The sequence below is a fragment of the Ambystoma mexicanum genome, chromosome 3q, assembly GCF_040938575.1.
Source record: "Ambystoma mexicanum isolate Mex_15411 chromosome 3q, UKY_AmexF1_1, whole genome shotgun sequence".
Classification (NCBI taxonomy): domain Eukaryota; kingdom Metazoa; phylum Chordata; class Amphibia; order Caudata; family Ambystomatidae; genus Ambystoma; species Ambystoma mexicanum.
Genome location: NC_090926.1, coordinates 323,264,424 through 323,336,512, shown reverse-complemented (window position 1 = coordinate 323,336,512; position 72,089 = coordinate 323,264,424).

Genomic DNA, 72,089 nt, shown 5'->3' with positions numbered 1-72,089 from the left:
CTTGAATGACAGCTCCTGTCAAATGTATCTTTGAAAAATCAACCAGGGGCTTTGTGTTCATTTTGCACGGGAAACGCGTCTATTTTCTTTGCTCAAGTATCAAGAATCAGCTGTTCAGAGAAAGACTCTAAATAGATGCCTGTTTAAATGTATCCATGCTGCAAGACAACTCTAGCACTCAAGAAAAGAACTATAGCTGCATAAAGTGTGTATTTACTGGAGTTGCAAACCGAATTTAATTGCTGAAGAGAGAAAATCTCCTATTTAAAAGTAAATTGATGGGTGAAGGCCTGTGTCACGCCCCCCGGTTTCCTGGGGCATTCTTATGTCCAGGGGAGAAGCCCGTGGCGTTTGGCCTGGCGTTTACAGCAACGCCGACGCCACCGCCAGTAAACAACTACATCTCCCAAGAGGACCGTGCCTACAAGGATCCTTGGAACGTTTCACTTTCTTTTGCGTGCGTTTCACGCCTCCTTTGTATTCACTTCCTATATCTGGCCACACCCCCAGTAAGCCGGTGCTCCTAAACCATTGCGTTACGTGAGCTACACTCTTGTTCTTTTCCCGATTCCTTGCTTACCTGGTTGCCAAATCCTACCTTTGCCTTGGACCTTGTTATCCGTTTTCCTGATCCTGTCTTAGACCTCCGTTTGACCTCCTCCCCTGCTCGACCACGGAATACACACCGGACTTGCTTTGGGTTCTGCTCCTCATGTCTGGCTCCCGGCTCCCTTCAACCCCGTGTTCCTCAAACGCTCCTGGCCATCCGCTCCCCGAGCGAAGAAAGAAACATCCTACATCCAGGCGTTCGAGAAATCTTACACCACTTCTAATTCCTCTCTGAAGTGTTGTTTACCGCGCTAGCAAGAACGGCGCTATTTATTTACACCCGGTGATTTTTGCTTGATTTTTTTGTTTGTTGTTTTTTTGTTGGACGCTTTGCTGTGCTCATCATTTGTTGGTGTTTTTGGGACGCTTCGCTGAATCGCTCTGTCTCTTTGGACCTTGGGACACTTGACTCCTGGCTTCACTCCTTGGATTGTGGGACGCTCTGCTGTTTGTTTTTCCCGCTCATTTGATTTCGGAACATTGGATTTTGCTTTCACTCATTGGATTGTGGACGCTTTGCTGTTGACGTTACTTATCCATTATTGGGGGAAAGTCTTTGATCCCCCTTCTTTCGAGAAAGAACACTTCCTCTGACCTTCACTCACTCCCAGTCTTGTGTCTTATCACAAGTAGGTATTCCGCTGGAAAAAAGGAATACACAGGTAAGCTTGTGGGTCTCGGAGGGGGTAGAGGGACTGGAATTGTCAACAAACGGTATGTAATATTTGCTTTGTTTGTTTTCTTCCCTCTAGCTCCGCTGTGCGTTCCGCCTTTTTGCCTGAGCCCTTGGCCTGACAGGTGTTCTTTTCCCTGCATGCTGTGCTCTCAGGAAGGAAGTCTGAATTACTTTAGCGGCATCTAGCCCAAGTGATCCCCCAGACAGATCGTGGAACATCCGGAGCGCAACAGATTTAGGAGCCTAATACTGGTGCCTGTCTGTCCGAGATGGATCCTAATGCGGATCCTATGGCTGCTATGATGCAAGCCTTTACCACGTTACGCACAGACATGGCAGCAGCACATGCCGCTTTGCACCAACGCATGGATGTCATGCAAAGCTTTGTGCAACCCTTGCCGGTGGATGAGGAGTTTGGGGATGTTCCCGCTCCTGTACCGCCACCGGTTCCTCCGACACCCCTAGCCCCTGTGGTGTTGCCGGGTCCTTTTCCATTGGCACCACCGGAACGCTTCACGGGAGATCCCAAAATGTACAGGACATTTGTCAATCAATGTCGTTTACATTTTCTATGCCGTCCTTTGGCATTCCCTAATTCTGAAACAAAAGCAGCTTTTGTGCTCTCTCATCTAGGGGGTATGGCTGCGGCCTGGGCGAATCCGTTGCTGGAGTCCGATGACCCGGTTTTGTACGATTTCGATGCCCTACTAGTCGCCATGAATCTGGTTTTTGATACCAGATATAAGGCTCAGGCTTCGGACCTAGAATTTCTGGCAATATCCCAGGGTAAACAACCCCTTTTGGCGTATTTAGCCCGATTCAATCAGCTGGCCGCAGAAACCTCTTGGCCTGAATCAAAAAAGGCGGCAGTCTTTTATAAGGGATTATCAGATGAACTTAAGGACGCGTTATCTGTCGTCCCTTCTGTCCCTTCAGTATTTCCTGAATTGCTTGATTTGGTGTTGCAGGTCGATGCTCGGCTGCAACAAAGGCGTGGAGAACGCCGTCACCCTGATCTACGTCCTGGCAAACCCGAATCGGGATCCTCTCCCGCTTCCGGGGATGTAGAACCCATGCAAATCGGGGCAGTAAAAGGTCCCCTCTCAAAGGCAGAGAGGGAGAGAAGAATGCAAAACAATCTATGTCTGTATTGTGGACAGACGGGACACTTTATTCGTGCCTGCCCTAAACGCCCTGCTAAACGGGCGGGAAACGCCACAGCCCGTCCCTAAATCGAGCCGATGTGACGGGTCAGCCTTCCAATGGCTCATTCCTCCATGCAGCTGCCGCGCACATATACTTAGATATGTCTTTTGTGTTGCCCAACTCTCAAGTTTTTTCTAGTCCAGTCATGATAGATTCCGGGGCAACAGGTAATTATATGGATGAACATCTGGCAGCAACCTATGGTATCCCGGTAGATCCTAAGGAGTCACCAGAACTTGTCTATGCAGTAGATGGCTCCTTTTTGGTTTCGGGTCATGTCGTAAAACAAACACAACCCTTGCGAATGAGTACAACGGAAGGGCATACAGAATACCTGTCTTTCGATCTCATTTCTGCACCGCAATTTGGGGTCATTTTGGGCCTCCCGTGGTTGCGTAAAAATAACCCTATCATTGATTGGGTGGAACAAACAGTGCTTTTTTCCTCTCCCTTGTGTTTGGAGGATTGCTTTCCAGTTCAGGGGACATCTCTCCCCTCTCCATGCAGGGCTCTGGTTTCGAGTACACTCACTTGTAACGCTACTACTAGGGCGGCGATGGAAATACCTTCTGCATATCAGGACCTGATTGAGGTGTTTGACAAGAGTTTGTCTGAACAACTGCCGCCGCATCGGGAATACGATTGCCCGATTGATTTGGTACCCAATGCCATTATCCCCCATGGACGGATATATTCCTTGGCACGGCCCGAGGAAGAGCACCTAAAGGAGTACATTGAGAAGTCTCTGAGACTGGGCCATATAAGACCTTCCCGTTCTCCAGCTGCTTCCCCGATTTTTTTTGTCCCTAAAAAGGAGGGGGATCTCCGGCCTTGTGTAGATTATCGTGCACTTAACGCTGTGACAGTAAAAAATCAGTATCCATTACCCCTCATTTCGGAATTGTTGGATCGCCTCTCCACCGCCAAACTCTTTACGAAACTAGATTTAAGAGGGGCCTACAATCTGGTGAGAGTGCGTGCGGGCGACGAATGGAAGACTGCCTTTAAGTGCAAATACGGCCTTTTTGAATATCTAGTAATGCCGTTTGGCCTATGTAACGCCCCCGCAACGTTCCAACACTTTGTCAATGATATCTACCGAGATCTTTTGGATGTTTTTGTTGTAATTTATCTGGATGATATATTAATATTCTCTGAAACGTTATCACAACATGAGGAACATGTTCGGACGGTGTTGCTCCGTCTTCGGGAACATGGGTTATATGCAAAAGCTGAAAAATGTGCCTTTCACGTTTCCTCTGTGGAGTTTCTAGGGTTCGTGATATCCTCTCAGGGTGTTCATATGCACGATGCAAAGATACGAGCAGTCCTTGAGTGGCCTGCTCCCACTTCGCTTAAGAGTTTGCAATCTTTCCTAGGATTTGCTAATTTTTATAGACGTTTCATTGCATCCTTTTCAGCCATCGTAGCCCCATTGACACGCCTTACCAGTCCTTCAGTTCCCTTTTGTTGGGACACTCAGGCTCAGGCCGCCTTTCAGACCTTGAAAGAGGCGTTTACTACGGCTCCGGTCTTGCTACATCCAGACCCCCTACTGCCTTTTGTCATCGAAGCTGATGCCTCTGCCCTTGCCCTTGGGGCTATCTTGTCTCACAAATGCCCCACGACTCGGCAGCTACACCCTGTAGCTTTTTTTTCCAGGAAATTGACTCCCCCGGAAAGACATTATACCATAATGGAACGAGAGCTACTGGCTATTCGAGCTGCTTTTAAGGAGTGGAGACACCATCTACTGGGGGGACGACACCCTGTCACGGTTTATACGGACCACCGTAACCGTAACCTACAAGCTCTATCTACGGTGAAATGTACCAACTCTAGACAAATCAGGTAGCATTTGTTTTTTACACAATTCAATTTCACGGTTTCTTATCGACCGGGCCCCTTGCATGGCAAGGCTGATGCACTCTCTCGCATCGGAGTTGATACACCCTCCGAGGAGGCAGTTCTTCCTGTTTTGCCGAACAACACTGTTATGTGTGTCTGTGCTGCAACCGGTTTGTTACTAGAACGGATCCGCCGTTGGGCTGCAGACCATGGGGAGGTTCTTCAAGGGCTAAAAGCACGGTTGATATCGGGATTACCTTAGCTCTCCAGCTAACCTCGGGGCAGGGTGCTGTAACCAGTTTCTTCACTGGATAGGTAGCGCAGGCCTCTTGACTTCAGAGGACTGCTGTCCGTCGTTTACTGCACGAACGGTAAGTTTCGAGTCATTCAAATGTCTTTAAAGTCTTTAGTAATGATGTCTCTTGTTTTGCAGGGTTCCGGCGATGGCGGATGACGGGCTGAAGTGAGTTGAAGATGGAGCCCGTGTGATGAATAGAAGCGCCTGGAAGCACGTAAGTAAGCGCTTGTTGCCTGCTTCCCTATGCGCTCTAACCGTCTTTTTATTTTGCAGGTACGAGTTCGGAGCGGCTGCAGGGTGCCGGAATACCCACTGGATTAGATGTGGAAAGGAGTAATGGCACGTGAGTATTAAAGTTACCCAATGTCTTTAAACGCACCTTGTTTTGTCTTTCAGATGCGGGATGCAGCGCCGAAGGCCTCCGGAGCGTGCGAAGAGTTGGTAAACTTTTGTCTTTCAGATGCCGGAATGCAGTGTGAAGACCTCCGGAGCGCACGAAGAGTAGGTAAGCCTTTGCCTTTCAGATGCCGGAATGCTAACCTGTTCTTTCTTGTCTTTATAGGTGTTGCTGAAGACTGGATTCAGGATGGTAAGCCTTTGCCTTTCAGATGCCGGAATGCTAACCTGTTCTTTCTTGTCTTTATAGGTGTTGCTGAAGACTGGATTCAGGATGGTAAGCCTTTTTCCTTAGGCCCAGGACCGGATGCAGAAGACACGATGAGCGTTCTGCTGCAGAGGTTGCAGAATAACGCAAAGCAAGATTCATCCACCGGGTGTGGTTTAAATAGCCTCCTGTAGTGCTTAGGTGTCTCCTTCCACAGCCACGCCTAAGTAAGAAAAGAGTTCCTGGTAAGAAAAGAGTTCCTGCCTTCCAGAAGAGTTCCAGTGTTCTGAATCTAGGGAGTGGCTCCAGCCCCACCCAACAGGAAAAGTAGTTCCAAACAGAAGAGGATCAGAGGCTCAACTGGCAGGCAAGTAAGCAGCATGGTCTGCTGAAGGTAAGTCCACCCAAGCATTATGAGCCCGGCGCTTCCAGCGCTGGGACTGGGCATATTTATGAGCCTGGTGCCACTGGCGCCAGGACTGGGTCCAAAAGGTCCCAATTGGGACTGGTTGGCACTCGGAACCTGGGTTATGGATCTGCTTCCAAGGGAGTTGGGAAAACCCTGACCTTTTGGAAGCAGAGATCATGACATGACAGAGCTGGTCGTGAACCACGTCTCCGTAAGACCGAGGATGTCAAAGTCCAGTGTAGCTGTCTCCTCTTTCGTTCGGCCTTGTTCGTAGTGTGCTCTTGTGCTCCACCCTTTTATCCCTGTGGGGGGACAGAAAGGGCCTCCAGGAGTGCGTGATTCCAGTCAATTGCCTGACTCTGCCCGACCCTTTTGTCAGGACATGTCAGGTAAATTACTCTAGTGTCAGTCTGTTTTCTACGTCGTCAAAAGTGTTCATGTCGGAAAAGGGTGGGTAGAGTTTCTAAGTATCCTACTGAGTAGGGTTTGTGAAATGAATAGGGGGGACGATGATGTTTGGTCAGAGCAGATTGGGAGTGTGGGAAATAATAATCAGAGGGGTGGGAAGGAGAATGACTGGGAGTATTTGAGTAGGAGACAGGAAAACAAGGATTCTGGGAGATGTAGTTTCTGAATGTAGTAGGGTTTGGGATTCTAGGGGATTTGTCATATACGGAGGGGTCATTGGATTTGGGAATGAGAGATGTGATGAGAGGAAGGGAGGCAGATGTGGTACAGCCTACAAAAGCCTCAGGGACTCTGTCCTGCTCACCTTCTTCTTCGGTATAATATTGCGTCTCTCCTGGGATATTTAACAGCAGCAGTAAATGAATGGAGCTCCTGCCTGAAAGGGGGGGGCTGCATGCAAGCTCCAATGGGAGCGGAGAAGTTATGCAGCCCAGACACCCTGTCCCCAGTGTCTCGCAGCTATTTGCCCCACCATCAATGGACCAGGCCAATGTGGCCCCAGGCGCGGCTTTGCCAGCCCCTGAACTGGGAGATCACCTGCCCAACTTTACTGCCAGGGAAAAGAGAAGCTGGGACTGGCCAGGACCGCTGCCCCATCATCTATAGCAGTGACTCCTGCCTGAAGGAGGGATCGACCGAGAGTAGCATCCTGCTGCTTTGGGAAGAGCACCAAGTTCAACTGCCTGGCTGACAAGTGGGCAGCCCATCCACCCCGCAAGTCATTTACCTGGCTGCTGCTCTCACCCCATGAGAGTGCTCATTTGGCCGGGTCAGGAGGAGTAGCGCAAGACCTCCTGCCGAGAAGGGGGGTGAGTAACATGCTGCCACCCGTGCACTGTCAACATCAAGTGGCATTCCCGACCTGGGGGAACCGGAACGTGGTGTGGGATAAATTAACCCACTCAGCTGTCCTTTACTACATCACTTTGCTACAGTGGTGCAAGAAACAACAAAATGGCTGCACTGACTCCTGGGCGCAAGGATCTGAAAATTGCGTTTTTGCAACAACCAGAAAATGGCTGCACCACCCTGCCACACACATTTCAGGTGGGGTGGAACAGAGTACTCACTGCAGGAATGTGCCAGTGTGCTCTGCAACATTTAACATGGCGTGAAGTGAAAGAGGCAGCATTACTTTGCTGAAACCCAAAATGCCTCTTTAAAATGATACCTTTTTCAACCTTTAAAAGTGCTGCTTGGTGCTTAACTCATCCAGTCCTTGTGAACCACTGTGATTAAAAAGGCCCTGCAATGCCCAGGATCATCCAGTGTGTCTCAGAAGAACCGGGCCTAATTCTTGAATGACAGCTCCTGTCAAATGTATCTTTGAAAAATCAACCAGGGGCTTTGTGTTCATTTTGCACGGGAAACGCGTCTATTTTCTTTGCTCAAGTATCAAGAATCAGCTGTTCAGAGAAAGACTCTAAATAGATGCCTGTTTAAATGTATCCATGCTGCAAGACAACTCTAGCACTCAAGAAAAGAACTATAGCTGCATAAAGTGTGTATTTACTGGAGTTGCAAACCGAATTTAATTGCTGAAGAGAGAAAATCTCCTATTTAAAAGTAAATTGTTGGGTGAAGGCTTGTGTCACGCCCCCCGGTTTCCTGGGGCATTCTTATGTCCAGGGGAGAAGCCCGTGGCGTTTGGCCTGGCGTTTACAGCAACGCCGACGCCACCGCCAGTAAACAACTACATCTCCCAAGAGGACCGTGCCTACAAGGATCCTTGGAACGTTTTACTTTCTTTTGCGTGCGTTTCACGCCTCCTTTGTATTCACTTCCTATATCTGGCCACACCCCCAGTAAGCCGGTGCTCCTAAACCATTGCGTTACGCGAGCTACACTCTTGGGATAAGTTGTTCTTTTCCCGATTCCTTGCTTACCTGGTTGCCAAATCCTACCTTTGCCTTGGACCTTGTTATCCGTTTTCCTGATCCTGTCTTAGACCTCCGTTTGACCTCCTCCCCTGCTCGACCACGGAATACACACCGGACTTGCTTTGGGTTCTGCTCCTCATGTCTGGCTCCCGGCTCCCTTCAACCCCGTGTTCCTCAAACGCTCCTGGCCATCCGCTCCCCGAGCGAAGAAAGAAACATCCTACATCCAGGCGTTCGAGAAATCTTACACCACTTCTAATTCCTCTCTGAAGTGTTGTTTACCGCGCTAGCAAGAACGGCGCTATTTATTTACACCCGGTGATTTTTGCTTGATTTTTTTGTTTGTTGTTTTTTTTGTTGGACGCTTTGCTGTGCTCATCATTTGTTGGTGTTTTTGGGACGCTTCGCTGAATCGCTCTGTCTCTTTGGACCTTGGGACACTTGACTCCTGGCTTCACTCCTTGGATTGTGGGACGCTCTGCTGTTTGTTTTTCCCGCTCATTTGATTTCGGAACATTGGATTTTGCTTTCACTCATTGGATTGTGGACGCTTTGCTGTTGACGTTACTTATCCATTATTGGGGGAAAGTCTTTGATCCCCCTTCTTTCGAGAAAGAACACTTCCTCTGACCTTCACTCACTCCCAGTCTTGTGTCTTATCACAAGTAGGTATTCCGCTGGAAAAAAGGAATACACAGGTAAGCTTGTGGGTTTCGGAGGGGGTAGAGGGACTGGAATTGTCAACAAACGGTATGTAATATTTGCTTTGTTTGTTTTCTTCCCTCTAGCTCCGCTGTGCGTTCCGCCTTTTTGCCTGAGCCCTTGGCCTGACAGGTGTTCTTTTCCCTGCATGCTGTGCTCTCAGGAAGGAAGTCTGAATTACTTTAGCGGCATTTAGCCCAAGTGATCCCCCAGACAGATCGTGGAACATCCGGAGCGCGACAGATTTAGGAGCCTAATACTGGTGCCTGTCTGTCCGAGATGGATCCTAATGCGGATCCTATGGCTGCTATGATGCAAGCCTTTACCACGTTACGCACAGACATGGCAACAGCACATGCCGCTTTGCACCAACGCATGGATGTCATGCAAAGCTTTGTGCAACCCTTGCCGGTGGATGAGGAGTTTGGGAATGTTCCCGCTCCTGTACCGCCACCGGTTCCTCCGACACCCCTAGCCCCTGTGGTGTTGCCGGGTCCTTTTCCATTGGCACCACCGGAACGCTTCACGGGAGATCCCAAAATGTATAGGACATTTGTCAATCAATGTCGTTTACATTTTCTATGCCGTCCTTTGGCATTCCCTAATTCTGAAACAAAAGCAGCTTTTGTGCTCTCTCATCTAGGGAGTATGGCTGCGGCCTGGGCGAATCCGTTGCTGGAGTCCGATGACCCGGTTTTGTACGATTTCGATGCCCTACTAGTCGCCATGAATCTGGTTTTTGATACCAGATATAAGGCTCAGGCTTCGGACCTAGAATTTCTGGCAATATCCCAGGGTAAACAACCCCTTTTGGCGTATTTAGCCCGATTCAATCAGCTGGCCGCAGAAACCTCTTGGCCTGAATCAAAAAAGACGGCAGTCTTTTATAAGGGATTATCAGACGAACTTAAGGACGCGTTATCTGTCGTCCCTTCTGTCCCTTCAGTATTTCCTGAATTGCTTGATTTGGTGTTGCAGGTCGATGCTTGGCTGCAACAAAGGCGTGGAGAACGCCGTCACCCTGATCTACGTCCTGGCAAACCCGAATCGGGATCCTCTCCCGCTTCCGGGGATGTAGAACCCATGCAAATCGGGGCAGTAAAAGGTCCCCTCTCAAAGGCAGAGAGGGAGAGAAGAATGCAAAACAATCTATGTCTGTATTGTGGACAGACGGGACACTTTATTCGTGCCTGCCCTAAACGCCCTGCTAAACGGGCGGGAAACGCCACAGCCCGTCCCTAAACCGAGCCGATGTGACGGGTCAGCCTTCCAATGGCTCATTCCTCCATGCAGCTGCCGCGCACATATACTTAGATATGTCTTTTGTGTTGCCCAACTCTCAAGTTTTTTCTAGTCCAGCCATGATAGATTCCGGGGCAACAGGTAATTATATGGATGAACATCTGGCAGCAACCTATGGTATCCCGGTAGATCCTAAGGAGTCACCAGAACTTGTCTATGCAGTAGATGGCTGCTTTTTGGTTTCGGGTCATGTCGTAAAACAAACACAACCCTTGCGAATGAGTACAACGGAAGGGCATACAGAATACCTGTCTTTCGATCTCATTTCTGCACCGCAATTTGGGGTCATTTTGGGCCTCCCGTGGTTGCGTAAACATAACCCTATCATTGATTGGGTGGAACAAACAGTGCTTTTTTCCTCTCCCTTGTGTTTGGAGGATTGCTTTCCAGTTCAGGGGACATCTCTCCCCTCTCCATGCAGGGCTCTGGTTTCGAGTACACTCACTTGTAACGCTACTTCTAGGGCGGCGATGGAAATACCTTCTGCATATCAGGACCTGATTGAGGTGTTTGACAAGAGTTTGTCTGAACAACTGCCGCCGCATCGGGAATACGATTGCCCGATTGATTTGGTACCCAATGCCATTATCCCCCATGGACGGATATATTCCTTGGCACGGCCCGAGGAAGAGCACCTAAAGGAGTACATTGAGAAGTCTCTGAGACTGGGCCATATAAGACCTTCCCGTTCTCCAGCTGCTTCCCCGATTTTTTTTGTCCCTAAAAAGGAGGGGGATCTCCGGCCTTGTGTAGATTATCGTGCACTTAACGCTGTGACAGTAAAAACTCAGTATCCATTACCCCTCATTTCGGAATTGTTGGATCGCCTCTCCACCGCCAAACTCTTTACGAAACTAGATTTAAGAGGGGCCTACAATCTGGTGAGAGTGCGTGCGGGCGACGAATGGAAGACTGCCTTTAAGTGCAAATACGGCCTTTTTGAATATCTAGTAATGCCGTTTGGCCTATGTAACGCCCCCGCAACGTTCCAACACTTTGTCAATGATATCTACCGAGATCTTTTGGATGTTTTTGTTGTAATTTATCTGGATGATATATTAATATTCTCTGAAACGTTATCACAACATGAGGAACATGTTCGGACGGTGTTGCTCCGTCTTCGGGAACATGGGTTATATGCAAAAGCTGAAAAATGTGCCTTTCACGTTTCCTCTGTGGAGTTTCTAGGGTTCGTGATATCCTCTCAGGGTGTTCATATGCACGATGCAAAGATACGAGCAGTCCTTGAGTGGCCTGCTCCCACTTCGCTTAAGAGTTTGCAATCTTTGCTAGGATTTGCTAATTTTTATAGACGTTTCATTGCATCCTTTTCAGCCATCGTAGCCCCATTGACACGCCTTACCAGTCCTTCAGTTCCCTTTTGTTGGGACACTCAGGCTCAGGCCGCCTTTCAGACCTTGAAAGAGGCGTTTACTACGGCTCCGGTCTTGCTACATCCAGACCCCCTACTGCCTTTTGTCATCGAAGCTGATGCCTCTGCCCTTGCCCTTGGGGCTATCTTGTCTCACAAATGCCCCACGACTCGGCAGCTACACCCTGTAGCTTTTTTTTCCAGGAAATTGACTCCCCCGGAAAGACATTATACCATAATGGAACGAGAGCTACTGGCTATTCGAGCTGCTTTTAAGGAGTGGAGACACCATCTACTGGGGGGACGACACCCTGTCACGGTTTATACGGACCACCGTAACCGTAACCTACAAGCTCTATCTACGGTGAAATGTACCAACTCTAGACAAATCAGGTGGCATTTGTTTTTTGCACAATTCAATTTCACGGTTTCTTATCGACCGGGCCCCTTGCATGGCAAGGCTGATGCACTCTCTCGCATCGGAGTTGATACACCCTCCGAGGAGGCAGTTCTTCCTGTTTTGCCGAACAACACTGTTATGTGTGTCTGTGCTGCAACCGGTTTGTTACTAGAACGGATCCGCCGTTGGGCTGCAGACCATGGGGAGGTTCTTCAAGGGCTAAAAGCACGGTTGATATCGGGATTACCTTATGTACAGGAACGCCTGTATATCCCCGATGCCCAGACTCGGTTACAGGCCCTAAGCTGGTCCCATGATACTCGCCTAGCGGCCCATCCAGGACAAACTAAGACAACTGACCTACTCCTCCGGTGGTGTTGGTGGCCCAATATGAATCGGGATGTGGCAGAGTATGTATCCAAATGTGCCGTATGTACACAATGTAAAACGGTACCTGGAAAACCGGTGGGGCTTCTCCAGAAAATGCCCATCCCGTCACGTCCATGGCACACTGTGTCACTTGATTTCGTGGTGGAACTACCACCGGTCCAAGGGTTAACCACTATCCTGGTGGTAGTAGATACCTTCACCAAGATGGCCCGGTTTATCCCCTGCAAAGGTGTCCCTTCTGCTCCTGCATTGGCCAAGTTGTTTTTTGAACAGGTGGTCCGCCTATTCGGCCTTCCTCTGGTCCTTATCTCAGACCGTGGATCCCAATTCACCTCGCGTTTTTGGTTGGCTCTCACCCGTTTTCTTGGCATTGACGTTCGCCTGTCCTCAGCATACCATCCTCAGATGGACGGGCAGACAGAACGTCTTAATGCCACCATGGAGCAGTATCTTCGATGTTTATGTCTGCAATATCAATCGGACTGGCTGTCCGTATTGGGGGCTGCGGAAATTCGCTTACAACAATGCCTGCCATGCATCGGCTGGTTGTTCACCCTTCTATGCCATGTATGGTTTACATCCTCGAGTTCTACCGTCCATCCTTCCTTCGGTGGCACGAGTACCCGCAGCTCAGGCAACAGCCCAGTCGTTACGGTCTATCCGTGCCAATGTGCTTCAGCATCTACACCAAGCACAGGATCGCACAAAACGAAATGCTGATAGGCATCGCAGGTCAGCCCCGCAGTATCATCTGGGGGATAAGGTCTGGCTATCCACTGTGCACCTTCGCATACCGGGCAAACGTAAGCTTATCCCTCGCTACGTAGGTCCCTATACCATCACGCGATGCATTAACGCAGTAGCCTATCGCTTGGACATACCTTCACCTTGGAAGATCCACCCCGTGTTCCATGTCTCCCTATTGCGGCCTTATGTTGCCGGTACGCGCTTGTGCAATCGTCCCGCTCCCATTACGATTCAGGGGGAAGAGGAATATGAGGTACAGGCTATATTGGATACCCGAGTGGTCCGGGGTACCCGGCATTATCTAGTGGATTGGAAAGGCTATGGCCCAGAAGATCGTACTTGGGAGCCCGCCTCGAATCTCCACGCTCCGCATCTTTTGCAGGCGTTTCTCCGGTCTCGTGGTTCGAGACCCGGGGGACGCCCATCTTTGAGGAGGGGTACTGTCACGCCCCCCGGTTTCCTGGGGCATTCTTATGTCCAGGGGAGAAGCCCGTGGCGTTTGGCCTGGCGTTTACAGCAACGCCGACGCCACCGCCAGTAAACAACTACATCTCCCAAGAGGACCGTGCCTACAAGGATCCTTGGAACGTTTCACTTTCTTTTGCGTGCGTTTCACGCCTCCTTTGTATTCACTTCCTATATCTGGCCACACCCCCAGTAAGCCGGTGCTCCTAAACCATTGCGTTACGCGAGCTACACTCTTGGGATAAGTTGTTCTTTTCCCGATTCCTTGCTTACCTGGTTGCCAAATCCTACCTTTGCCTTGGACCTTGTTATCCGTTTTCCTGATCCTGTCTTAGACCTCCGTTTGACCTCCTCCCCTGCTCGACCACGGAATACACACCGGACTTGCTTTGGGTTCTGCTCCTCATGTCTGGCTCCCGGCTCCCTTCAACCCCGTGTTCCTCAAACGCTCCTGGCCATCCGCTCCCCGAGCGAAGAAAGAAACATCCTACATCCAGGCGTTCGAGAAATCTTACACCACTTCTAATTCCTCTCTGAAGTGTTGTTTACCGCGCTAGCAAGAACGGCGCTATTTATTTACACCCGGTGATTTTTGCTTGATTTTTTTGTTTGTTGTTTTTTTGTTGGACGCTTTGCTGTGCTCATCATTTGTTGGTGTTTTTGGGACGCTTCGCTGAATCGCTCTGTCTCTTTGGACCTTGGGACACTTGACTCCTGGCTTCACTCCATGGATTGTGGGACGCTCTGCTGTTTGTTTTTCCCGCTCATTTGATTTCGGAACATTGGATTTTGCTTTCACTCATTGGATTGTGGACGCTTTGCTGTTGACGTTACTTATCCATTATTGGGGGAAAGTCTTTGATCCCCCTTCTTTCGAGAAAGAACACTTCCTCTGACCTTCACTCACTCCCAGTCTTGTGTCTTATCACAAGTAGGTATTCCGCTGGAAAAAAGGAATACACAGGTAAGCTTGTGGGTCTCGGAGGGGGTAGAGGGACTGGAATTGTCAACAAACGGTATGTAATATTTGCTTTGTTTGTTTTCTTCCCTCTAGCTCCGCTGTGCATTCCGCCTTTTTGCCTGAGCCCTTGGCCTGACAGGTGTTCTTTTCCCTGCATGCTGTGCTCTCAGGAAGGAAGTCTGAATTACTTTAGCGGCATCTAGCCCAAGTGATCCCCCAGATAGATTGTGGAACATCCGGAGCGCGACAGCCTGCTTACATAGCAATGTAAAAGGATTTGTTGCTGGTAAAAGTACACCTATAAACTGTTTTGATTCCACAGGTTTAAGTCAAGATGTAAAATGAGAAAATAAAAGCTAAAACTCATAGGCTAAGTTGGCAAGCTATAAGAAAACGTGCCCTGCCGTTGCTAGAGAAAGGGTGACACTTCTGGGACAAGAAAGCGCTAATTGCTAGCTTAAAATACTTTGAATGAACCAGGACAATGGAACGTCACAAGCTCATCAGACATTCGTCTTTGCTCCAGGCTGGGACAATAGCAGGCTGAGACTCTCACCTGTCAAGTGTGAGGGGCAATAGCACCTTCAATCAAGAGCGAGGCCCCTCATCCTGCTTCAAAGGAAGTGACAATTGACAGCAGTTGGGGGAAAGAAAAAAAACTGATCAAGTGACAATGGACTTCCTTTTGGTTTTAAAGGCTATTTTGTAACTGAACTTTAAAGACGCTTAACTTTGCAGCAAGAATTAGGAAAAATATGAAAGATGCGTAGTTCTAAATCTAATTTATGCTCTTTCTTTGAAAACTTGGCAGAACTCATTACTACATAAGGAACAGAAGTTATAAAAATGACAGATTATGGGGAACGTATTAATGTTGCGAACATAACATTTTGTACATCCCTGGGGTAAATGTGCATCTGTGTACGAAGTTGGGAAATTTTAGGCCAAATCTTTCATGTTTAAAATTACCAAAATATGTCAGCAAGGTGAAACCTGGTCCCACAGACTTGGGGTTTGGATTGAAATATGACACACAAAATATGCAGGTATACTGAAATATTGTCCAGAGGACGTTTTTTAATTTTTCAAGGTATCAACATGTATTTACTGAGATACATCCTTTTCCACAATTAATTAATCATCAATTAATGCGCACATTAAATTACATAAATATTTCAGGAGAGCATAGTACACCAGGCTATAAAAAATCTTACACAACCATCATTCCTGAACAGTCAAACAATCATTTACAACTCACATCAGCCAACCTCATTCAATCACAAATTGATAAAAAGTGAACCATACTGTTGGTACAATATATATGTAGTGGCACTTCACTAATTAACCCTACATAATCTTTGTCAATTCATCCACATTAAATATGTATGAACACAATGATTGTCAGAAATGTGATCTGTTCCACGGAGTGGGTATATTCAACAGAAAATGGCTGATCCCATCCCCGGATGTTCTTCTCAACCGGTTTTGACGTTTGAAAGCAATTGGAACAACGTCTTCATCAGGAGAAACAATTAATCAAACACAACAACTGAAAAAAAACAAAGAAATACAACAATTATATGCAATAATACACTTGCCAAAACTGACTAGCTCAAACTGACAACATACAATTGTTTACACCAGAAGTTAAAAATTGAATTGGATTAGAGGCACCACGTGGGGGTGAATCCCAAGGTGTCTCTACTGTTCCAGAGTGTCAAAAAGGGTTTGTGAAGCCCTAAAACCAAGAGTAACACTGTGTCTCGAGTGGAGCTGAACCAACACCGTGGTTGAAAACACAACACAAAAACCAGCGAAGCCACACTAACCTGACTCCCAGGGTCGTATGCACTCGATAACAAAACCCATAGGTATCACTCAGAGTCAATTCAAGGGAATACTATATCTGAAAAGACATGTGTATTGACCATTAGCTAAAGAGCTATCAATTCAGGTGCTACAATTGACCAAGGCACATAAATGTGTTGGTCCGGCCACTCACTTCGAGCAAGAAACAGGACATGTTCCAATGTTCGAATAAATATTACAGTGTGTACAGCCACAAACAATGGTTGTGGTCATTCAGCTCAAAAGTGTTGGAATTCGAAGTTGTCTATAACAGGTAGGACAATAAATGAATAGTCACCCAATAATTTGGATTTGATTTAACCAATTCACAAACAGGCCAAGTTTGTCAGCATTGCCTTCCCAGATCAATAAGATATCATCTATATATCTATATCTATATATCTTCAGTATAACTTGATCTGTTTGACAGAGGTCATGAAAACTAGGCTGATTGAACGAGGGTACTCCGAAAAACTAGTCAAACAGTCCAGGAAGTGAGTACGGTATACGAATTGTCAAGCACTTGTCAGTCCACAGACTAAGTCTCTTGATCAAGACCAGCTGGTGTGTGTTTCCACCTTTTGCCAGCACAGTCAGGCGATCAAAGGAATCATTTAAAAAAACTCGAGAATTTTGAACTCGACAGGAATGAAACTTCAAAAACCACTGTTTGCCTTTAAGAAAAGCAAAAATTTGATACAAAAACTAACTGGTGCAAATCGACTTCCACCTAAGTGTCACCTTATTAGAGACACTAATTTGAACCCAGTAGTAGGACATTATCCTTGTATGTCGTGTACAGCTTGTAAATACTCAAGAAAAATGACCACCTTTGTGCGGGAAGGGAAAACATGGGATTTAGGTACCTTCACCACATGTAAAAGCAAAAATGTGGTGTATGCGGTCCAATGCCCTTGCAATATGTTGTATATAGGAAAAACCTCAAGAGAGGTTCATGTTCGTATTAATGAACATCGTTCAAAACTTCGAACTCGTAACCTTAATGCCCCTATGGTTCTTCACTTTGTGGAGACAGGCCATAGTGTGGAAGACCTAACGTGGTTTTGTGTTGAGAAAATTGTGACTAGTGGACCTGTCCAAACCAGGAACAAGTTGACATACAAAGAACAATTGTGGATTTTCTATCTTAAAACGTTAGACACGGGGCTTAACACGCTGGAACCTTGGGAGTTTAACTCACGTTGACATGGATCCCTTGTCCCCTTTTCTCTTTCATGTGGCGCAAATACTATGCAGTAATTGTCTTCGCACAAATTGCAATATCCATATTGGAGTCACTAAATTAGATGTCTCATAACAATAAATGTAGGACAATGACTGAGTCCCAGCAAGTTACGTTTTGATTACATTTAATTTTGCACCATACTATTTTGCAATTTTGTATTGTTGTTTCAGCAGCAGGAAGAGCTGCAAGTTGAGTTATGTGCACATTTAGGGATGTCCACATATAACTCCTTGGGAAATACCATCATTTTGACAGCATTGTTATATAAAGATGGGCCCTTTAAATAACAACATTAGTTTGACCCATGTGACCATTCATCACATAAATCACATGGCCTCCAACGGAGTTCCGTCATATGCCGGCTTGGTTGACCACGCCTCCACGCTGGCACGCAATCTCTACACTAACGTGTAGTTGAGGAAATTCCCGCAGGGACTACCGCCTCTATAGTTACGTGCACTCGCCATTGTTGCGAATTGTCAGCGCAACGCGCACTCGCCATTGCAGTGAATCAACAGCGGTCTGTGTCCTCCATAGCGTGTTCAGTTTTCAGCGTTGTCAATAGTAAGTAATCGTATTTGGTATATTTGAGATGTGACAATAATGTTAATTTCCCAGCCTTTAATTGCTTCGAAAACAAAACGGAGCGGACAGTTGCAACTAGATGTTTTAAACGATGACTGCCTGCCCGAAAGGCTGAGAGGAATTAGTGCACTATTGGACTTCATGTGTACATTTAATTAATCTACATCCGTTTAGAACATTGTGTGGCTATAGGTATTTTGTTACTAATAGGTTTTTGTAACTGTCATGTGAACTTCTTATAGTTAGCAGCACAAATTCAAATTATTGGGTAACTATTCATTTCTTGCCCTACTTGTTATAGACAACTTTGAATTCCAACACTTTTGAGCTGAATGAACACAACCATTGATTGTGGCTGTACACACTGCAATATTTATTCGAACATTGGAACATCTCCTGTTCCTTGCTCGAGGTGAGTGGCCGGACCAACACATTTATGTGCCTTGGTCAATTGTAGCACCTGAATTGATAGCTCTTTAGCTAATGGTCATTACGCATGTCTTTTCAGATATAGTATTCCCTTGAATTGATTTTGAGTGATACCTATGGGTTTTGTTATCGAGAGCATACGACCCTGGGAGTCAGGATAGTGTGGCTTCAATGGTTTTTGTGTTTTGTTTTCAACCACGGTGTTGGTTCAGCTCCACTCGAGGCACAGTGTTACTCTTGGTTTTTGGTCTTCACAAACCCTTCTTGACACTCTGGAACAGTAGGGACACCTTGGGATTCACCCCCACGTGGTGCCTCTAATCTAATTCAATTTTTAACTTCTGGTGTAAACAATTGTATTTTGTCAGTTTGAGCTAGTCAGTTTTGGCAAGTGTATTATTGCATATAATTGTTGTATTTCTTTGTTTTTTTCTGTTGTTGTATTTTATTAATTGTTTCTCCTGACGAAGACGTTGTTCCAATTGCTTTCAAACATCGAAACCGGTTGAGAAGAACATCCGGGGATGGGATCAGCCATTTTCTGTTGCATATACCCAACCCGTGGAACAGATCACATTTCTGAAAATCATTGTGTTTATACATATTTAATGTGGATGAAATGACAAGGATTATGTAGGGTTAATTAGTGAAGTGCCACTACATATATATTGTAACAACAGTATGGTTCAATTTTTATCAATTTGTGATTGAATGAGGTTGACTGATGTGAGTTGTAAATGATTGTTTGACTGTTGAGGAATGATGATTGTGTAAGGTTTTTTATAGCCGGTTTACTATGCTCTCCTGCAATATTTATGTAATTTAATGTGTGCATTAATTGATGATTAATTCATTGTGGAAAATGATGTATCTCAGTAAATAAATTTTGATACCTTGAAAAATTAAAATACGTCCTCTGGACAATATTTCAGTATACCTTGGTAGATTAATACCCCGGTCCAGGGTGTGGGGTTTTCCTGCACCTTTCAGTGTGCACACAAAATATGTAACCTGTGTATCTGATTTTCTCAGAGGTTGCAACTACATAAATATGTGAAAACTAGTTTGGCAAGGGAGGGGATGGCAAGGTTCAGCGCAAAGACCAGATAAGCTTAAGTGTAGTGAGAGGCGCTGCAGGTGAGTGCAGGGGGTGGGACTTGCCAAGTCTTCCGCCAGGTAAGTAGGATTGATTACAGGTTTTGCAAACACACTGCGCACAGACACTAATTAAGGCCACGTTGGTATAGAAATTTTAATTAACACTAGGGTAGCCTGACACGTGTTTCGAGCACTTGCTCTTCCATTGAGGCTGCAGTGAGGTGTGAATCAGTTGCGAACCATAAGTATGGTAAGTGATTGAAGAATAATTCTCACGGGCTCCACTGTCACTTGCAGTTGCACCAACAAATATTAAAGCGTTTCTGCGTTGAAGCAGCGTCTCCGCTGCAAATCCAAACTGGAGCCAGATTATTCTTCAATCACTTACCATACTTATGGTTCGCAACTGATTCACACCTCACTGCAGCCTCAGTGGAAGAGCAAGTGCTCGAAACATGTGTCAGGCTACCCTACATAAATATGTGTTTGTGGCAAAATTAGAATTTGGTTCCAGTAGCTAGTGGAGGTTTCTAAACACTGAAAAAATCACCCCATAAACACAACATCCTTTTTCTGTAATCCAATCAGCTGTGGGCAAGGCAGAAATTATGCTCTTGCCCAATCCTAGTATTAGGGGTGTGGGTAGTAAGCCTGCCCCTGCCATATATTGTAGTGATGTCATCTGATATGATAAATAAGGGCCCCTGACAGCAAACAGGGTACACACTGATTTCTAACTTCATGAATTCCTGCGTGGCGTCCGGTTCCTGATTTCTTCATCCTGTTTGATCCTGATTCCAGATTTTCATTGCAAAGCCAAGGCCTATGCATTGCTGACTCCATTTTCAGCTAGGCCTCAAATTCTAAAAAAATCCCCAAAACCCAAGGGAAGCATCCTGATCCAGCCTGGCTTGCTGCTGCTAGATGCATGCCTGCTGCAACTTGCCACCCCGCTGATCTGTATTATCCAGTAACCAGAAGTGCCAGTCGAATGCAGTCCGGTGATCAGAACGGCCCAGCTGATCCTGTCCCGCCAGATTTGCCCAGCTGTCCTTTGTTAGACCAGATCTGTGTGGTGACCAGAACCCTTGACGGTCCAAAATCCTAAATTAAAGTGGACTGTAAGTATTAATAGGAATCATAGAAACCCATAGCATACTTTACTTTGCCTTGCCTTGTCCTATCCCAATCTTTAAACCATCCTATCCTACCTTAATAACTTGTAACAATGTCAGAATCCTTATTGCTTACTTCCTTGATTTATCTTGCTAAGCGCCATTTCTTTAGTCATTTTTATCTGGTGTAAATCCTAAACTATCAATCCTATTTCGAGTGATCAGACTGGTTCCGCCAGGGCGGGCGCTGGGGATATGGGATTGAAGTCACGAATCAACTCTAGAGCTTACTGTGTCCCTCTTTGGTATTCTAGCCTGAATGCTCTAGTATAGAGTAAAAATTGTTCTTGTCCCAACTGAGTTTTTTTTCTGTTTTCACAACTCGATTTTCTAAAAACGCCTCTCATTCTACATTGCATATCTCCCTCAGTTTAATAGCTAGAGACATCATTTCAATTCTTGATTATACTTAAGACCTATAGCTACAAGCCAACCCAAAATGAGTGAATTTCACCTGTTTTTATTGAAAACTGTTTGGTTAATTTTAGGCAGGTATCAACATTCTTGCAAAGTTTTACATGCGTTATTTTTATTCTGAATTATTTTCAACCTTCCATTCAAATTCGAATTGTTTAATTTTGTTTAAACTATTGCTTATGACTGTTAGTATCTTTCCAATATTGCTCCCATAGAAATGTGTACTGATTTAGGGATTTTTGCACATTTTCAGTATTTGATTCAGCCATTTTCGAGTGTCATTTTCCCAGTGTAAGGATTTCAAATCTGTTTTTCTCTCTTGTTTGAGGAGTGAAGGTTGGATTCGAATTTCGTATCTTACTTCTCATTCCTGATTACCTGCTGCTTCCTTATATCTAATTAGAATTGCTTATTTGTGGGTTGAGGAATATTACAGGGGAAAATCCTGACTTAAGTTGTATCTTTCCAAACAAGCCAAAAGTGTTCTATTTCTCTGGTGTTTTCCATTTTGTTTTGCTAAAGAGTGAATTTAAGTGCAATACATACCTTTTTATTTGTTATTGTCAGCACTTTGGTGAGTGCTGCTCCCTATTAAAAAATATATGTTTAATTTGAATATTAAATAAAGGGGTGTGATATGAGTGGTGTATTTCTCAAATATTTAACATACGTATATAACAAAATAATCATTTCGTTTGTGCGCTGCATACTAGGCTGAGACCAGGGTGTATCACCTGATTGAAATACTTAACAGATTTGGGGGCTCGTGCCGTGAGTTTGAGTTTGATTACCATCCGTGACAGTCTGGCACAGCAGACTAACCTGCAGGGTAGTAACACTTTGCTTGGTTGATGTACTGTGCTACACTGTACAAGCGCCTCCCAAAACAAATATTCCAAGTCCGGGCCGGTCTGTAAAAGTAAAAGTAAATCAACCCCGAAACATGTAATAAATAAAGAACATTCTCTAAATGGCGATTCCAGTGGAAATCAAAATGGTGTGCACCCCCTGCACAAGCTTTTTCTCAGGGGTGAGTGGCCAGAACAGAATGAACATGTCTGGCTGCAGGAAATCACAGAACAGGTCACTGCCATGAACCTGGATATATGGCAGGACAATGGCCCATTACACCAAGCTCTCAGTAAATTGTACATGGCCCCAAAAGTTAAAGAGGAGTAAAGCAAAATTGCCAGAAGTGCGGCCTACCTATACCTCCACATAGGAGTGATACGGGAAAAGCACGCTGAAAATATAGTTCTGGCACAGAATCAAATGGAATTATTAGTGAAAATCCAGAATGATCTAGACTCAGTAGAATAAAGGCTACAGAAGAGTCAAGAATTGGAGGCAGAATCTAGACATTATGTCACAAAATTAAAAGAGGATATGGCTCTCCTACAGCAAGAGAATGCAGAGCAAGACACCCAATTGCAGGCACTAAAAGAGGAGTGTCAGGAAAGGGTTGACTCTCTGCAACAGAGTTAACAGAAGCTGGCGCAACAATTAAATTATAATAGAGCCTGCGCAGGACAGATAGATACCCTACAAAACCAGATAGAAACCTTGAAAGAGGAAAATAATAAATTAATTGTGAAAGACCTCCACTCTCAAGAGGAATTCAATCAGGAGCGCCAGAAATCCCACACTTTCAAAAAACAGAGAGATGACCTGGCGGAGCAGAGGGGCACACTAAATCAAGAGAAAGACGCCCTATGCCAGGAAATAGGTGAGTTAAAAACAGAGTTGCAGGAAAGAAAGTTGGCCCTCCAGGGGCTAAAGGAACTAAGAACTGAGCATGGGAAGCTACTAGAGCACACCAGGTGGGTAGAAGGTGCTCTGAAAGAGAACACCCAAGCCAAAGACACCCAAACCCAGGAGATGAATCACTTGCAACAGAGAATCTCCCAGTGCTCCCAAAACATGCAGGAAGCGCAGAGGGACAATGAGGCCCTCTGTGAAAAGAACGATGAACTCCACCAACAAGTAGCAGTGCAAGAGAAAATCATTGAGACCAGTAAGGCCTTGATAGATTAACAAAAGGCTCTGATTTTTGCTTCTCACAAGGAAATAGATGCTGAAAAAGAAAAGGTAGCAAGATTAGAGAAAGAGGGTGCTAGACTAAATTCTAACTGGAGGGACCCTGAACAGGTAGAGAGGAACAGGGCCACCCCTGATCATAACATAAGGACCTCCGTACTCAGGGACTCAAACCCATTCAATACCATGAACACTGCCAGCTTCATGTCTACTGGCTCATATGAACCTGGGGCCACGGGGATGGCAGAATTCAATAGGGTTGGTAAGGTGGGACTGACAGATCAGCGCCCCCCAGAAATTGATGGACGGGCGTCCCTGTACAGATCCCCAAATGTTAGGGCTGATATCTCTGACCAGGAAGACTCCTATGAGGGAAGAGTCAGGGAATTGGATCAACAAAAATACTGCCTTCCAAAAGATCAGTTTGTGAAATTTGGTGGGGAACTCCAGGAAATAAAGCCCCAAAAGAGTATCCTGAAGACCTCTACCCAGTTAGGGCAGTGGGGGGGGTACTCTGCCAATCCTGGGAGCAGGGGAGAGTCGGAAGACTCTTCTGAGCACCACAGGAATAGGGAAACTAGGCCCCAACATTCGGCAAGTCCTTCTCAAGCTTGCAGAATCAGGGAGTGCCTAGAGGATCAAAAAGCCACCTCCAGTAGCAGTGCCTCTGAGTCTGAGGACGAGTGGACTCGGGTGACTAAAACCAAGAAGGCAAACAAAATTAAGAGAGCTATGCAGAAAGATCCCCTTAGGCAGATCAAGGCCATTAGGAGTGTTATAACTCCATACCATAAAAATGCAAAGTATTCTGCCTGGGAACACCTAGAATTATATCAACAAATGATGGACACTTTTCATATGAAGGACAGTCAGAATTGAATACAGTATGTGAAATGGACATTCTCCCCTGAATACTCCAGTTTCTTTGCGGCACTGGAGGATCAGAACCACTCAAGATGGTCCACCTACAGGGCGGCCATCTTAAAACATTTCTCTGCACAAAGAAACCCCCAAGAGGCCCGCAAGGCGGTCTACAATCTGCAGTGCGGGGAAGATCAGGCCGCACAAGAATTTGTGCAGGAGCTCAAACGCGCCTTTGCGACGAACCACCAGGAGGGTGCGCACAGATAGTTGGGAATTCATCACCACCTTCTTCCATGCCCAAAATATATAATGACCCAGCTGGTGAGGGTCTTTCATGAGAAAAGATCACTGGTCTGGGTCAGCGACCCGCATTTATGAGGTACAAAAACCGGCAGATAACAAAAATACAAACAAAACCCCCAAACCAGCCAACATCCCTGCTGCTGCTAAGGTGGCAGAGGTGAAGGTTGCCCCCATTCAAGAATCTGGAGATGGGGCGCCTAAAAATATACCTGTACAAAATCCATCCCATCAAAGAACCAGAAGACCCTCGAGCCAATCCCAGACAGGTGGTAGTCAGGGAGGTAATCCCACAAATGGGACCCCTAACTCCCCTGATTACATCAGCCCCCGATACAAGGGTAACAGACCCATCCTGGGGTATGTGTTGACGCCCCCAGCCCAAGGGGGGGATCCAACCAGATAGGTACCACCCCAGGAAATGTCCCTCCCAAATTTCCCCAGGAGGGCAGTAATCCCCCAAATGCTGGGTTGAGTTTCTTTCCCCGGTACCCTCAAAACCCCAACCTACAGAACCACCCTCCTTTCTTTCCCCACTTTCAATAGCCGAGACAGCCAAATCCGGGAGAAGGGAGGCCAAGGGTGGAGGGTTACCAAAATTCTCCAAACCCAGGGTACTATGGGAGAAGGGACAGTTACCCTTCCCGTGATTCACCTAGGGTTGACCAGAGAGCCCCGTACTAGCCAGAACGGGTGTCACAACTGGAGCGCCAGGTCCAGAACCTATCCCAGGATCTGGGTCGCATGTTGAGGGCTCAACAGAACCCTTAGATGAACATGGCGGCTCAGATCCCACAAACCAAGGGTCTGGTACTCCAGAACAATGACGGGGAGAGCACCCCGACAACTCACCGGTTCCTGAGGAGGAGGCACATGGGGAAGGGTGGTGTAAAGCCTTAGAGGAAGCTTCCTTCCTCACTCGTGAAAAGCCCCTCGAAACCTAGGAACCGGAACATAAATCTCCTGCCCCCAGAAACCTGCCACCCAAGGAACCCATTTTGTGGAGGAAGTTAGTGTCCCCCAATTTGAAGGAGAGGAATCCTCAGAGGATTCTGAGAAAAAAATCTTCTCCTTCAGGGACGGGGGAACTCGTCCCAAAGAAAAATGGGTCGCAAGAGATCCTAATGAAGACTGGGGGGATATGGGGACTGAGTCAGAATCGCCCATTATTGAACCCCAGAATGATAATCAAGGAAACCACACTGTCCAAACCTATTCTGGTGACTGCCTCCAAAAAGGGGGGGCCGCCCAGAATCAGAAAAAGGGGAGCCCAAAACTCCCCAAATATCCAACTGTCACATTTTTCTTGCAGATCCCCAAGCTCCCACACAGAATCATGCCCAACCTACCCCTGTGTCGGAGTCAAGAATCAGGAAATTGACCAACCAACTTGCCCAAAATGCACAATATCTTTGCCCCCTTGAGGAGAAGGAGGGAAGATTGTATTCCCCAGTCCAAGTACAAGGGCAGTGTACAGTGTCGGCACTGGTGGACACTGGATCCCAAGCAACTCTTCTGTCAAAGAGGGCCTTTGATCAGTCGAATCCAGGAAGGGGAGAGAGATACCACATCCCTCTCACCCCTCTTCCTGGACAACTTCAGAACTTCGATGGGAATGAAATTCCTGTCGAGGGGACTGCGGATCTGGAAATGAAAATCGGGTGACACAAGGTGAAACACCCGGTCATAGTCGTGACTCCAGAGGGCACGCCCTGTCTACTGGGAAATGACATCCTGCAAAGGTTGTCCTCCCTAATAGACTGGGCCTCAATACGAGGCTGGCAGCCACATTACGGGTTACCAGCCTCTGCAATATCTCCAAAGTGACAGAATCCGGGCCGGAAATGTGAGTAATTCCAGAAATACTTCCTGGATTCTGTCGATGCAAGGCTTTCCTGTGGAGGTCAGATATGGCCAAAAGAAGAAGAGTCCCCTCGCGCAAGGTCTGGCTGACTTGCATGATTGTGCCAGAGAAAACTGTCTCGAGGACGAGAGTCTTAAAACCCAGGACAACATGGAGGCGTACCTGAATTCCCTGCACAAAGTCTATGAAGAAGACAAGTATGAGGGAATGCCCAATGTTTATGTGGATGGGTGCTCCTACCATGTTGACAACAACGGGGAAAAGGAACTGGTGGCCGGCGTTGAGAATGCCTGGGTGAATGATGCCCCGGAACCCTCCACTGGGTACAAAATCGGTCCCCGTAGTAGTCAGGTGGCAGAGCTTGTGGCAGTTCATCAAGCCATCCTCACTGACATCCAACACTAACTCCACGAACTGGTCATAATCACTGATTCAGATTATGTCCGGAACGGGTTCATGGAGCACCTGGTTAATTGGAAAGCCAGAGGCATGCTATGTGCTAACAATAAACCACTCAAGCATGGCAAGCTAATACAAAATATTGATGATCTGGTTACCTCTAGAGGGATGACCATCTACTGGAAAATGATCAAGGGTCATTCCAGAATAGAGGGACCAGACAAAGCTGGAAATGACCTAGCTGATTAGCTGGCCAAAACCGGAGCCATCCAAGGGGATCTCCTTGAGATCGAGTACCTGTTGGGGGAAATCCAGGTCACTGCTATCACTCGGTCCCAGAAAAATGCTCACAATGAACTCTGAACTAACCACTGGAGTAAGGAGACCCCAGATGCTGATTCAATCACGGCACAAAAAGGGGATCCAATCATTGGTAAGTTTTATCAACACACTGAGGACCCTGAGAACTTTCCCCTGATGGAGACCGATTGCATTGGGAAAGAGGACCTCAGAGTGTTGATGAAATGTCCAAAAATGTTCCGAATCCAAGATGGTTTGTTGGTGAGGAGATCCATATCTGCCTGAGACCAGTGGGTGGGCCCTACCTCATTCCGAAGCCTGATGCTAAGTCACGCCCATGATGCGGCCACAGCCGGTCATCGGGGGTTTCATACTACATTAGAAATCTTGCGAGAGGTTGCATACTGGCCACACATGGGGCAGGACCTCGACCAATACTTGAAGGGGTGTCTTGTGTGTGCGCACAATTTCAGCCAACATCACTCACACACCGCGCTCCCCTCCAAAAGAGGGGGATGACACTGCCTGGGTCAGATTTACAAGTAGATTTCATCTGGCCCGTGATTCGCTCCTCTAGGGGGTACAAGTACATGTTAACCGTAACATGCTTATTTACCAAATGGGTGGAATGTCTCCTGCCCCCATATTGCAAGGCAGAAACAGCAGCTGCCCTGATGATCAATCACATCTTCTCGCATTTTGGACTATCCCAAAGGATTGAGTCAGACCGAGGTAGTCACTTCACTGGTGAAGTGATGACAAAGATGTGGGAGATACTTGGTGTAAAAAGGAAACTGTCCTCTAGTGGTGGAGTTGAGAGGTACAATAAAACTATTGTGAGCATACAAAAAAATGTGTGGCAGACTCTTGGCCAAGTTGGGACATCCTATTACTGCTTGTCCTGATGGCCATCAGATCTACTCCTTCTTCTGCAACTAAGATGTCTCCATTTGAGCTGATGACTGGACGAAGGATGGTGCTACCCCAGCATCTGCTCTATAGAACACAAGAGCAGACATTGATAAATGCCTCCACAACTCATGAGTATGTTGAGAATCTGAGAAAACACCTTCAACATGCTTTTGCGTGCACTCAGCGGAATCTAGAAAGATCTGCAGATAGCATGAAGACCCACTATGATCTAAAGACAACCAAAAAGGAATACCAAGTAGGAGGCAGGGTCTACTTGTACAATTTCCAAAGGATCCAGACCAAAGAGCGAAAATGTTTGCCTTCCTGGAGGGGACCTTTTGAAATTGTGGACAAAATCTCACCTGTCGCCTACAGAAACCGCATCCCCAAAGGTGACTTGACAGAATAGAAGTGGGTCCCCATCAATCAGCTAAAGAGTTGCCACCCCAGGCACACTTTGCAACAGATAGAGGAGTCCATAGAAAACCCAGTGGGGGATACATCTGAAGCATAGGAATATTTCAATTGTCACTGAATGCATGCACATCCCACTGCTGTCATCCTGATTGGAGGACAGTTAGTGGCAAATAGTCGTAACCGGTTTGTGTTCTCCTTTATAGATTCGTACTGGTTGCACCTACCTAACAACCAAGAAGGACCTCCCCGAAAACCTGGAAGGGAGAAACCAACGGAGATCCGGAGGTGTTGCTCCACACTATGAAAGGAAGATGTCAGGAATCGTGGATGGAGGCTGTGGAATCACTGGAGGCATTAGGAATACACCCCCCCTCCCGCTCTAGTCCTCATCCAGCATGGCAGAGTACCGTATAAGAGTAGGCTCCACCCATCTCTCAGTGTGTTGTATCTGTGTATTCGTCTGACAACGTTCCGAGACACCCGCTCTGTGTTTACGCTCTTGTGAAATCCGCATCAGTCTCTACTGACGTCATGTGTGCTTTTCGCATTACTTGTTTATCTCTCCGTTTCTAACCCCTCTGGCTTACCGTTTCATTTATAGACTTTCTATCTGCTTTTGTGGCTTTCGTGAGTTACCTCATACTTTCACTTTCATGCGGCGTTCTTCCGCCGTCTTTTCTATACTTAGCGCGGAGTGCTGCCGAACTCCACGGACCTCCCGACCTTCCTTCCTACCATCGGCTGTCTATAGCCGCGCACTATTGTAATTTCACCTTTGATCCAGGGTACACCTTGTGACTTTCCCAAAGTCACCCCTCTTTACCTTGGAGTTATTCTTCCTTTCTTTCAGGCTTACCCGATCTACTTTCTGAATCGGGTCTTAAGTAACGTCTGTGTATAGACGTCGCTATTTCCTTTTGTGACCTTGCTGACCTTGCTGTTCATTAGTTTTTCACTCCTCTGTCCAGTCTAGCACTTTCACTCAAGCTCTCTTTTTCTTCCGTTCTGGTTCTTCCCAAGATAATATATTCTTACTCCGTTGTTTGCTCCTATCTCTTTCCTATTCCTCTATCACCCCAGTATTCTTTTCCTTCTCGTTCCGTTTGGGACTTCCTTCCCACAAACACTTGGTCACCATATTCCGTATTTGCCGTTGGACTTCCATTTGTAGCAGTACCTACCTACGGAACAGTCTTTCCAGCCTGCATCTAATTGGGCACATCACTCCATCCTGTACTGTGGTCCATCAGGTTTTTTTTTTGCCTGCCGGCTTTTTCCCTGAACTTAGGGCTGGCTCCCCGGGGTCCCCCGAGGACAGGTTTCCATCTCTGTCAAGGTGGCCTCTGGGGGAGCCAGACCCTACTTACACGACCGGAAGGATCACAAACACAAGGAAAAGCTGACATCTGAAAAGAAGCTGACCCGCAAGACCTCTGTTACGATCACCACAGATACTTATTCTGAAGAATCAGGTGAGGAGGATTGGGAGGGTAAGCATTCCCCGACAGCATACAACGCCCAGTAGTTCCTATGGCATCCTTGGAGCAGTACCAGGAGTTGGTTGCAGCTATGCAGAACCTTACAGTAGAGGTACAAGCATTACGGACTGAGAATATTGCTCTACGACAACAGGTTGTGTTACATTGCGATGCCCATGGTGACCTGCCACCCATGACGCTATCTTTTGGCAAATATGACGGACATCCAGGTGGACTTAAGGATTGCCTAGACGCTCGCAAGGTGTATTTCACTTTCAGACCCCATGCTTACGAAACAGCATGATCCAGAGTCGGATTTATAATTGCAAACCTTACTGGTAATGCCTTGTCATGGGTCACTCCATTGGTTACTGATAATGACCCTTCTTTAAACGATTATGACCATTTTGTGGATGTGTTGAAGGAGCGATTCGACCGACCAGAAGTGCTGTATGCCTCATTGGAAGCTATATTAGACGTACGTCAGGGAACCACAGATGTACAGACCTATATTTCCCGCTTTCTGAGACTGGCAGCGAAGTCGGACTGGCCAGACTCAGCTAAGCAGACTATTTTCCAACGCGGCCTTCAAGATGAAATAAAGGATGAATTAGCAAGAGTGGCACAAAACGACTTCTTTTCAAGAACTAATGAATCTGTCCCTACAGATTGAGTTTCACATGCAGGAACGCCAACAAGAAAGAAGAAGAGGTTGCAACGCTCCCCAAGCAACTCGCTTAGCTTCCCAATCTTCATCTCACAGGACTACACATACTACAGAGGAGCCCATGCAAATTGGAGCTACACACAGTCCTTTAACCCCGGAGGAGAGAAAGCGACGTCAAGATGCAGGATTGTGCATGTATTGCGGTTCCTCCAAACACCTTTTAAGGAATTGCCCAGAAGTTCCACCCAGAAGGAAGGAAAACTCCCGCCCCCGAACATATGCAAGGGAAGTATCGGGGGAACTACCTACAACCCTTGCAACTAATCCCGACCAATAGAGAATACCAAAGACTGTCAGCAAATGGTATTCCGAGTCCTGCTTTGGCTAACTGATTCTGAACCCACAGAGGTGCTAGCTATGCTAGACTGTGGAGCGGCGGGCAATTTCATGGACTTGAATTGGGCCAGAGAGAAGCAGGTATCTTCAAGACCCAAGCCGTGACCCATACCGGTGGAAGGAGTGGATGGAACACCATTATCATCAGGTCCTATAACAAGTGAGACAACTCCCCTGAGGATGAAATTGGGAGAACACCAAGAATATCTGACATTCGATCTCATCAGAGCGGCTCACTTCCCTTTAGTTATTGGTATACCATGGCTGAGGAAGCACAATCCTCTCATTGATTGGACTTCCAATAAAGTGAGCTTTAACTCACCGTATTGTGGAACCAACTGCATCAACCAACAGGTCACGAGGTTGCTTAAAGAAGAAACCAGCATACTTAGAACAGTAACTATAGCTTCAGTTCCATTGCAGTATCAGGAATTTTCAGAAGTGTTCCAGGATACTTTACCGAAGCTATTACCCCCTCACAGGAAGGAAGATTGCGCCATTGACCTGGTACCAGATTCAGTTGTACCGTTTGGAAAGATGTACCCACTATCACTTCCAGAAAGACATGAATTAAGAGACTATTTAGATGCCAATCTTCAACACGGCCTCATCCAGGAGTCTAAATCATCACGGGCGCCTCTTTGTTCTTCATACCGAAGAAGGACTCCTCTGAACTATGACCCTGTATATACTATAGGGGTCTCAACGCAATCACAATCGGAGATCGACACCCTATGCCCTTAATACGAGACATACTAGAGACTGTCCAAGGAGCAATATATTTCACTAAGCTGGATCTACGAGGGGCCTACCATCTTCTGAGGATAAGGACGGGTGATGAGTGGAAGACGGCCTTTCATACTCCTTTGGGTCTGTTTGAATACCGGGTGATGCCGTTTGGTCTGGTCAATGCGCCAGCCATTTTCCAAAGGCTAATGGACAAGATCCTCTCTAACATGTTGTTTCTTTCAGTAGTAATATATCTGGACGGCATTCTGATCTTTACACAAACATTACAGGACCACGTCAGCTGGTAAAGAGGGTGCTACAGCACCTGCAGTTTCACCGATTGCTGGTCAAACCAGAGAAATGCCAGTTTGAGGTTATGTCCATTTCATATTTAGGATTCATCCTCTCGAAGGATGGTATCGAAATGGATCCCAGTAAGATCAAGGCGATATTGGAATGGAAGGAACCTACCAACATCAAGGAGATACAGAGATTCCTGGGTTTGGCTAATTTTTATAGGCAATTTATCCCAAATTTCTCCGATGTGGTTTTACCTATCACCTCTCTCCTCAAGAAGGGAGTCAAGTTTGCCTTTGACAAGGAACCCAGGGAAGCCTTTCAACATCTCAAGGAGTTGTTCACCTCCGCCCCAATTCTGGTACAACCTGATCAAACCAGACCATTCATTCTGGAGACGGACGTATCAATAGGAGCAGTAGGAGCCATTCTGCTTCAAGTATCTGCCGATGGCCTTGAGCACCCGGTTGTGTACTACTCTAAGACATTAACCAACAGTGAACGCAACTATTCGGTTCTCGAGAGAGAATTATTAGCCAATAAGCTAGCCTGCCAAGACTGGCGTCACCTCCTAAAAGGAGTGGCTCACAGTTTCAGCATCCGCACAGACCATCGTAACCTTCAAGTATTGCAGCGGATGGAATGTACCAATGCCTGTCACGCCAGATGGGCATATTTCTTTTTACAGTTCGATTTCATCATCACCTTTATACCAGGGTCTGGAAATAAAAAGGCCGATGCTTTGTCCCGTAGTCATGGGGAGGACTCCGGGTTGTATTAAGGTCATGAGCTAATCTTCCCTGATCTCAAGATCCTAGCAACTGCATCCCCGTTCCTTCAAGACCTCATTCCACTGTATCAGAGGCAAGCTGAGTTTCCCACTACCGTTATACAAGGTGACGATGGACTTTACTACCATGATACTGCCCTCTACATCCCCTCCAAGACTCCACAAGAACAAGTTCTTTCCTGGTGTCACGATACCTCTTTGTCTGGACACCCGGGGATCCGGAAGACGTATGAATTACTCAGCAGAGGATTCTTGTGGCCTACACTCCGGAAGGACGTATACAAGTACGTATCTTCTTGCCCAGTTTGTGCTTCCAGTAAATACCAGACTGGAAAACCCCTTGGGCTGTTACAACAGCCCCAATTAGCGGGACGCCCATGGGAACATATATCCACAGACTTCATAGTGGACCTCCCTAATTCCTATGGCATGACTGTTAATATGGTTACTGTGGATTCCTTCAGCAAATTGGCCCACTTTTTGGCTTTCTCATGAGTACCCACAGCACCAGAGACCGCAGCCTCTTTTCTAAGGGATATTGTTCGTCTCCATGGCTTACCCAAGACCATCATTTCGGATAGAGGCCCTCAATTCACCTCCAGGTTCTGGTCTGTCCTTTGTCAGCGATTGGGGATCCAAAGAGCCCTTTCCTCAGGTTACCATCCCCAGAGCAATGAACAAACAGAAAGACTAAACGCCAGCCTTGAACAGTACTTGAGATGCTTTTGCAGCCCTCAACAGGATGAATGGTTTCGGTTTCTCCCTCAGGCACAATTTGCATACAACAATTCGGTACATACCTCCATACAGATGAGCCCATTCTTTTGCACATATGGCTACCATCCTCAGCACTTACCCAGTTTGAGTGTACCTTCTACCAGTGTCCCAGCTCTTGACAGTTTTCTAAAGGACCTTCATGAGGTTCATGCCTTGGCAAGGAAGGCACATGAGGCTAGTCAACAATCACAGAAAAGATGGGCCGACAGAAGTAGAGGTTCCAACCCGGACTGGAAGAATGGTCAGTTAGTTTGGTTATCTACCAAATTCCTGCCTAAATGGGTTCACACTGGTAAGTTTTCCCCACGTTATTTGGGTCCCTTTCCCATACATTCTCAAGTCAATCCGGTGGCTTACAGACTTAAGCTACCTGAGTATCTTTGGAAGGTCAAGAGACACAAGGAAGATCCTTTTCAGCGGAAGTTTCACGGGGTCCAGACTCCCGAGACTCAAGAGCCTGACGAATATGAGGTTGCCTATCTAGTGGACTCCAGATATCGCAAGGGCAAGATACAATATCTGGTCCAGTGGAAAGGATACCTGGCAGAAGAAAGATCCTGGAAACCTGAGAATCATATTCATGCCCCCAGGTTATTAAAGAACTTCCACCGAAGGCATCCCGGAAAGCCGGAGAGGTTTCCGAGGGGAAGGGGGTATACTGTCAGGAATCGTGGATGGAGGCTGTGGAATCACTGAAGGCATTAGGAATACACTCCCCCCTCCCGCTCTAGTCCTCATCCAGCATGGCGGAGACCCGTATAAGAGTAGGCTCCGCCCATCTCTCGGTGCGTTGTATCTGTGTATTCGTCTGACAACGCTCCGAGACACCCGCTCTGTGTTTACCCTCTTGTGAAATCCGCGTCAGTCTCTACTGACGTACTGTGTGCTTTTCGAATTACTTGTTTATCTGTCCGTTTCTAACCCCTCTGGCTTACCATTTCATTTCTAGACTTTATATCTGCTTTCGTGGCTTCCGCGAGTTCCCTCATACTTTCACTTTCATTCGGCGTTCTTCCGCCATATTTTCTATACTTAGCGCGGAGTGCTGCCGAACTCCACGGACCTCCAGACCTTCCTTCCTACCATTGGCTATGTATAGCCGCGCACTATTGTAATTTCACCTTTGATCCAGGGTACGCCTTGTGACTTTCCCAAAGTCACCCCTCTTTACCTTGGAGTTATTCTTCCTTTCTTTCAGGCTTACCCGATCTACTTTCTGAATCGGGTCTTAAGTAACGTCTGTGTATAGACGTCGCTATTTCCTTTTGTGACCTTGCTGACCTTGCTGTTCATTAGTTTTTCACTCCTCTGTCCAGTCTAGCACTTTCACTCAAGCTCTCTTTTTCTTCCGTTCTGGTTCTTCCCAAGATAATATATTCTTACTCTGTTGTTTGCGCCTATCTCTTTCCTATTCCTCTATCACCCCAGTATTCTTTTCCTTCTCGTTCCGTTTGGGACTTCCTTCCCACAAACACTTGGTCACCATATTCCGTATTTGCCGTTGGACTTCCATTTGTAGCAGTACCTACCTACGGAACAGTCTTTCCAGCCTGCATCTAATTGGGCACATCACTCCATCCTGTACTGTGGTCCATCAGGGTTTTTTTTTGCCTGCCGGCTTTTTCCCTGAACTTAGGGCTGGCTCCCCGGGGTCCCCCGAGGACAGGTTTCCATCTCTGTCAAGGTGGCCTCTGGGGGAGCCAGACCCTACTTACACGACCCGAAGGATCACAAACACAAGGAAAAGCTGACATCTGAAAAGAAGCTGACCCGCAAGACCTCTGTTACGATCACCACAGATACTTATTCTGAAGAATCAGGTGAGGAGGATTGGGAGGGTAAGCATTCCCCGACAGCATACAACGCCCAGTAGTTCCTATGGCATCCTTGGAGCAGTACCAGGAGTTGGTTGCAGCTATGCAGAACCTTACAGTAGAGGTACAAGCATTACGGACTGAGAATATTGCTCTACGACAACAGGTTGTGTTACATTGCGATGACCATGGTGACCTGCCACCCATGACGCTATCTTTTGGCAAATATGACGGACATCCAGGTGGACTTAAGGATTGCCTAGACGCTCGCAAGGTGTATTTCACTTTCAGACCCCATGCTTACGAAACAGCATGATCCAGAGTCGGATTTATAATTGCAAACCTTACTGGTAATGCCTTGTCATGGGTCACTCCATTGGTTACTGATAATGACCCTTCTTTAAACGATTATGACCATTTTGTGGATGTGTTGAAGGAGCGATTCGACCGACCAGAAGTGCTGTATGCCTCATTGGAAGCTATATTAGACGTACGTCAGGGAACCACAGATGTACAGACCTATATTTCCCGCTTTCTGAGACTGGCAGCGAAGTCGGACTGGCCAGACTCAGCTAAGCAGACTATTTTCCAACGCGGCCTTCAAGATGAAATAAAGGATGAATTAGCAAGAGTGGCACAAAACGACTTCTTTTCAAGAACTAATGAATCTGTCCCTACAGATTGAGTTTCACATGCAGGAACGCCAACAAGAAAGAAGAAGAGGTCGCAACGCTCCCCAAGCAACTCGCTTACCTTCCCAATCTCCATCTCACAGGACTACACATACTACAGAGGAACCCATGCAAATTGGAGCTACACACAGTCCTTTAACCCCGGAGGAGAGAAAGCGACGTCAAGATGCAGGATTGTGCATGTATTGCGGTTCCTCCAAACACCTTTTGAGAAATTGCCCAGAAGTTCCACCCAGAAGGAAGGAAAACTCCCGCCCCCGAACATATGCAAGGGAAGTATCGGGGGAACTACCTACAACCCTTGCAACTAATCCCGACCAATAGAGAATACCAAAGACTGTCAGCAAATGGTATTCCGAGTCCTGCTTTGGCTAACTGATTCTGAACCCACAGAGGTGCTAGCTATGCTAGACTGTGGAGCGGCGGGCAATTTCATGGACTTGAATTGGGCCAGAGAGAAGCAGGTATCTTCAAGACCCAAGCCGTGACCCATACCGGTGGAAGGAGTGGATGGAACACCATTATCATCAGGTCCTATAACAAGTGAGACAACTCCCCTGAGGATGAAATTGGGAGAACACCAAGAATATCTGACATTCGATCTCATCAGAGCGGCTCACTTCCCTTTAGTTATTGGTATACCATGGCTGAGGAAGCACAATCCTCTCATTGATTGGACTTCCAATAAAGTGAGCTTTAACTCACTGTATTGTGGAACCAACTGCATCAACCAACAGGTCACGAGGTTGCTTAAAGAAGAAACCAGCATACTTAGAACAGTAACTATAGCTTCAGTTCCATTGCAGTATCAGGAATTTTCAGAAGTGTTCCAGGATACTTTACCGAAGCTATTACCCCCTCACAGGAAGGAAGATTGCGCCATTGACCTGGTACCAGATTCAGTTGTACCGTTTGGAAAGATGTACCCACTATCACTTCCAGAAAGACGTGAATTAAGAGACTATTTAGATGCCAATCTTCAACACGGCCTCATCCAGGAGTCTAAATCATCACGGGCGCCTCTTTGTTCTTCATACCGAAGAAGGACTCCTCTGAACTATGACCCTGTATATACTATAGGGGTCTCAACGCAATCACAATCGGAGATCGACACCCTATGCCCTTAATACGAGACATACTAGAGGCTGTCCAAGGAGCAATATATTTCACTAAGCTGGATCTACGAGGGGCCTACCATCTTCTGAGGATAAGGACGGGTGATGAGTGGAAGACGGCCTTTCATACTCCTTTGGGTCTGTTTGAATACCGGGTGATGCCGTTTGGTCTGGTCAATGCGCCAGCCATTTTCCAAAGGCTAATGGACAAGATCCTCTCTGACATGTTGTTTCTTTCAGTAGTAATATATCTGGACGGCATTCTGATCTTTACACAAACATTACAGGACCACGTCAGCTGGTAAAGAGGGTGCTACAGCACCTGCAGTTTCACCGATTGCTGGTCAAACCAGAGAAATGCCAGTTTGAGGTTATGTCCATTTCATATTTAGGATTCATCCTCTCGAAGGATGGTATCGAAATGGATCCCAGTAAGATCAAGGCGATATTGGAATGGAAGGAACCTACCAACATCAAGGAGATACAGAGATTCCTGGGTTTGGCTAATTTTTATAGGCAATTTATCCCAAATTTCTCCGATGTGGTTTTACCTATCACCTCTCTCCTCAAGAAGGGAGTCAAGTTTGCCTTTGACAAGGAACCCAGGGAAGCCTTTCAACATCTCAAGGAGTTGTTCACCTCCGCCCCAATTCTGGTACAACATGATCAAACCAGACCATTCATTCTGGAGACGGACGTATCAATAGGAGCAGTAGGAGCCATTCTGCTTCAAGTATCTGCCGATGGCCTTGAGCACCCGGTTGTGTACTACTCTAAGACATTAACCAACAGTGAACGCAACTATTCGGTTCTCGAGAGAGAATTATTAGCCAATAAGCTAGCCTGCCAAGACTGGCGTCACCTCCTAAAAGGAGTGGCTCACAGTTTCAGCATCCGCACAGACCATCGTAACCTTCAAGTATTGCAGCGGATGGAATGTACCAATGCCTGTCACGCCAGATGGGCATATTTCTTTTTACAGTTCGATTTCATCATCACCTTTATACCAGGGTCTGGAAATAAAAAGGCCGATGCTTTGTCCCGTAGTCATGGGGAGGACTCCGGGTTGTATTAAGGTCATGAGCTAATCTTCCCTGATCTCAAGATCCTAGCAACTGCATCCCCGTTCCTTCAAGACCTCATTCCACTGTATCAGAGGCAAGCTGAGTTTCCCACTACCGTTATACAAGGTGACGATGGACTTTACTACCATGATACTGCCCTCTACATCCCCTCCAAGACTCCACAAGAACAAGTTCTTTCCTGGTGTCACGATACCTCTTTGTCTGGACACCCGGGGATCCGGAAGACGTATGAATTACTCAGCAGAGGATTCTTGTGGCCTACACTCCGGAAGGACGTATACAAGTACGTATCTTCTTGACCAGTTTGTGCTTCCAGTAAATACCAGACTGGAAAACCCCTTGGGCTGTTACAACAGCCCCAATTAGCGGGACGCCCATGGGAACATATATCCACAGACTTCATAGTGGACCTCCCTAATTCCTATGGCATGACTGTTAATATGGTTACTGTGGATTCCTTCAGCAAATTGGCCCACTTTTTGGCTTTCTCATGAGTACCCACAGCACCAGAGACCGCAGCCTCTTTTCTAAGGGATATTGTTCGTCTCCATGGCTTACCCAAGACCATCATTTCGGATAGAGGCCCTCAATTCACCTCCAGGTTCTGGTCTGTCCTTTGTCAGCGATTGGGGATCCAAAGAGCCCTTTCCTCAGGTTACCATCCCCAGAGCAATGAACAAACAGAAAGACTAAACGCCAGCCTTGAACAGTACTTGAGATGCTTTTGCAGCCCTCAACAGGATGAATGGTTTCGGTTTCTCCCTCAGGCACAATTTGCATACAACAATTCGGTACATACCTCCATACAGATGAGCCCATTCTTTTGCACATATGGCTACCATCCTCAGCACTTACCCAGTTTGAGTGTACCTTCTACCAGTGTCCCAGCTCTTGACAGTTTTCTAAAGGACCTTCATGAGGTTCATGCCTTGGCAAGGAAGGCACATGAGGCTAGTCAACAATCACAGAAAAGATGGGCCGACAGAAGTAGAGGTTCCAACCCGGACTGGAAGAATGGTCAGTTAGTTTGGTTATCTACCAAATTCCTGCCTAAATGGGTTCACACTGGTAAGTTTTCCCCACGTTATTTGGGTCCCTTTCCCATACATTCTCAAGTCAATCCGGTGGCTTACAGACTCAAGCTACCTGAGTATCTTTGGAAGGTCAAGAGACACAAGGAAGATCCTTTTCAGCGGAAGTTTCACGGGGTCCAGACTCCCGAGACTCAAGAGCCTGACGAATATGAGGTTGCCTATCTAGTGGACTCCAGATATCGCAAGGGCAAGATACAATATCTGGTCCAGTGGAAAGGATACCTGGCAGAAGAAAGATCCTGGAAACCTGAGAATCATATTCATGCCCCCAGGTTATTAAAGAACTTCCACCGAAGGCATCCCGTAAAGCCGGAGAGGTTTCCGAGGGGAAGGGGGTATACTGTCAGGAATCGTGGATGGAGGCTGTGGAATCACTGAAGGCATTAGGAATACACTGCCCCCTCCCGCTCTAGTCCTCATCCAGCATGGCGGAGACCCGTATAAGAGTAGGCTCCGCCCATCTCTCGGTGCGTTGTATCTGTGTATTCGTCTGACAACGCTCCGAGACACCCGCTCTGTGTTTACCCTCTTGTGAAATCCGCGTCAGTCTCTACTGACGTACTGTGTGCTTTTCGAATTACTTGTTTATCTGTCCGTTTCTAACCCCTATGGCTTACCATTTCATTTCTAGACTTTATATCTGCTTTCGTGGCTTCCGCGAGTTCCCTCATACTTTCACTTTCATTCGGCGTTCTTCCGCCATATTTTCTATACTTAGCGCGGAGTGCTCCCGAACTCCACGGACCTCCAGACCTTCCTTCCTACCATTGGCTATGTATAGCCGCGCACTATTGTAATTTCACCTTTGATCCAGGGTACGCCTTGTGACTTTCCCAAAGTCACCCCTCTTTACCTTGGAGTTATTCTTCCTTTCTTTCAGGCTTACCCGATCTACTTTCTGAATCGGGTCTTAAGTAACGTCTGTGCATAGACGTCGCTATTTCCTTTTGTGACCTTGCTGACCTTGCTGTTCATTAGTTTTTCACTCCTCTGTCCAGTCTAGCACTTTCACTCAAGCTCTCTTTTTCTTCCGTTCTGGTTCTTCCCAAGATAATATATTCTTACTCTGTTGTTTGCGCCTATCTCTTTCCTATTCCTCTATCACCCCAGTATTCTTTTCCTTCTCGTTCCGTTTGGGACTTCCTTCCCACAAACACTTGGTCACCATATTCCGTATTTGCCGTTGGACTTCCATTTGTAGCAGTACCTACCTACGGAACAGTCTTTCCAGCCTGCATCTAATTGGGCACATCACTCCATCCTGTACTGTGGTCCATCAGGGTTTTTTTTTGCCTGCCGGCTTTTTCCCTGAACTTAGGGCTGGCTCCCCGGGGTCCCCCGAGGACAGGTTTCCATCTCTGTCAAGGTGGCCTCTGGGGGAGCCAGACCCTACTTACACGACCCGAAGGATCACAAACACAAGGAAAAGCTGACATCTGAAAAGAAGCTGACCCGCAAGACCTCTGTTACGATCACCACAGATACTTATTCTGAAGAATCAGGTGAGGAGGATTGGGAGGGTAAGCATTCCCCGACAGCATACAACGCCCAGTAGTTCCTATGGCATCCTTGGAGCAGTACCAGGAGTTGGTTGCAGCTATGCAGAACCTTACAGTAGAGGTACAAGCATTACGGACTGAGAATATTGCACTACGACAACAGGTTGTGTTACATTGCGATGACCATGGTGACCTGCCACCCATGACGCTATCTTTTGGCAAATATGACGGACATCCAGGTGGACTTAAGGATTGCCTAGACGCTCGCAAGGTGTATTTCACTTTCAGACCCCATGCTTACGAAACAGCATGATCCAGAGTCGGATTTATAATTGCAAACCTTACTGGTAATGCCTTGTCATGGGTCACTCCATTGGTTACTGATAATGACCCTTCTTTAAACGATTATGACCATTTTGTGGATGTGTTGAAGGAGCGATTCGACCGACCAGAAGTGCTGTATGCCTCATTGGAAGCTATATTGGACGTACGTCAGGGAACCACAGATGTACAGACCTATATTTCCCGCTTTCTGAGACTGGCAGCGAAGTCGGACTGGCCAGACTCAGCTAAGCAGACTATTTTCCAACGCGGCCTTCAAGATGAAATAAAGGATGAATTAGCAAGAGTGGCACAAAACGACTTCTTTTCAAGAACTAATGAATCTGTCCCTACAGATTGAGTTTCACATGCAGGAACGCCAACAAGAAAGAAGAAGAGGTCGCAACGCTCCCCAAGCAACTCGCTTACCTTCCCAATCTCCATCTCACAGGACTACACATACTACAGAGGAACCCATGCAAATTGGAGCTACACACAGTCCTTTAACCCCGGAGGAGAGAAAGCGACGTCAAGATGCAGGATTGTGCATGTATTGCGGTTCCTCCAAACACCTTTTGAGGAATTGCCCAGAAGTTCCACCCAGAAGGAAGGAAAACTCCCGCCCCCGAACATATGCAAGGGAAGTATCGGGGGAACTACCTACAACCCTTGCAACTAATCCCGACCAATAGAGAATACCAAAGACTGTCAGCAAATGGTATTCCGAGTCCTGCTTTGGCTAACTGATTCTGAACCCACAGAGGTGCTAGCTATGCTAGACTGTGGAGCGGCGGGCAATTTCATGGACTTGAATTGGGCCAGAGAGAAGCAGGTATCTTCAAGACCCAAGCCGTGACCCATACCGGTGGAAGGAGTGGATGGAACACCATTATCATCAGGTCCTATAACAAGTGAGACAACTCCCCTGAGGATGAAATTGGGAGAACACCAAGAATATCTGACATTCGATCTCATCAGAGCGGCTCACTTCCCTTTAGTTATTGGTATACCATGGCTGAGGAAGCACAATCCTCTCATTGATTGGACTTCCAATAAAGTGAGCTTTAACTCACCGTATTGTGGAACCAACTGCATCAACCAACAGGTCACGAGGTTGCTTAAAGAAGAAACCAGCATACTTAGAACAGTAACTATAGCTTCAGTTCCATTGCAGTATCAGGAATTTTCAGAAGTGTTCCAGGATACTTTACCGAAGCTATTACCCCCTCACAGGAAGGAAGATTGCGCCATTGACCTGGTACCAGATTCAGTTGTACCGTTTGGAAAGATGTACCCACTATCACTTCCAGAAGGACGTGAATTAAGAGACTATTTAGATGCCAATCTTCAACACGGCCTCATCCAGGAGTCTAAATCATCACGGGCGCCTCTTTGTTCTTCATACCGAAGGACTCCTCTGAACTATGACCCTGTATATACTATAGGGGTCTCAACGCAATCACAATCGGAGATCGACACCCTATGCCCTTAATACGAGACATACTAGAGGCTGTCCAAGGAGCAATATATTTCACTAAGCTGGATCTACGAGGGGCCTACCATCTTCTGAGGATAAGGACGGGTGATGAGTGGAAGACGGCCTTTCATACTCCTTTGGGTCTGTTTGAATACCGGGTGATGCCGTTTGGTCTGGTCAATGCGCCAGCCATTTTCCAAAGGCTAATGGACAAGATCCTCTCTGACATGTTGTTTCTTTCAGTAGTAATATATCTGGACGGCATTCTGATCTTTACACAAACATTACAGGACCACGTCAGCTGGTAAAGAGGGTGCTACAGCACCTGCAGTTTCACCGATTGCTGGTCAAACCAGAGAAATGCCAGTTTGAGGTTATGTCCATTTCATATTTAGGATTCATCCTCTCGAAGGATGGTATCGAAATGGATCCCAGTAAGATCAAGGCGATATTGGAATGGAAGGAACCTACCAACATCAAGGAGATACAGAGATTCCTGGGTTTGGCTAATTTTTATAGGCAATTTATCCCAAATTTCTCCGATGTGGTTTTACCTATCACCTCTCTCCTCAAGAAGGGAGTCAAGTTTGCCTTTGACAAGGAACCCAGGGAAGCCTTTCAACATCTCAAGGAGTTGTTCACCTCCGCCCCAATTCTGGTACAACCTGATCAAACCAGACCATTCATTCTGGAGACGGACGTATCAATAGGAGCAGTAGCAGCCATTCTGCTTCAAGTATCTGCCGATGGCCTTGAGCACCCGGTTGTGTACTACTCTAAGACATTAACCAACAGTGAACGCAACTATTCGGTTCTCAAGAGAGAATTATTAGCCAATAAGCTAGCCTGCCAAGACTGGCGTCACCTCCTAAAAGGAGTGGCTCACAGTTTCAGCATCCGCACAGACCATCGTAACCTTCAAGTATTGCAGCGGATGGAATGTACCAACGCCTGTCACGCCAGATGGGCATATTTCTTTTTACAGTTCGATTTCATCATCACCTTTATACCAGGGTCTGGAAATAAAAAGGCCGATGCTTTGTCCCGTAGTCATGGGGAGGACTCCAGGTTGTATTAAGGTCATGAGCTAATCTTCCCTGATCTCAAGATCCTAGCAACTGCATCCCCGTTCCTTCAAGACCTCATTCCACTGTATCAGAGGCAAGCTGAGTTTCCCACTACAGTTATACAAGGTGACGATGGACTTTACTACCATGATACTGCCCTCTACATCCCCTCCAAGACTCCACAAGAACAAGTTCTTTCCTGGTGTCACGATACCTCTTTGTCTGGACACCCGGGGATCCGGAAGACGTATGAATTACTCAGCAGAGGATTCTTGTGGCCTACACTCCGGAAGGACGTATACAAGTACGTATCTTCTTGCCCAGTTTGTGCTTCCAGTAAATACCAGACTGGAAAACCCCTTGGGCTGTTACAACAGCCCCAATTAGCGGGACGCCCATGGGAACATATATCCACAGACTTCATAGTGGACCTCCCTAATTCCTATGGCATGACTGTTAATATGGTTACTGTGGATTCCTTCAGCAAATTGGCCCACTTTTTGGCTTTCTCATGAGTACCCACAGCACCAGAGACCGCAGCCTCTTTTCTAAGGGATATTGTTCGTCTCCATGGCTTACCCAATACCATCATTTCGGATAGAGGCCCTCAATTCACCTCCAGGTTCTGGTCTGTCCTTTGTCAGCGATTGGGGATCCAAAGAGCCCTTTCCTCAGGTTACCATCCCCAGAGCAATGAACAAACAGAAAGACTAAACGCCAGCCTTGAACAGTACTTGAGATGCTTTTGCAGCCCTCAACAGGATGAATGGTTTCGGTTTCTCCCTCAGGCACAATTTGCATACAACAATTCGGTACATACCTCCATACAGATGAGCCCATTCTTTTGCACATATGGCTACCATCCTCAGCACTTACCCAGTTTGAGTGTACCTTCTACCAGTGTCCCAGCCCTTGACAGTTTTCTAAAGGACCTTCATGAGGTTCATGCCTTGGCAAGGAAGGCACATGAGGCTAGTCAACAATCACAGAAAAGATGGGCCGACAGAAGTAGAGGTTCCAACCCGGACTGGAAGAATGGTCAGTTAGTTTGGTTATCTACCAAATTCCTGCCTAAATGGGTTCACACTGGTAAGTTTTCCCCACGTTATTTGGGTCCCTTTCCCATACATTCTCAAGTCAATCCGGTGGCTTACAGACTTAAGCTACCTGAGTATCTTTGGAAGGTCAAGAGACACAAGGAAGATCCTTTTCAGCTGAAGTTTCACGGGGTCCAGACTCCCGAGACTCAAGAGCCTGACGAATATGAGGTTGCCTATCTAGTGGACTCCAGATATCGCAAGGGCAAGATACAATATCTGGTCCAGTGGAAAGGATACCTGGCAGAAGAAAGATCCTGGAAACCTGAGAATCATATTCATGCCCCCAGGTTATTAAAGAACTTCCACCGAAGGCATCCCGGAAAGCCGGAGAGGTTTCCGAGGGGAAGGGGGTATACTGTCAGGAATCGTGGATGGAGGCTGTGGAATCACTGAAGGCATTAGGAATACACTCCCCCCTCCCGCTCTAGTCCTCATCCAGCATGGCGGAGACCCGTATAAGAGTAGGCTCCGCCCATCTCTCGGTGCGTTGTATCTGTGTATTCGTCTGACAACGCTCCGAGACACCCGCTCTGTGTTTACCCTCTTGTGAAATCCGCGTCAGTCTCTACTGACGTACTGTGTGCTTTTCGAATTACTTGTTTATCTGTCCGTTTCTAACCCCTCTGGCTTACCATTTAATTTCTAGACTTTATATCTGCTTTCGTGGCTTCCGCGAGTTCCCTCATACTTTCACTTTCATTCGGCGTTCTTCCGCCATATTTTCTATACTTAGCGCGGAGTGCTGCCGAACTCCACGGACCTCCAGACCTTCCTTCCTACCATTGGCTATGTATAGCCGCGCACTATTGTAATTTCACCTTTGATCCAGGGTACGCCTTGTGACTTTCCCAAAGTCACCCCTCTTTACCTTGGAGTTATTCTTCCTTTCTTTCAGGCTTACCCGATCTACTTTCTGAATCGGGTCTTAAGTAACGTCTGTGTATAGATGTCGCTATTTCCTTTACTGACCTTGCTGTTCATTAGTATTTCACTCCCTGTCCAGTCTAGCACTTTCACACAAGCTCTCTTTTTCTTCCGTTCTGGTTCTTCCCAAGATAATATACTCTTACTCTGTTGTTTGCTCCTATCTCTTTCCTATTCCTCTATCACCCCAGTATTATTTTCCTTCTCGTTCCATTTGGGACTTCCTTCCCACAAACACTTGCCGTTGGACTTCCATTTGTAGCAATACCTACCTACGGAACAGTCTTTCCAGCCTGCATCTAATTGGACACATCACTCCATCCTGTACTGTGGTCCATCAGGGTTTTTTTTTGCCTCCCAGCTTTTTCCCTGAACTTGGGGCTGGCTCCCCGGGGTCCCCCGAGGACAGGTTTCCATTTCTGTCAAGGTGGCCTCTGGGGGAGCCAGACCCTACTTACACGACCGGAAGGATTGCAAAGACAAGGAAAGGCTGACATCTGAAAAGAAGCTGACCCGCAAGACCTCTGTTACGATCACCACAGATACTTATTCTGAAGAATCAGGTGAGGAGGATTGGGAGGGTAAGCATTCCCCTGACAGAAGATCCCAGGGAAAGCAAGGAAGTGTTGTTCCAGTTCCATTCAAAGACAACAGGAGGAACATGTTGCATCGTTCACTGATCGAAGGACTCATACCCGACTGAACCTGCTTTTTCAAGAAAAGAAAAAAAAATCACTTGCCCGACTCCCCCATGACTGAAGTCCAGAAGAAGTTGGGGGGTGAGGGGGATCTGTGGGATAAATTAACCCACTCAGCTGTGCTTTACTACATCACTTTGCCGCAGTGGTGCAAGAAACAGCAAAATGGCTGCGCTGACTCCTGGGCGTAAGGATCTCACAATTGCGTTTTTGCAACAACTAGAAAATGGCTGCACCACCATGCCACATACATTTCAGGTGGGGTGGAACAGAGTACGCACTGCAGGAATGTGCCAGTGTGCTCTGCAACATTTAACTGGAGTGAAGTGAAAGAGGCAGCATTACTTTGCTGAAAACCCAAAATGCCTCTTTAAAATGACACCCTTTTCAACCTTTAAAAGTGCTGCTTGGCGCTAAACTCATCCAGTCCCTATGAAACACTGTGATTTAAAAGGCCCTGCAATGCCCAGGATCATCCATTGTGTTTCAGCAGAACGTGGCCTAATTGTTGTATGACAGCTCCTGTCAAAAGCATCTTTGAAAAATCAACAATGGGCTTTGTTTTCATTTTACACGGGAAACGCGTCTATTTTCTTTGCAAAAGTATCAAGAATCAGCTGTTCAGAGAAAGACTCTAAATAGATGCCTGTTTAAATGTATCCATGCTGTTAAACAACTCCAGCACTCAAGAAAAGAACTATAGCTGCATAAAGTGTGTATTTACTGGAGAAGAAAACCGAATTTAAAGAAATAGTAAAATGTGCTTTTTCTGACTGAAGAGAGAAAATCACCTATTTAAAAGTAAATTGTTGGGTAAAGGCTTGCTTACTTAGCAATGTAAAAGGATTTGTTGCTGGTAAACGTACACTTATAAACTGTTTTGATTCCACAGGTTTAAGCCAAGATGTAAAATGAGAAAATAAAAGCTAAAACTCAGGCTAAATTGGCAAGCTATAAAAAAAACTTGCTCTGCCATTTGCTAACCTTGAGAAAGGGTGACACCTCATAAACCTCTGGGACAAGAAAGCTACCTTAAAAGACTTTGAATGAACCAGGACAATGGAACTTCACAAACTCATCAGACATTTGTCTTTGCTCCAGGCTGGGACAATAGCAGGCTGAGACTCTCACCTGTCAAGTGTGGGGGGCAATAAAACCTTCAATCAAGAGAGAGGCCCTTCATCAACATTTTCAAAGTTTTACAAGTGTTATTTTTATTCTGAATTATTTTCAACCTTCCATTCAAATTCAAATTGTTTACTTTTGCTTAAACTATTGCCTATGACTGTTAGTATCTTTCCAATGTTGCTCCCATAGAAATTTGTACTGATTTAGGGATTTTTGCACACTTTCAGTATTTGATTCAGCCATTTTCGAGTGTCATTTTCCCAGTGTAAGGGCTTCAAATCCGTTTTTCTCTCTTGTTTGAGGATGGAAGGTTGGATTCGAATTTTGTTTCTTACTTCTCATTCCTGATTACCTGCTGCTTCCTTATATCTAATTAGAATTGCTTATTTGTGGGTTGAGGAATATTGCATGGGAAAATCCTGACTTAAGTGCTATCTTTCCAAGCAAGCCAAAAGTGTTCTATTCCTCTGGTGTTTTCTATTTTGTGTTGCTAAAGAGTGAATTTAAGTGCATTACATACCTTCTTATTTGTTATTGTCACCCCATTGGTGAGTGCTGTTCCCTAAAAAAAATATATGTTTGATTTGAATTTTAAATAAATAAATAAATATTACCTTTACCAACCAGCCCGATTCGTGACCCGGGGTATTTGAAAAGGGGTGTGATATGAGTGGTGTATCTCTCAAATATTGAACCTACATACATAACAAAATAAGCATTTTGTTTGTGCGCTGCATACTAGGCTGAAACCATGGTGTATCGCCTGATTGAAATACTTAACAGTGGTGCAGCCTAGACGCCCTGCTACCTGCGTATCACTGCCTGCCCCAGCATCAAAGGACTGACTGAGCCTGAATTTGGCGCAGCCTATACGCCCTGATACCCGCGTCTCGCTGCCTGCCCAACATCAAGGGACTGACTGAGCCTGAAAGCGGCGCAGTCCAGACGCTCTGCTACCCGCGTCTCTCTGCCTGTCCCAACATCAAGGGACTAACCCGATGCGGCTCCTGGTGCTCCCACGTGTGGCTTTGCCGGCCTTTGAACTGTGCCATCAACAGACCTTGATCCGTGGTAGTGACTATCTTCAACGGACACTGATGCAAAGTGAACTGGTCTCCTGCATTCCTGCAAGTGCTCGGAGAAGACTCAGTAAAAATGTGTTTAGATTGTAGGCATGCGCTAAATCGTGCCAGAAGCTAACAATTGTGTCATTCAGTGATTGAAGTTCCACTTACCCCAGGTTAATAAAGGGTCTTCTAAAATGTGGTAGAACTGCCAATATACCAACAGCAGTTCGCCAACCTCAACTTTCACGTGCTGAATATGTACAGAGGTTTCGATATGTGTTATATGTCTGCAACTACCTGAGTCCCTATGTGTGTATCATTGGTCTATCCTATGATTCGTCTACCCTACAATTCCCACGTGGTATAAGTATTGTCGTTCTGTAACGGGGGGGAATCATTTATGTTCCAGTAACATTTGTTTTGTTCGTTATAAAAAAGGTGGAGTGTTATGTGTGTCCCTCCCAAGTGTTTTGCCCTTTTAAGATGGGCCATGACGTTGTCATGGCCCGACCTAATAAAAGGAGCCCTGGCATGGCCGTGCCGTCAGAACGGCTGCAGACTCCAACAATGGAAGTCCTGTATCGGTCTCTAATTTTGGGTCTCCAGGCCCATACTGTGTGATCATTGTCCTGCAGGCCCACATTGTGTGATCACGGTCCTGCAGGTCCCTGCTGGTCTGGGCCCCCCAGATCAGCTTGGTGCCCTCCGTCCAGCCCAGGCACCCTCCATCTATGATGCTCCCAGCATTCATGGTTCCCCCGGCACCCAGGCCATGCACCCTTGGCCTACCAGGGTCCCGCCCTATACCAATCACAAGATTGGGTGATCCCGGCACATCACACAAGGTACTGGCACTCACAGCACCTGTGAGGCCGGCCGTGTGCTCACAGCCGGCCCCACAATATGGTAGAAGATGAATAATAGCAATATCTTTCACAGAAAAATCAGGAGTCTCCGCCTAAATCGGGAGGGTTGGCATTTATGAGTTAGTCTAGAGGTATTAGTGAGCATCCACCTTTTTTACAATGCTCTTAATTTCTATCACCTTGATAACAGGTAACAAACAGACTCGTTGCTAGGGGGGGCTAGGGGGCTAGGGGGGCTATAGCCCCTGGTCCTTTGGATAGAATCTCAGGAGCTACAACCAAAAGGCTAGCTAGCCCCCAGTCCCGACAGTTCCGACATTAGCGTAGCCCCGGGTCTTTTCCAGACCTAGCAACACCCCTGGTAACAAATACCTTTTATTACCATTAAATCACCACATTAACCTTAGACACTCCGGCTCTCGGCCAATGCCTCTGGTGTGCTCCACGCACCGCCCTTCTGCAGCTCTCCACCCCAAAGGCTCAACTGGCAACTCTTGCTCATGCGCTGCCCATGCTCCACCCCAAAGGCGTGACCACTGTTTCAAAACTCCTTCTTTAAGTCCTATACAACAACCTCATTGGTGACCTCACCTCTACAACAAGGAAGAAATTGCTGACACCTGTCCCTTCAATCTGTCTGCTTATACAGTCCCCAAACACAATGACAAACCTGACAGAAGATAAATGACATATGTGGCCACCTTCCTGACTAGCCAACAGGGAAAACCAATCATTCACTTGATCTACCTGTACCTACAGCGCCGCCTTGTAGATAAAATGCTTCTGCGAGAGTTAACCAGGAGAACACCTTCCGCGATACAAGTGAGCTTCATCTGCTAAGCCCTACACACAGGGATACCATCATCCATGATCCAAGCTACAATGCTCAACCCACAGGAAATCCAATATTTACATATATTTCGTCATCCGTACCCTGAAGTCAATCGTCTAAGATGATTGTTAAGATTGATTTCTGAGCTCTGACCTGGTGGCCAGAGGTTCAGAAGGCCAGCCTAGTTTCCTGGAGCAGGGTAACCTCTGGACAAGCCAGACCAATCAAGGTAGCTATGGAAGGCGGTCAACACTAGGTCTCAGGAGGGGTGAGGGTGACTGAAGGACCTCAATGAGCACGCCAAGCAAGGACACTTACAAATTACTCTCAGACAGGTGTATATATCAAACATATAAACACATTCATTACAAGGCCTTTGTAACTCAACACACAGCAAGAAAATCACAGCAATACTACTTAGCCCAACGCAACACTTTCAAAATACATATATACAAGACCAAGGGAGTCAAAAGGGTTGAAGGCACGAAATATGCCTATAACCTAGAAGGGAAGGAAACAGGCAGTGCAGATAGTCTTTAGTCCCCTTCAACATCAAATACGCACCTAACTAAGAGGCAGTCCAAGCCCTAAGAAGAGAGGAGCCGTGTGCTCAATAGTACATGCAATGCAAGTGCATGCAGTTGTTCCAATGGGCAAAACAGGGTCTCTTTAGGGGTCTCTAGCAGCTCAGCGAGGTGGGTGAGGTGATGAAGAAAAGATTCCCACTATTCGAGGAGGGCCCCCACTTGAAGGCAGAGGTGATTCCAAGGTTCGGGAATAGTTTGCTAGTTCGCACTAGCAGTGAAAAGGAGAGGGGCCCTCAGGGGCCACTCATGCGTAAAAATAAATGGAGGCGCTAGGGGCCACCGGTTACTCACCGACCCCCGGCGCACTCTGGACCAAACTTCGCCAGTCGAGTCCACTAAGTGTCCTTAACAAATTGGGGGCTTGTCCGGGATTTGGGTTTTGGTTGCCACCCATGACAGTCGAACACAGCAGACTAACCTACAAGGTAGTGATACTTTGTGTGGTTGGAATACTGGGTTACATTGTACAGGTGCCTCCCCAAAACAAATACTCTAAGTACCAGGCCTTTGTCTAAAAGTAAAACTAAATCAACCCCAAAATAGACAGAAAGCAACAGAATACAGGTTACCTTTACATAAATAAATACATTAATAAAAAAAAGAACATGTAAAAAATGACCACAGTAGAAATCAATATGGCTACAGAGCACCTTCTGCACAAGCTAATTGTCAGAGGTGAATGGCCAGAACAGGATGAAAAAGTCTGGTTACAAGAAATAACACAACAGGTCACTGCCATGAACCTGGATACATGGCAGGACGGTGGCCTATTACATCAAGCTTTGAGTGAGTTATATATGACCCCAAAAATTAAAGAGGAGCAATATAAAATTGCCAGAATCACAGCCTACATGTATCTCCACATGGGAATGATGCAGGGAAAGCATGAGGAAAATACAACTCTGGCTCAGAATCAATCTGAACTATTAAATGAAATCCAGACTGATCTAAATTTAGCAGAACAACAATTACAAAAGAGCCAAGAGTTGGAGGTAGAATCTGGAAATTACATCATAAAATTAAAAGAGGACTTGGCTCTCCAAATGCAGAAAAATGCAGATCAATTGACCCAATTAGAGGCATTGAAAGAGGAGTGCAGGGAAAAGGTTGACTCTCTCCAAGAGAGTCAACAGAAGTTAAATCAACAAATAAATTATAATAGAGTCTGCGCAGAGCAGATAGTTACCCTACAAGATCAGATAGAGAAATTGAAAGAGGAAAATAATAAATGAATTATGAGAGACCTCCACTCTCAATCAGAATTTGATGAGGAACGCCAGAAATTAAATACCATCAAGAAACAAAGGGATAACCTGGTTGAACAGAGGGGCACCCTAAATCAGGAGAAAGACGCCCTATGCCAGGAAGTAAGCACTTTAAAAACAGAGTTACAGAGAAGTGAGTTAGGCCTCCAGAAATTTAATGAACTCAAAATAGAGTATGGGAATCTACTGGAGCATGCCAGACAGATAGAAGGTGCTCTGGAAGAGAATACCCAAACCAAAGATGCACACACTCAGGAGGTGAGTCTCCTGCAACAGAAATTTGCTCAGGGTGCTCAAACTATACAGGCAGCACAAAGAGATAACGAGGCCCTCTGTGAAGAGAATGATGGGCTCCACAATCAAGTGGCAGCGTAAGAGCGGGTCATAGAGGCCAGTAAAACCCTGATAGCTGAACAAAAGGCTCAGATCTTGGCATATAATCAAGAGATAGGGGCTGAAAAAGAAAAACTAGCGAGGGTGGAGAAAGAGGGTGCTAGATTTACCTGAACAGGTAGAGAGGTACAGGACAATCCCTGATCATATGGTAAAGACCTCTGTACTAAAGGATTGAAACCCATTTAACACTTTGTGCACTGCTGACTCCATGGCTGCCGGTTCACATGAGCCGGAAACCATAAGGCCATCAGAATTTAATAGGCCAAGCATGATGGAACTGACAGGTAGCGCACCCCAGAAATTGATAGAAGTGCATCCCTATGCAGGTACACAAATATAAAGGCTGATGTCTCTGACCAGGAAACCTCCTATGAGGAGAGAGTCAGAGAATCCGAGCTACAGGAGCACTACCTTCAAAGGGACCAGTTGGTTCAATTTGCAAAAGAACAACAAGAAAAGAGGCCCCATAAGAGCATCCTGAAGACCACCAACCAATCAGGGCAGTGGGGGGGCCTACTCTGCCAATCCTGGGAGCGGGAAGGAGTCAGAAGACTACCTGTGCACCGCAGGAGTGAAGAAACTAGGCCCCAGCATTCTGCGAGCCCTTCTCAAGTTCACAGAATCAGGGAGCGCCTAGATGATCATGAGGGGACCTCAAGTAGCAGCGCCTCTGAGTCTGAGGGCGAGTGGACTCAGGTGACTAAGCCAAAGAAGGCAAATAAACTCAAGAGAGATATGACAAAAGACCCATTAGGCAGATTAAGGCCATTAGGAGTTTCATAACCCCATACCACAGAAATGCAAAGTATTCTGTCTGGGAACACTTGGAACTCTATGAGCAGATGATGGACACTTTTCATCTGAAAGACAATTCGAACTGCATAGAGTATGTTAAATGGACCTGTCTCCTGAGTGCTCCAGCTTCTTTGCTGAACTGGAGGACCAGAAACATTCAAGATGGTCCACCTACAGGGCAGCCATCTTGAAACACTTTTCCGCCCACAGAAACCCCCAAGAGGCTTGCAAAAGCGACCTACAATCTGCAGCGCGGGGAAAATCAGGCCCCACGAGAATTTGTACATGAGCTAAAACGCACCTTTGCACAAACCACTAGGAGGGTGCGCACGGATAGCAGGGAGTTTATAACTACCTTCTTTCATGCGCTCCCAAAGAATATTATGACCCAGCTGGAAAGGGACTTCCACTATAAAAGATCTCTGGACTGGGTCATAGAGCAGGAAACCTGCATTTATGAAGTTCAAAAACCTGCCGAAAATAAAAATCTGTCCAAAAACCCCAAACCAGCCAACACCCCTGCTGCTGCTAAGGTGGCGGAGGTGAAGGTTGCCCCCATTCTAGACCTAGAGATGGGGGAGCCTAAAAATGTACCTACACAAAATCAGCAAAATCAGAGACCCAGAAGGCCTTCAGGCCAATCACAAACGGGTGGCAGTCAGGGAGGTAATCCCACCAATGGGACCCAAAACTCCCTTGATTATATAAATCCCAGATACAAGGGCAACCGACCAATCTTGGGGTATGTATGGAAACCCCCAACCCAAGGGGGCGGGGGATCCAATTAGGTAAGTACTGCCCCGGGAAACATCCCTCCTAACTTCCCCCAGGAGGGCAGTAATCCCCCAAATGCTGGGTTAAGTTTCTTCCCACGGTACTCACAAAACTCCAGCCTGCAGGACAACCCTCCTTTCTTTTCCCACCTTCAGGAAACCAAATAACCCAATCTGGGAGAGGGGAAGCCAAGGGTGGAGGTTACCAAAATTCACAATATCCAGGGTACAACGGGAGAAGGGATAGTTACCCTTCCCGTGATCACCTAGATGGGACCAGAGACCCCCGTACCAGCCAGAACAGGTGTCCCAACTGGAGCGGCAGGTCCAGAACCTTACCCAGGATCTGGGTTGCATGTTGAGGGCTCAACAGAACCCTCAGACGAACATGGTGGCTCAGAACCCCACAAACCAAGGGTCTGGCACCCCAGAACAATGACGGGGGAGAACCCTGACAATTCACCAGTTCCAGAGGAGGAGGCACGGAGTGAAGGGTGGTGTAAAGCCTAGAGGAAGCTTCCTTACTCACTCGTGAAAAGCCCCTGGACACTCAGGAACCGGAACAAAAATCTCTTGCCCCCGAAAATCTGCAGCCCAGGGAACAGAGGGTTGGCAGGAGAAATAAAGACATTAAAAAGGCCCATTTTGTGGAGGAAGTTAGTGTCCTCCAGTTTGAAGGGGAAGAATCTTCAGACGATTCTGGAAAAAAATCTTCTCCTTCATGGACGGGGGAACTCCTCCCAAAGAAAAATCGGTCCCAAGAGATCTAAATAAAGACTGGGTGGGTGTGGGGACTGATTCAGTATCGCCCATCCTTGAACCCCAGAATGAGCATCCAGGGAATCAAGTATTAAAAGAGGATTCCCAAACTCCCCGAATCAATTCTGGTCACTGACTCCAAAAAGGGGAGGTGGGGGGCAGCCCAGAATCAGAAAAGAAAGAGCCAGAAAGTCCCCAAATATCAGAATGTTACATTTTGCTTTCAGATTCCCAAACTCCAACACAGAATTATGCCCAAACTACCCTTGTGTCGGAGTCTAAAATAAAGAAATTGAGCACCCAGCTTGCCCAGAATGCCCATTACCTTTGCCCATCGGAGGAGAAAGAGGGTAGATTTTATGCCTCGGTCCATGTGCAAGTGCAATGTACATTTGCAGAGCTGGTGGACATTGGATCCCAAGCCACTCTTCTGTCAAAAAGGGCCTTTGATCAGCTAAATTCAGGAAGGGGGGAGAGATACCAGATCCCTCTCACCCCTCTTCCTGGACAACTCCAGAACTTCGACGGGAATGAAATTCCTGTCGAGGGGAGAGTGGATTTTGAAATAAGAATTGGGCGACACAAAGATAAACACCTGGTCATGGTCGTGACTCCAGAGGGCACACCCTGTCTACTAGGGAATGACATCCTGCATAGGTTGTCTCCCTAATAGACTGTGTGAACAAGGTCCTCTGGACTCAGACTAACAGGCCAATAAAATTGAAACAGAGTGTCAATCATGTTAGTTTAAATGGCACATGCCACATGGTTGAACAAATACCTGATCATATTGAGTTCCTTTTCCAGAACAATAAAATACCTGACATGACAGTAATTGCTGTAGGACAACAAACTGGTGATGGGAACTCCTCTCCATTCCTGAAAATCAACCTTCTTTCAAGTGGCATTCCACACCGGAAGGAAATACTTTGAAATTCTATACCAATTCACAATCTGAAAATCCCAATTCCATAGTCAAAAGTGATGAGAAACCAGCTCCAAGTTTAACTGATATTCAGAAAATTAGAGAACATTTGTTCCTCCCTATTCAGTTAAATGAGGGGAAAGAATCTGTTCTCGCCCGAGTGTGCGTGAACAATGGTATGAGCCTCATCAGCGAAGTCATGTTCCGAAAGCTCCCAAAAGATCCAGCCATTCCCACATTTAAATTGATCAATAAGTGGGAAATGGGTCTGGAAACTTACAATTCCAAACATCTCCTGCCTAGCAGGTGTATGCTCAAAATTTCTATAGGTAACAAAAGCATAGAACATAATTGTTGGGTCGTGCGAGATGTCCCAGCTGCCTTTTATTTAGGCAGTGACATTCTCAATCGCTTTGCCATTAATTTGGACCTGATCAATTACAAAGCCTGGTCCCGACTAGGGGGAAATCCCATGGGCTTTGATGATTCAGAAAAAGCATTTTGGTCAGCCCAATTGCTGCTGTATGCCATTGAAGTTCAAATTGGAGAGGAGGTCGCCATCCCAGGATGGACCAGACTATTCCCACTTGAATTAAAAATTAAAAGAGGACAGAAACTGCAAAATCCTGATGCATATGTACACCTCAAAGCCCATCTCCAACAGTAGGGGTTGGGGTCAAACCCAAACCATTAGTCAATGTAGAACACAACACCATTCCAATATTGATGGATAACAGCGACCTTAGGAGTATCACTCTGGGCACAGGCACCATTATTGGAATGGCGGTTGATGACAGACATTTTTCCATGGATCCAGGTAATGAACTGATAGGACCAATTCCCGATGACTGTTTTGACAATGACAGTGACAATGACCTACCACCAGACAGGATCTTCACCCGGCAAGGGGGGAATTTCCTGGTGTACTCTACATGCCCTTACGGTGAGGAAGAGGGGCCCTGTGACATCCGGCAGGATGAGGTGATCTTCCAGGTCCACAATGACAGCCTCTCCTACCTGAAACCCTCTGTCCAGGTCAGTACTCTAACCAGGAACCTCTCCACCCAGCTGGAGGAGGCCGCTGAGATAGAAAAACCAGAAGTCTTTCCAGGCTTCAGGCAAATGGTTGAAGAGTGAGTCAACCTAGCTGATGCCTGTGAGACTCTGGAGCAAAAGCAAAAACAGGTGTTCTTAGATTTTCAAGATCTCTTTGCTGTGAACTTGTATGACTGTGGTCGCACCGAACTCCATACAACAACAATTCCCACGGACCCTGGAATGACTCCAGTGTTTGTGAAGCAATACCGCTTGCCTCTCGCATCCATGGAGTCCTTGACGGAAATCATCAAAAACCTTGAGTCCTGTGGGATAATTCGTCCAGTCCACAGCACCTTTAATAATCCGGTGTTGGGGATTTTAAAACCGAACGGCCAGTGGAGACTCTGTGCTGACCTGAGGGAGCTGAATAAACAGGTCCACATGTCCCAATGGCCTCTCCCCTACATTGAGCAGGGGCTGGGCCAGATCTAGGGGTCAAAGATATACACTGCCATTGACCTGACCAATGGGTACTGGACCGTGCCTGTCCGTAGGGAGGACCAATACAAGCTGGCCTTTACCTTCAGGGGGCAGCAGTACACCTGGAACCGGACTCCCTTCGGATACATCAACTCCGGCAACAAATTCAACATCTTCCTACATAAGGCCATGCCCGACTTGAGTGAAATGGGTAACCCGTCCTATGTGGATGATGGCCTGATAAAAAGCTCAAAGGTGGAGGAACACATAGCGGACATCCGTTATGTTCTGACACAGTTGAGGGTTGCCGGAGCAAAACTATCCTTCCAAAAGATGCAGTGGTGCAGGACCTGTGTCAACTTCTTGGGGCATGAGATAACTCCTGAGGGTCTCTGTCCCTAGGAGAAGAAAGTGGAAGCACTCCTAAAATTTAAAGACCCCACAACCCTGTAGGAGGTAAGAAGCCTCCTTGGACTGACTAATTACAGTAGGATGTTCATTAAGGATTACGCAGAGATCACAAGACCCCTGATCCATCTGTTGAAAGGGGGGGTCAAGTAGGAATGGGGTCCAGAACAAGACGAGGCAGTAAAGCAACTCAAAAGAAGCCTCTCACAAGCGCCTTGTCTAGCTTACCCTGTGAAAAACAAGGAGTTCTTCTTGGAGACAGGGTTCTCGATTACATGCTTGACAGCAGTATTATATCAAAAGCATGACAAGGTCAACAAAGTCATCTCCTATGCAAGCAAGACTTTATCCTCTGGGGAGGAAAAATTCAACAATTGTGAGAAGGCACCCCGGGCAACGGTGTGGGCATTGAAAAATTCCCGCCGTTCATCCAGGGGGAAAACATCATAGTGGAGACTCCACAACAGCCTTTGCAATACCTCCAAAGGGCCAGAATTTGGGCTGGAAATGTGAGTAATTCCAAAATTACTTCCTTGATTCTGTCAATGCAAGGCTTTCCTGTGGAGGTCAGATATGGCCAAAACAAGAAGAGTCCCCTTGCGCAAGGTCTGGCTGACTTGCATGATTATGCCAGAGAAAACTGTCTCGAGGACGAAAGTCTTTAAACCCAGGACATGGGGGCATACCTGAATTCCCCGCACAAAGTCTATGACGAAGACAAGTGCGAGGGAATGCCCAAAGTTTATGTGGACAGGTGCTTCTACCATGTTGACCACAACGAGGAAAAGGAACTGGTGGCCGGCGTTGAGAATGCCTGGGTGAATGATGCCCCGCAACCCTCCGCTGGGTACAAAATCGGTCCCCGTAGTAGTCAGGTGGCAGAGTTGATGGCAGTTCATCCGGCCATCCTTACTGCCGTCCAACACCAACTCCACGAACTGGTCATAATCACTGATTCAGATCATGTCCGGAACGGGTTCGTGGAGCACCTGGTTAATTGGAAAACCAGAGGCATGCTATGTGCTAACAACAAACCACTTAAACATGGCAAGCTAATCCAAAATATTGATGATCTGGTCACCTCTAGTGGGATGATCATCTATTGGAAGAAGATCAAGGGTCATTCCAGAATAGAGGGGCCAGACAAAACTGGAAACGACTTAGCTGATCAGTTGGCCAAAACCGGAGCCATCCAGGGGATCTTCTTGAGATCGAGTCCCTGTTGGGGGAAATCCAGGTCACTGCGATCACTAGGTCCCAGACAAATGCTCACAATGAACTCTCAACTGCACAGTGCAGTAAGGAGACACCAGATTCTGATTTAATCACGGCACAAAAAGGGGATCTGATTATTGGTAAATTTTATCAACACATTGAGGACCCTGAGAGCTTTCCCCTGACGGATAACGATTACATTGGGAAAGAGGACCTCAGAGTGTTGATGAAATATCAAAAAATGTTCCGAATCCAAGACGGTTTGTTGGTAAGGAGATCCATATCTGGCTGTGACCAGTGGGTGGTCCCTACCTCATTCCGAAGCTTGATGCTAAGTCACGCCCATGACGCAACCACAGCCAGTCATCAGGGTTTTCACACTACTTTAGAAATCTTGCAGGAGGTTGCATACTGGCCACACATGGGGCAGGACCTCGACCAATACTTGAAGGGGTGTCTTGCGTGTGCACAATTTCAGCCAACATCACTGACACACCAAGCTCCCCTCTAGAAGAGGGGGATGACACTGCCTTGGTCAGATTTACAAGTAGATTTCATCGGGCCCGTGATTCGCTCCTTTAGGGGGAACAAGTACATGTTAGCCGTAACATGCTTGTTTACCAAATGGGTGGAATGTCTCACGGCCCCAAATTGCAAGGCAGAAACAGCGGCTGCCCTGATGATCAACCACATCTTCTCACGTTTTGACCTACCCCAAAGGATTGAGTCAGACCGGGGTAGTCACTTCACCAGCGAAGTGATGACAAAGATGTGGGAGATACTTGGGGTCAAAAGGAAACTTCACGTTGCATACCGCGATCCTCTATTGGTGGAGTTGAGAGGTACAATAAAACCATTTTGAGCATTCTAAAAATGTTTGCGGCAGATTCTGGGCCAAGTTGGGACATCCGATTACCACTTGTCCCGATGGTCATCAGATCTACACCTTCTTCAATGGAACAATCGATTTATAAGTATAATTATGTAACAGGGAGTATTATTTCTCTTCACCATCAATTGTCATTATTGAATGCATGCGTGTCCCACTGCTGTCAGCCCTATTGGAAGGCAGTTAGTGGGAAAATGAAGTAACCAGTTCTTATTTATTTAATAGATTCGTACTGGTTGCGCCTATTCAAAGACCAAGGAGGGGACCTCCCCGGCGACCTGGAAGGGAGAAATCAAAGAAAATCTGGGGGTGTCGCTCCACGCTCCAACACGAGACAGCGAGAGGATTGTGGCGAACCGCTCCCTGATGATGGAAGAAGTCATACCTGATAAACCCTGTGTTCCCCGCCTGATGAATCCAACGTTGCCCAACTCTCCCTCGACTCGGAATCCCAGAAGAGTCGGGGGGGGGGGAATGTGTGGGATATATTTACCCACTCAGCAGTACTTCCCCACATCACCAAGCTGCGCATCTGCAGTCACCAGCAAAATGGCTGTGCTGGCTCCTGTGAGCACCATGGCCTCAAAACTGCGTTTCTCAGTGACAAAAAGATGGCTGCACCATCTTGCCAAGCACATATTGGGCAGGATGGAACAAGGGGCACACTGAGGGAGCTTGCCAGTGTGTTCTTACATATACAAAAGAAATAGAGTCAAACAGCAGCGCTGCTTGCTTCCAGCCCAAAGTCCCAGTTGAAAATGGGGTATTTTACCTTAAAATGATGCTGCTCTGACGCTATTCTTATCGGTTCTTCCTCAAACTACTGTTATTAATAAGGCCCTGCCATGCCCATTCACATTCCCATTGTGCTTCAGCAAAACCAAGCATGACCACTGAATGACAGGCTCTGTCAAACCAAATCTGAGAAAAATCAACAAAGAAACTTCATTTTCTGCCGTATGGGAAAAAGCTTCACATTTATGTTACAAAGTGTCAAGGATCAGTAATTCAAAGAAACTCAAGCTCTGGGCTATGTCAATTTGAGCGCGTAGGTGGTTCAAATAAACTGCTGCCATAAAGAAAATAACTATAGCTGCAAAACAGTGTGGGAATCCAGATGGAAAGTCAAAAACCAAATTTGAAAGCAAAGTGCTAGCAGCTTGCACCACGTGTGTAAAAATGGGCTTTGCAAACTAAAGGAGAAAAATGCTTGTTTGAGAGTACTAGTATGAAATGGTTCTATTCAGCAGGTTTTCTTCCAATTCAGAGCAAAAATAAATAGAATTAAATCAAACTTCAGTGGCTGCATGGGGGGGAGGAATCAGCCCAAGACAGGTTTCTGCTGAGAGGATGGCAGAAACAAAAGGGGCCCTCTCAGTAGATACTAACACCCCAGTGATAATTACCAGGTTGGACAGAATCTAGTCTGGGCTGAGCCCTCTACAATGGAATTTCCAGGACACAGATGTGCGAAGTGGAGAAGGGGCAATAAACCTTCAATCAAGCTGGGAAAACCCCATCCTCCCTTTGGGGGAAGTGACAGTTGGTGGCAGCTGAAAAGAAAAAAAATGGGCCAGTGTAGGACAACGATTCCTGTTTGTTTCAAAAGACTATTTTATTAAGAAACTTTGAAGACAGTTATCTTTGCAACAGGACTTTGCAAAAATGTAAAAATTCAGTTGTTTAAATGTGATTTTTGTGGCTTTCAAATAAGAGGTCTTGGCTGCCAATAGAACGTATGGGACACGAACGCCAGAAGAATGTGAATCATGGGGAAAGGACACATGATGGACTGTTAAAAATGAATACATATAGGCCCCATGATACTATGTACGCACGTGTATAGTCACAGAATCTTAGGCAGAACAATTCACACTGAAAATTACCAAAGATTATTAAACATACAAAACAATGGGCCTCATTACGAGGTTGGAGGTTATGGAAAAACGATGCCGGTAAAGGATTACCGGCATCGCTTACCGCTCCGGTGCATTATGACCCGGCAACCCGCTATCAGCGACACCCTAAATAATGGTGCCTCTAATAGCAGCATGGGCGCGTACATGTGCCCCTTTGGGGAGCAAATACCAGCATGCCGGTAATAAGAGGACATTCCAACCCACGCGGACATGCAAATACCGGCATCCAGAAGCCGGTAATCACAGGCTTTACGATGTCGGCCATACAGGCATCGCGGAGCACCCGCAAACAGCAATCAGCAATCAAGCCAACTGCCAGAGGTGCACACAATCACCACAGATCTAGTCAATGGAGGCTGGGCCAGTTTAAAATGAGCACACCCACACACCACACCCCTTCCAGCACCAAAATGCGACCACTAGCTGTTGCAATCATGGCGCTGGAGGACATGCCAATACTGCTACAACTATAGCAACAACACCAACACCAACAACAACAGCAGCAACAACAGGCAGCACAAAGGAGATGCAGGAGGAGAAGGAGGCTGAGACAGGCCCAGCAATTACCACTAGCGCAGCCAGCAGTGCCTCCTAGGCAGCCACCAATCCCTCGCATCAGACCCAGGCCATTCAACCTAACCCCTGAGCAAATCCACACCCCGTACCGGTTGGACCGGGACACCATCACCACCATAGTGTACATGATACACAACGACATTGCCAGCCTCATAGAAATACTCACTGCCATCGCCCTGCTACTAAAGGTGGTGTCCGTGCTCCACTTCCTGGCCACAGGCACCTACCAACACACAGTGGGGCAACTGCATGGCATTTCACAACCACTTTTTTCACGCATGTTGAACCAAGTGCTGGATGCCCTCCTGAAGCACGCAAGCACCCACATATCCTACCACGCACTGCCCAGGAGACAGCTGACACCAAAGTAGGCTTCCATGCACTGGCAGGCATGCCCAATTGTGTTGGTGCCCTGTACTGCACCCATGTTGAATTGGTAGTCCCCCATGCCATAGAGGCGGTGTACCACAATCACAAGAAATACCACTCCATCAATGTGCAGATGGTATGTGACACCAGCAAGATCATCACACATTGCTGTGCCCGATATCCCAGATCAACACATGATGCCATGGTGCTGCACAACTCCACGCTACCCCGTCACATGGAGCGACATGCTGGACCACGTGCCTGGCTTCTTGGTGAGTTGCCCAACTGGCCCATGGCAGTGCTTTGGGGCACTGATGTGTAGGGATGCATACTCCACCTGTGTGGGAAAGGGGGAGATGCATACTCCACCTGTGTGAGAAAGGGGGGATGCATACTCCACCTGGGTGGGAAAGGGGGATGCATACTCCACCTGTGTGGGAAAGGGGGGTGATGCATACTCAACCTGGGTGGGAAAGGGGGATGCATACTCCACCTGTGTGGGAAAGGGGGGATGCATACTCCACCTGGATGGGAAAGGGGGGATGCATACTCCACCTGTGTGTGAAAGGGGGCTGCATACTCCACCTGGGTGGGAAAGGGGGGATGCATACTCCACCTGGGTGGGAAAGGGGGGGATGCATACTCCACCTGTGTGGGAAGGGGAGGATGCATACTCCACCTGGGTGGGACATGCCACTGATTGTAGAATGCATGCAGATCTAAACACTCCTGACCTGAATCTCCCAAACAGAACATGAGACATCACTGGCACACATTTTACCATCAATGCATATCAAACACAAGTTAGAGGCACGACCAGGCCACCATGGGAATGACAAGCAATGCATGACTGACAGGATTGCAACTGTGCCAATGTGGCTAGTGTGACCCGGCACAGTGTAGAATACACAGCATGAACGGGAGGCGAAACATTGTCATACAACCACAGTACATCCGACTCAGCATGCATCATTGCCCCCTGCATCATCTATTGAACGCCATCCAGACTTCCACACCTCATAACAATAGCATCAACGTAACAATCTTGCATACGTACAGGGACATGTGCATGTCCACACCAAATAGCTGCCACCATGACTGTGCTTCCTGAAGGTGGCAGCTCAGAGTGACACACACCTATTTGTATTTGCTTGCAGGTGATGGAGGATATCCCTTGAGGTCGTGGCTACTTACCCCTGTGCAGAACCCGCAGAACAGCCATGAAGAGGAGTACAATCGTGTGCACACCTGTACCCATGTTGTGATTGAGCAGACCTTTGGCCTGTTGAAGGCGTGTTTCCGCTGCCTAAGCAGGTCTGGTGGGGCACTCCTACATAGTTCTGAGAAGGTGGCAAAGATCCCCATGGCCTGTGTCATGCTGCACAACATGTGTGTCTGGAGAAATGTACCACTGTCACCTGACATTGACATGCATGCACTGGGTGAGGATGATGAGGATGGAGATGGAGGTGAAGTAACCCCCCTGCCAGTACGTGATGCACGGGATAGCCATGCAGTACGCCAAGCACTGATTCACGAATACCTCTGAACCACAGGGACTATGATAGACATGTGTCACTGACACACTGGGTCCATGTGGACATGCACACTGGGAGTGTTTGGAATTGGCCACTGAACACCGTCACACATTAAATGGATATACACAAAATGAACAATGTCCAGCCATTGAATTTGTTTGCACACAACGGGTGTATTTGTTCTAACAGAAAAAAATGTGACCACTTCCCCCCAACCCCCAGTGAACTCCCTAACCCACCCTACAAACCCCGAAACCCCCCAGTGAACTCCCTTACCCACCCTACAAACCCCAAAAACCCCCAGTGAATTCCCTAACCCACCCTACAAACCCCAAAAGTCCCCAAATGTACTCCATGAAATGGTTCCCTTCGCCCACAACCATGTGTCCCACTCCATTGTCTGGGCACTTTACTTCCTGGACTTTTTGGTGTCCAGGGGTGGCATCTCTGAGTGCCGTGCACTCCTCCGGGTCAGCCGCACAGGGCTTGCGGGGACTGAGGATGCAGGTGTTGTGGCAGTGGATGTGTCCGAGGCAGGTTCCACGCCTGCTCCAAGGTGTGGCCGCTGCATATGGAGCAGGATGGAAGTTAGGACTTGGGTTACTGCCCCCAGACAGTCCCTCATGAGCACAGCCGACGCATTCACGGCAGCTATGTTCGCTCCGATGGCCGCTGTGGTCCCCGCAATGGCAGTTGCAATGCCCCTCCTTTTCTCCTCCCCATCGGCAATATACTGCCACAGGAGTTCCAGCATTGCCTCCTGTCGTGCCTCCACCCTCGACAGGCGTGACTCCAGGGTGTTGGTGGGAGCTGGAGTGGTTGGAGCTGGAGTGGTGGATGGTGTATGCACGGGGCCTACATCCTGGGTGCTGTCCTCCTCGAAGGGGCACAGGTCCGAATCCCTGAGGTCAGAGTCATGGAGGCAGGGATCATCACTGCTGTAGGGCTCCATATGGAGTGGTGAGGTGGGCAGGGGGCTTGGGGTGGGTGTAGAAGTCACTACTGTGACTCCCTTGGGGTCCACATTAGCATCCAAAACGTCCTTGGTCGTGGATGGCGCAGGAAGTGACACCCCTCCGACTGTTTTGGGTGTGTGATGCTGGTCCTGATGTGTGTCGGGCACACTGGCAGCAGGTGCTGTTGGCTGGCTTTCCACCCGGTCAGGCACACTGCCTGTGGGTCTGGCCTGTTTGTCTGGCTGGGGGGTGGTGGTGGCGGTGGCCCTTGTCTTATGGTGTGATGTGGATGCCCTTGCGGTCCTCTCCTGACTGGCATCTTCCTCATTGGTGCCTGGGGGTTAGAAGAGATGCAGGTCATCAGTGATGGTGACACATGCCAGCAGCATACAATTGTGCTGCTCAATATTCATACATTCATGCATCCGTGTCTTATAGGTGTGTGGCACTTGGTGTTCTGAGGGGGCATATTGGCAATCACTGCATGGCAGGTGGCATGCCGTTGATATGGGGTTTGTGTGTTGGGTTACATAGGCACGGTCCTGGTATGTTGCCCGTGTGTTGGTTATGGGATTGGCCCTCAGCATGCATTTCTGTGTGGCAGGGTTTGGGCCGCAATCTGGACTTGGATATGTTGATGTGGGTGTAGGGACATGCATTGCCTTGCCTAGTCTCACTTCCACGTCCCTTGTGCTACGTCATGGTTTCCCCTAGAGGGATGTGCAGGGTCGCTCACCTCCTTCTGGGGATTATGCCGCACCCATCTCCCTCTCTCCAAATCCCTCAATCGACTCAGGATCGATAAATGTGCTGGCAGTCTCCTCCCAGGGCATCAGCTTTGCAGGTGAATGAGACCCCCACTGTCGCCATGGCCACCCTCCTGTTGCTTGACAGGATGTTTCTCACCCTCAAGCGGAGGTCGTCCCACCTCTTGCGGCAGTCACGCACAGTACGTGCAGTGGTCCCCACTGCCGACACCTTCCGGGCAACCTCCTGACAGATTTCCTTTTTCCTCATCTGGGCATCACGCTTCATGTCATTGGCTTTCATTATGTCTGCATGTGCAGCGAGTGTGTCCGCCAGCATATTTAGGTCTGCGTCGGTGTTTCCGCTGCCGGGGGGTCGTCTTCCGGGTGGCCTTGAACATCCTCAGGGTTTTTCAACACAGCATAACACGAATAGACTGGTAGTTTTGGAGGATTGCAATGGATTGTGTTTTTAAAGATGGCCCCCGGCCAATTTCCCATTCCGATGCATTTCCGGGTCCGGTTTTAAAAGCCCGGTATTAGCATGTTGGTATTAACGGATCGGTATTTAGGGGTTCCTCCTAGGCGGTGCCGGTATCGGTGGGTCCCGTGATGCCGCTATCTGGGGGTTGGAGGGCCTTTTGCAGCATGCCGGTATGGCAGCTCGTGCACGCTCGCGCACTTGTAACCACCCACTATTAGCGGCATCATACGAGCACGGACCCGCTCTTACCTCCATGCCGGTAATGACCCCGTTATTACTGCGCTACTCGTAATGAGGCTCAATGTCTCACAGATTGCAGAGTTGGACTGCAATGGTCTGCATAAAATATGTAACCTGTTTATGTAATTTGCTAAGAGACTTCAACTGTATAAATGTACCATTTGTGGCAAAATCAGGTTTTAGCTAAATCATAAATCAGACATCCTGCTCTTGAAATCCAACCAGCTGAGAGCGAGGCGGGGACTATCACCCCTGACCAATCCAGTGGTTTAGAGGTGTGTTTAGCTAAGCCTGCCCAGCTTTATACTTCTATGATGTCACTATGCGTTATAAATAAGAGTCCATGACAGGACTCTAGACACACACTCTCTCCTAGATTTCCTGCGCCAGCGTTCCTGATCTGCTCCATTCATCTTGCTGATTCCAGATTTCACTACAAGGCCAAAGCATTGCTGACCCTGCTCCAGCAAGGCCAAAGCTGGCTGATCCTGTCCGAGCAAGGCCATTGATCCAGAGAAAACCCACTAAAATCCCATTACAAAAGGGGAAAAGCTGTGATAACTTTTGCATCCTGAAATCAGACCGGCTTGCTGCCCACCACCTGCATGCCCGCTGCAACCCTATCATCCAGCTGTCCTTGCCATCCGGTGATCAGAATTGCCCAGCTGTTTGCTGTAAGGAGTGCCCGCCATGTGGTGACCAGACCCAGTTGGCTGTTCCAAAATTCCAAACTCAAGCGTGGAATGTGAGTATCTCCTCATCCCAGAGAAACACATAGTCTCCCCATCTTGACCCTTTTGTCTTTGTTTCCCTCTCCAAGCAATCATATCCATACCCTGGTAACTTGTTAAAACTGTTAGAATTCTCTGTGCACCCTATCCTTGACTTTCTAAGTACTAGCGCCATCTCTCTATAAATTCTGTCTTGTATAGATCATTAGCAATAGTTTGATTAAATTAATTAATTTTCCCTAAAGAAAAGGGGTACACTGCGTGAAGGGCTACAACTGCGGCGTAACTTTGATATTCACGGGTGGCGTTCCTCTTTTCTTAGCCATTAAATCTAGTTTAAGTAAAATTTGCCTTTCATTTCAAAACCGAAGTTTTCATTTTAACTGCTCTATTTTCCTAAAATCGAACCTCATTCTACCTTCCAAATCTCTCTCAATTTACCAGCTAGAGACCTTCTTTCACTTCCATACTGTCCCTGTGCTGTGTATCTGTCCCTGCCAAAAAACCGCATCCAAATTCTGTGTTTCTCACCTGTTTTTAAAAAAAAAACATTTTTACATTTATAACTGCAAATTCGAACAAAGAATGCAACTTTTCCATGTGTGATTCCGGCTGCACTGGGTTTTCAATTTCAATCTGTTTTGTGAAGTGTATGTTTTTGTGATACCTTACCTTATGGTTGATAGTGAGATAACATACCTAATACTGTGATAAAACATATGTATATCATTATTTAAACACACATATCATTAATTATTTGACAAAATCCGAATGTCATTTTAGGCCTTTGCAAAGGGTTTAAAGCCTCTTATTCTGTGAGGGAAGGTCAGATTTTGATTCTGTTTACTGTCTTTTATCCCTGAATGCAAATTAACAAGGGGGGGTCCTGGGAGTCCCTCTGCCAGACATTAGTCCTGGTTACGAGAGACTTACCCAGAGTCTTTAGCTCACCATCTTTCACAGAGAAGAAATATCCCAAACATATCAGTCTTTGTCCTGCCCTGGGGCAGTCCAGCACCGAAATGCTAGGCAATTCTCCTCTGAACAAGAGTACCAACAGAAACCCCAGACACGTGTTTCGGTCTGGTTGGACCTCATCAGTAGGGTGGATCTGTGCCTCTCTGTCATGCTGCGGCGGGGATGGCGGGTGTGGAATCGCTGGCGGTTCTGTCCGCCGTAGCATTTCACTCCTCGTCTTTTCCACGTACCGCTCTAGTCGTTGTACGCGATCGTGACCCGGAAGTATAAAGCACTTCACTTCCGGGTCGCATACGCGTTGCAACGTTTCCGGGTTCCCTCCTGTGTTGCTGCCGCTCCCGTTACTGGTGAATTTCCTGCCTTTCTGCCTTTCGTTTCGCTGTTTCTACGCAGCTGTGTTCCACCCTTGTTTCTCTGCCTTGTGCATTGCCTCGTCCTTGTTTAGCCTTCCTTTCTCCTTTTCCCCTTTCTTTTTTGCCTCTTCTTACCTCTTCCTTTTCCCCCTTTTTTCCCCTTCCTTCCCAGTTTTTTCCTTCTTTCCTATCCCTTATACCCTTTTTGGATCCTCCTCCTGCCAGACCTGTGCCTGCCTTCCGGACTGTCTGTGTTCAATCCCTTGTACCTATTTGGAACTTCCATCTACCAGACCAGTGCCTGCTTATCGGACTGCCTGCGGTCAATCCCTTGTACCTATTTTGGAACCTCTGCCTGCCCGACCTGTGCCTGCTTATCGGATTGCTCTTCCATCAGCGAACTTACCTTCTTTGATCATCCACCTGAAATACTACTTCTAGGGTTTTTTGTGCCTTCCGGCTTTTTTCCCCCTGGTGAGGCGCTCTCGGTAGGATAACCCCCGTTGCCCCTATCTTAGTGGCACAGTGGCATCCTATCGAGGGCGTCCTTATCTTCACAAAAAAAAAGAGAAGCCTGCACGACATAAGGACGGAAAGATCAAGCAGAAAGAGGAAGGTGAGGAGTTGGGGGAAGGTCGAGAATCTGCAATTTCATCCGAAGAAGAAGATATAACCGACAGTACTGACAGTTTGCAACGCCAACAAGAAACTGAGATGGCAACCCCCCAGCAAGTACAGGAACTTATAGCTGCCGTCCAAAACCTTAATTTGGAGGTTCAGAACCTTAAGACAACCAACGCAGCATTGCAGTTAAGAATGAATGAACGGGAGCGACCCTCTGCAGACCTACCTTCGCTCCCTTTGGTTTCAGGCAAATTTGATGGATCGCCGAAACGAGTCAAGGAGTTCTTAGATGCCTGCAATCTCCACTTTTCCTTCCGTCCGCAGACCTTCACATCAGATCATGCCAAGGTCGGATTCATGATTACCCACATGACAGGTAATGCCCTGGCGTGGGCCACCCCTTTGGTAAACCAACCAGGTCCTGTGCAGCAGAACCATAATGATTTCAAAACCCTGCTGCAGCAAACGTTTCTATGCACAGAAAGCACTTTTCTGGCCTCTGAGGATCTCTTAGACATCCGCCAGGGAAACATAGATCTTCTCTCCTACATCACTACATTCAAGCAATAGCCGCCGAAGCTGGCTGGCAGGAACAGGCCCAATATGCCATTTTCCATCGAGGGTTGAAGGAGGATCTCAAGGACGAACTGGCACGTATCGACCGTCCGTCCTCCTTTTCGGATCTTATCACGGCCGCTCTTCGGATTGATTTCCGGCATGATCACACACACCACTGAAGAATTACATCTAAGTATCCAGCAACATACCGAAAAGATCTCGTTTGACATCATCCGAGCAGCCCATTTCCCTATCATACTAGGGATAAGCTGGCTCCGAAAGCACAACCCTCACATTGACTGGGCAAGGAACGTACTCAGTTTTCAGTCCACCTTTTGTAGATCAGAATGTCTACCTGAACCAAAGTTTGAGACTGTACAGACTACCAGTGTTTACGACTCCAGACTCATACATTGTCTTCCACATCATCTACAAGAATACGCAGAGGTAGTGACAGAAAAGACGCCTAGCGACCTTCCTCCCCACAGACCGGAAGACTGCTGTCTGGATCTTGTTCCTGGTGCGCTGGTACCTTTCTGTAGGATGTTCCCTTTATCTCTCAGAGAAAGACACTTCCTCCGGGAATATCTGGATAACAATCTGGCCAACGGGCTTATAAGACCTTCAAAATCACCGGCTGGAGCTTCACTGTTTTTCATCCCAAAGAAGGACACACAAGAGTTGAGACCCTGTATTGACTACAGGGGTCTAAACAAGGTGACCATTAAGGACAGGTATCCCATGCCTCTTATCACCGAAATCATCCAAGCTGTTCATGGCGCCACAATCTTCACAAAATTGGATCTCCGGAATGCCTACCATCTTCTCCGGATCCAAAAAGGGGATGAATGGAAGACAGCTTTCAGGACCCCCTATGGGTTGTACGAATACCAAGTGATGCCCTTTGGGCTCGTCAATGCCCCTTCGGTGTTCCAGCGTTTTATGGACCAGCTTTTTTCAGACCTGCTGTGTCAGACTACGATTGTCTATCTCAACGACATACTGGTGTATTCAAGAACTCCGGAAGAACATGTAGTCCATGTCAAAGAGGTCTTCCAGAGACTAAGAGAAAACCACCTCTCGGTCAAATTAGACAAGTGTGTCTTTTCTGCAACCTCCATCCCATATCTGGGTTTCATATTATCCAGTCGGGGTGTCGCCATGGATCCCAGCAAAGTATCCACCATTTTGGAATGGCCTTCACCTAAATCCATCAAGGATGTACAAAGATTCCTAGGTCTGGCAAACTTTTACCAGAAATTCATATCCAACTTTTCCCACCGGATTGTACCTATTACCACTTTACTCAAGAAAAGCTCCAATCCATTTTCCTGGTCCAGCAAAGCTGAGGATAGTTTCTGCAATCTCAAGGAAGCCTTCTGTACCGCCCCAATCCTTCAGCAGCCAGATCAAGACCGGCCCTTCATTGTCGAGACAGATGCTTCTTCATCAGCTATGGGGGCAGTTCTTTTGCAGGAACATCAAGGAGTGGAACATCCAGTCTCCTATTTTTCCAAGACTCTCAACGACAGCCAAAGGAATTACTCAGTCATTGAGCGCGAATTACTGGCCATGAAGTCAGCCTGTTTGGAGTGGCATCACCTCCTACAAGGAGGTAAACACCCATTCTCCATCAGAACCGATCACAAGAATCTACAAGTCCTGCGACAGTTCGAGTGCTACAACACACGTCAAGCACGTTGGGCTCACTTCTTTGCCCAGTTCGATTTCGACATTACCTACATCCCAGGGCAACAGAATTTGGTCGCGGACGCTCTGTCTCGCAGAGGAGACTATGTGACAGAATCCGACAGGACACACGATCTGATGTTCCCTTTGCCAAGGCGAATAGGAGTACGGTCCACTTTCTTAAGGCAAGTGAAAGAAGCTTCAAAAGGGGGTTTTGAATCTGATAGACACCCTCAAGACATCGTCTACGACGTCAAGGAAGGACTCTACTTTGTGGAAGGCAAATTATATCTACCCACTCCAGAATTTCAGAGATTGGCGTTAAAGTGGTGTCACGACTCCAAGTTGGCAGGTCATCGAGGTACCAAGGGCACGTTGGATTATCTGCAGAGGCACTTTTATTGGCCGGAGATGCGACGAGACGTGGCCTGTTATGTACAATCCTGCGTGTCCTGCCTTCACAGCAAGAGTTCCCGTCTTAGACCTTTGGGGCTTTTGGAACCTAATCCTGTTCCCGACGGTCCTTGGGAAGTTGTTTCTACCGATTTCATCGTGGACTTGCCTCCTTCTCAAGGGTTCACATGCATTATGGTGGTGGTCGATTTCTTCACTAAAATGGCTCACTTCTCCCCGTTACCAGGTGTACCGACAGCAGTA